The following is a 72,089-nucleotide window of genomic DNA, read 5'->3' as shown; positions in this document are numbered from 1 at the left end:
CCCCGTGAAAGAGCGCGTCCCTCGCGCCCTTTCACTCGCACATACAGCGTTCGGCGGCGCGCGGCCACGATTTCATCTCCATTGACGTCATACGGAACCTCACGGCGACGGCGACGGCGACGGCGACGCCGACGGCAGAAATCTGCTTTTGAGTGTCCATATAATTGCTATCGCAATAAAATGGAGCTGGGCAGGCCATGTAATGCGTAGGATGGATAACCGGTGGACCATTAGGGTTACAGAATGGATGCCAAGAGAAGGAAAGCGCAGTCGAGGACGGCAGAAAACTAGGTGGCGTGATAAAGTTAGGAAACTTGCAGGCGCTAGTTGGGATCAGCTAGCGCAAGACAGGGGCAATTGGTGATCGCAGGGAGAGGCCTTCGTCCTGCAGTGGACATAAATATAGGCTCATGATGATGATGATGACACCAACTTTGGGATTGTTGTTACCAGAGAGCTGTGTCTATTAAGGTGGTTCGAGCTATAGTAATTAGGCAAGCAATCATGGATATTGTATGACTTAACGGCTTAACCGACACATCTCAGGACTGCCCTACAACCCCCGTGGGACTTCGTCCTGGAGACATGCGTGGCCGGCTGGATCTAGGTCTTCTTGGTCGGGGTGACACCTTTCGTCGCCGTCAGGGGCGTTGGCGTTCTTAGAAGGTTCTCGTCATTGGCGACAGCGCTAAGGTTCACTCCCGCCCATCTTCTCTCTACCTTACCCATCTTATCTTATTCCAGAATAGACGACATAGCAACCCCTTTTCAATAGCATTCATTCATTCATTCATTCATTCAAGCCTTCGTCTCGCTAGCTTCCCGCTCCCTCAACGGTGAGGCCTAAACAGACCCGTCACTCGTGGACATCTGCTGAGGGCGTGATAGTTGCTCTGTCAGGTAGTCAGGTTTAATTTTATCCATAAAGATTGCTCCAACTTCATTAGAATGTAGACATCAGAAGTTTCAGCTTCTTCAATGTCTGGAACCGATTAGGAAACCCCTGATGACAAGCTTCATGTCTTGGTCTATAACCAATTTCCTGACCATTTCTGTTAAAACGGGATTAGGTCCAATTTTAATGTGTTTTTTCTCTAATGTCTCCTTACATTTAGAATGTATGCATCTGTTGTAAATAGAATCCATAAAATATTTCTTAAGTATCACATTTGTCCTTTTTTAAAAAAGCATTTCGAACCCAAAAGAATTTGGAAAACACCCGGTGGGCATTGTAGAACATGTTTGCACGGATGTGGGCACCTGCTGTCTTCTTCCTTTATTGTGCGTGTGTGTGTACAAATGCGTCTCTTCACCAGGTTCTCTCAGCTATCATCCCTAAAATATTTTCCGCGTGTTCCGCGGGGTATTCTGACAAACACTATTTACCTTTGCCAAATTTTGAACTTTGAAGGTGAAAGTAACTTTCAGATAAGTTTTTATTAGAGAGTTTTGTCATGTCCTGTATTCCGCTGAACGAAGGCAGATATGGTGAAATACCGCGTGAGCGGGGGCGTCAACCTCATTGTGCTGCACCATGCAGTTCACTCAAGTTTGCGCCTCCGCCCATCAAGCAAAATGCCCAGTCCTCCGGCAATTAGTGCAATACCAGAAAAGCTAAAACTCTCCATTATTTTGAAACACATTAGCGTCTTTATAAATGGTGTTTTCATCGTACTCTGTGTTCTCAAAAAAGGAACCACCGCATAATTACGAGTCCATTCACAGCTCACTGTTTTGCTTCATTGCTCATTGAGCAAAAAAATGTAGAGCAAATCTGTTTATAATTTCCCAGTAAAACGCCTCGCGACAATGCCTTTTTCTGAGGCGTTACTTTGTGTGCGTGTGTGTGTGTGTGTACACTTTTTGCGAAAGCCGCGTTTAGAAATTTACGGTCTAGAAGCACACCGCACGAAATAGATCATTTTGTAAGCTTTTGCTGCATACATACTGTGCGTCTTCTGCGGCCAGCAGAAGTTCAAAAGAAGGTGGCACAGTTTAATTGAGGTTTATACACAAGTGCACCGACTGTCTCAACTCTGATTTATGTGGGTTTGGACGACAAGAGACAATGAGGCTTTTACCTTTATTCGGGGGAACAGATAGACTGTGTGGAATTAGCTGGCCGAAAGTGGGGGCCAGAAGATAGACCACTGCAGTAGAGAGATGCATATTTTCCTTTTTTTGTCACCTGCACCAAGGAACGCACCATGAGTGTCATGGGTTCAATGCCTCTTATAAATATAAAAGCCACAAATATATATAAAGAGTGCGAAACCTTTGCATTCAATTAAAATTCACAAAAAGCTTGTCATATGAATTTCGTTGATAAAAACCACGCTTTTTTATCGGCCGCGAGACCGTTTTTTAGGGTATAACTTCAGTTTCAGTACCTGCACCATGATTTTTTAATACTTATGGAAGCTTAATGTCGTAAAAAGGACGGCCTTCAGTTACAGAAAACACAGAAACACGCACAGTTTTAATGGCGAACATGCTAGGCTGAGCGTTAGGTTCAATTCAAAGGAAGACAGCAAGTATAACAAGCCTCGGCGTAGACACGCCTTCAGTAAATCACTGTACACGAAATCCCTGGAGTATAATACGGAACGGTGGGCGTGGAAGACACGGACATAGAAAAATTAAAAAAAACACAAATTTTATGTTACGCTATCTGTACCGTAAATGTTTGTGAACTTGCTCAGATTTCTATCGTTCTATACGGAAATCATTTGTGGAGCAGTGTACAAAATTCAACTTGACGCGGCAAACATTCTATTGGCCGCTGCGTAAATGTTTGTTCGCAAGAGATTACTTAAAACGCTCACACCACTCCAATCTATTGTCACCGCGGAGACGGCGCCATCAAATAATTGTTAACAAGTAGAACTGTACTAACAAACACTACGACCCAAAAAGCTCACATGTTTTCTGAGCCCAACTACATTGCTAAATTTGAAAGTTGACGTACCTGCCTGCAGACCGTCGATCACAACAACAAAATAAGCAACCCTGTATTTGAATAAGACGTACTCACTGAAAGGTAATTTTGATCGAGATATGGTGCTTAGTGAATTGAGTTTTTCTGGCACCAATAAAAGTTGAATCTGTCTCTCTCACGGCTATGTGTTGCGTGTTCGGTGCTTTGTGTGTGGTTTTCTTAACACGTGTACATATTCAACTTGGTTGCATATAGAGTACTTAAAGCGCGTTCGAGCCTTCGGCGCTGCCGTTGGCGTCACCGCCTTCGTGGTGTCACGATACTGAAGCGCATATGCGGTGGGCCATGGCAGGCTCGGAAGTCTCCAGACACGCGTAGTGCACTCGGCTGAGACACCGACGACACCAAGCAGACGCACTTTCATGCCCTGCTCAATCTGCTATACTAAAGTCCCTAGATATTGTTACGGGAGGATAGGAGGAAAGAAAAGAAGAAGATCGAGGGACACTGGCTGCTGCGTGTTGTTGCTAGTCAGCTATCTTGATCACACTAACCCTACTTGTGTATATATTGTAAATACATCCAGTCTATACTCCCAACATCCCCGTAACATATTGGTGGAGCTGCGGGGTACCAAGGCTGGAATCTGAGCTCCGCAGTGGACGTCGCATCACCGTCCCCACCATGACTGACGGTGAGCACGCGGGATCAACGTCGTTGCCGCCTGCAACGTCACCGTTGCCAGCTACGTCGTCGTTCCCATCGGTTGTGGTTGTACAAGCCAAGGATCCCGGAACTTTCTGTGGGACCGATGGCGCCGACGTTGACGAGTGGCTGGCCATGTACGAACGCGTGAGTGGAATCAACAGATGGGACCCTACGCTTATGCTAGCTAACGTGTTATTGTACCTAAGAGGCGCGGCAAAGGTGTGGTATGAAAACCACGAAGAGGAGCTGACCAGCTGGCAGCAATGCAAAGAGAAGCTAAAAGTGTTGTTTGGCCAACCAGCCGGCCGTAATATTGCCGCAAAGCAGGAACTCGCCTTCCGTGCCCAATCCCCCACACAGTCCTATGTTTCGTATATCCAGGACGTGCTGGCGCTTTGTCGTAAAGCCGATCACGACATGACTGAAGCTCAGAAGGTCGGGTACGTGCTGATGGGAATCGCTGACTACGCCTTTAATCTGCTCATGTCCAAAGGCTGTTCTTCAGTTGATGCTATCATCAAAGAGTGCCGACAATTCGAGCAGGCCAAAAGGCGCCGCGTCCTGCACCCATTCGCCAGACTTCCCAATACTGCCGCAACGTCGACGTCTGAAGATCAGTCCACACAGCCGTATGCGTCGCCATCAGAGGACGTGGTGCGAATCGTTCGACGTGAACTGGAAGCGACGGCGCCCGCAGCTTTCTGTTCGCGTCGCCCTGACGCTACCCCTCTTTCAGTTCCTCTCGTTCAAGCCATCGTTCAGCAGGAACTTGAAAGCATTGGTTTCCACTCTGTCTGTGCTGTCGCCAACCCCAGAGCCAACGAACGCCCTTCTACTCTGTTTGATCCACCGCTACGGTTCTCTCCGCGTATTCGAACCCGACTCAGTGGAAAACTGCGGACGACCAGCCGAAATGTTTCACCTGCCGCCGTATTGGTCATGTCGCGCGATACTGTCGCAACTCGTGGCCCTCAACATCTCAAACGCCGACCAAACTAAACCGTTTTGATGGAAAATCCCGCCGTGTTTCGCCCTCCGCCGAGTCTAACAGTGCCGACAACATTGTCAGGAACATGTGGTACAGTCGCTCACCATCGCCTCGTGGACACCAGTCTCGTTCACCACAAACACATCGCCCATCTTCCCGTTCGCCGCAGCCACGTCGCCTTTCGTCCCCTGTGGCTTTCGACCGCGTTCTTTCGGAAAACTAAGCACTGCAGCCCTCGGAGGTGGTGCTGCATTGACAAATACTGCAGAAAATCCTCTGTCTGTGCCCACAAAGAGAAGTATGATTGCCGTCAATGTAGACGGCGTAGCTGTCCAAGCAATCGTCGACACTGGAGCCCACATATCTGTGATGAGCGCTAGCCTACACAGACGTTTAAAGAAGGTCCTCACCCCAGCAGCTGCACAATCGCTTCGTGTGGCCGACGGTGGCGTGCTGGTTGTTCTCGGAATGTGTACTGTGCGTTTAAGTATAGCCGGCCGCCCTACTTCTGTTCTCTTAGCTGTGATCGACAACGGCCCGCACGACGTTATCCTTGGGTTGGATTTTTTATCCAACCATTATGCTCTCATCGACTGCGCAACCGGCGTCCGTCAGTTGGAACTGCCTCAACTCGCCGATGCTCCAAGCACCGCGCCGCCACCGCGCCGCCACCGCGCCTGTGCTCGCCTTTGACCGCACAGCCGCAGGTTCCTGACGGTGAATATGTGCTTCGCCCCATCGTCGACGTGCTTTTAAACCAAAACGTTGCTGTTCCGCATGCGCTGATCACGGCTACGAATAATGACGTCGTTCTCCCGCTTCTGAACTTCAGCCTGTGCCTTCAAGTGCTTCTGACCTTCATGTTCTTGGCCAGCGTTTCTAGTACGTCCGAATTTGACATTGAGAGTATGGATGCCAAGAGTGGATTATTAGCACCAATTTCAGCTCACAGCTCTGGTTCTTTCATGGATGACTTCGCCAAAATGATTGCACCTGATCTCTCCTCTGCTCAGGCCAAGGACCTCCATCTCCTGCTCGAATCGTACAGTGACACCTTTGGTTTCGGCGACCGCCCTTTCGGCCGAACATCTGTTGTTCGCCACCGTATAAACACTGGAGACATGAATCCTATTCGTCGGCGTCCCTATCGTGTATCACATGCTGAACGTAAAGTAATCCAATCAGAAGTGGACAAAATGTTCTGCAAAGGGGTCATCGAACCATCAGCCAGTCCTTGGGCTACGCCAGTCGTCCTTGTGAAGAAAAAGGATGGTACCTGGCTTTTTTGCGTCGACTATCGCCATTTAAACAAGATCATGCGAAAGGATTTCTACCCATTACCACGCATCGACGACGCCTTGGACTACTTGCACGAAGCTACATACTTCTCGTCCATTGATCTTCGATCCGGCTACTGGCAGATTTCTGTTGATGAAATGAACCGCGAGAAGACTGCCTTCATAACACCTGATGGTTTATAACAGTTCAAAGTAATGCCCTTTGGCCTATGCAATGCTCCTGCGACATTTGAACCAATGATCGACTCTCTTCTGGGAAGCTACAAATGTACCACCTGTCTTTGTTATCTTGACGACGTTATTGTTTTTTCTCCCATGTTCAGCAACCACCTTACGTGACTCGCTGCAATTCTTGCGGTCTTCCGAAAAGCCGGCCTTCAGCTGAACTCAACGAAATATCAATTCGGGGGCCGTCAGATTACCGTGTTGGGACATATCGTTAACGCAACCGTTGTACAACCAGATCCGGATAAAGTTCGCGCCGTTCACAGTTTCCCTGTGCCTCGCTCTGCTTCTGACGTGCGCTGCTTCGTCGGCCTGTGTTCTTACTTTCGACGTTTCGTCAAAAACTTCGCTGACGTTGCTCGTCCTTTGACAGATCTTCTAAAGAAGAACACGCCTTTCTCATGGGGCCCGGAGCAGGCTCACGCGTTCGCCGCTCTCATCGGCTTTCTGACCACCCCTCCCATACTTGCCCACTCTGATTTATATGCACCGACCGAAGTCCACACTTACGCCAGCGCCACTGCATCGGTGCTGTTCTCAACCAGCAGCAGAATGGTACCGAGTGCGTGATAGCTTACGCCAGCCACCTGCTGTCACCTTCTGAGAGGAATTACTCCATCACCGAGCGTGACTGCTTGGCTTTAGTGTGGGCTGTCGCCAAGTTGCGGCCATATTTGTACGGCCGCACGTTTTCGGTCACTACAGACCACCATACCCTCTGCTGGCTGTCTTCCCTCCGGGACCCGACAGGACGGCTTGGTCGCTGGGCTTTGCGGCTCCAGGAATTTTCTTTTATTGTCATCTACAAGTCTGGACGTCTGCACAAGGACGCTGACTGCCTCGCTCGTCATCCCGTGGATCCTCCTGATCCTGTTGCACATGATCCGGAGACCTGCGTGTTGGCTTTCATTGACATGTGCGACATGCGCGCTGAACAACATCGTGACGAGTCCTTGCAGGCCATCATCGCCGGAGTGCAATGTGGCAGCACCGACGACCCGTGCCGCATGTTCGTTCTGCACGACGGCATCCTCTACCGCTGCAATATCAACCCTGAGGGCTCTGAGTTTGTCCTTGTTCTTCCTCGTAATTCTACGATCCGTCGTTCTCGAACAACTTCACGACGCACCAACGGCAGGAAACCTTGGAGTTTTGCGCACATACAACCGCGTACGACGCCGGTTCTTCTGGCCGGGACTCTACCGCTCTGTGCGTCGTTATGTCGCATGTCGCAACTTGCGAATTGTGCCAGCGCCGGAAAAAAACCTCCCCTGCCACCTGTCGGGCGTCTCCATCCAATTGAAGTTCCCTCTGAACCTTTATATCGCGTAGGCCTTGACCTGCTTGGCCCTTTTCCGACGACGACTAGAGGGAATAAGTGGTTCGCCGTCGCTACCGATTACGCAACACGCTACGCGATAACCAAGGCGTTGCCGACTAGTTGCGCAACTGACGTCGAAGATTTTCTCCTCCATGACGTCATCCTCTACCACGCTGCACCTCGACAGTTACTTACCGACCGCGGCCGCTCGCTCTTGTCTCGAGTTGTTGACGACCTCCTCCGCTCTTGTGCCACAGAGCATAAGCTGTCCACCGCCTACCACCTACACACGAACGGTTTTACGGACCGTCTCAACCGAACACTCACAGAGATGATGTCGATGTACAGTCAACCACAAAAGTTTGCGGACCACGCGAGCGCGTGCCAGACTGCCTATCCGCGCCACCTAGCGGTACGCCACCTAGCGGCGACAGGGGCGCTCTCCCGGATATGAGCCCTCTTGGTACTCGCCTGCCTGTTAATTTTTTATTCCCGTGCATGACATTGTTAGTTCGTTGTGTTGACGCAGAGCGCTGTCTGCGATAAGACCGCCACATATCTGGCTTGATAGCAGCATCGGAGCAATCACTGCAACCTTTGTCGACTGGTGTGCCAGTGGGTAGATAAGTTTCACGAAGCGCTGCGACGATTTTTTTACGCGACGTTTACTGGCGCACTTTGGTTGGCAGCATCTTGGTCCAATGAGTGTTGCTGCTTCTGCGTCTTGAGAGAAAGGGTAGGGAGGTGTTTCACTGTCATCAAAAATAAAGAAAAAGCGGATGCATAGAAAATTTTCTTTCACACATAGGCGCATCTTCGCATCAGTCGCTGAAAACGTAGTAGACTTGCTTCAGGCCACGTGGTGATTGCCTATTTGGAAAGATGCCGCTGCGTGTTCCACTTGACGAAAGAAGGCACATTGTGCGTTTATTTATAGAGGGAATACCTCAGCGCGAAATCTGCCGCCGAACCAACAGGAGCCGGACTGCCGTGAATAGGATTATTCAAGCTTTCCGCGACGATGACAGATTCACAGATATAGAGCGCAGTGGGCGTCCAAGGGCCACGACTGAGGAAGAGGACCGCCTGATTACGGCCGCCATCGTGGCTGATCCTTTTCAAAGTGCAGAGGATATCCGAGAAGCGCTCTCGCTCACGGTATCGTCTGAGACTGTAAGAAGAAGGCTGAGTGAGCTTGGCCTGCAGTCTTTCGTAGCAGCACAGAAGCCCTGCCTCTCAGACAGCCAGCTACAAGAACGACTCATGTTCGCTACAGCAATGAAAGATTGGACAACAGAGAAATGGGGCGATGTCATCTTTAGCGACGAGTCAACTTTTTCCACGCGCTGGGACCAACGGAAGCGGGTTTGGCGTCCACTAAACTGCAGGTGTGTTTACAGTGTATTGGCAGTTAATTCACGAAGCTAATTCTGCATCACAACATGTTTCACGTAAAATGAGCTTTTGGACATTACGAGATTTTTCTGTAGTGGTATTATGTTGAAAACATTAACGATTGTTTCATAGTACTACTTACTCTGAAGCTAATTAAAAGCTGCCAGTGGGTCTTTCAGTACTATCTAATGATGTTTGCACGTTTTCTATTGCAACTCTATAACAGCATTATAAAGTTCATACGCAAGAGGAATCACAACATTTTAGACGCGCCGCTGGAACCCAATTGTATGCTATTTCTTGCAGATATCTGCCTAATTACACACAGAGTGTTCTATCCAGTGGACGGTGTTCCGTGAGCGTGTGGGGAGCAATCAGCAAAGATGGCCTTGGTCCCCTTGTGCGTCTGGAAGGGCCCTTCACTGCGTCACGGTACTGCGACGTCATCACTAGACACCTCGTTCCGTATGCGCTGGACGGTCCCTTCAGCGACGGCTGCTATTTTTTTCAACACGACCGCAGCCCGATCCATAAAGCACGTATCGTCCAGCCATTGCTAGAAGAACATGCTGTTTGCCAGCTTGAGTGGCCTCCATGTGGCGCCGACTTGAATCCCATAGAAAATGTCTGGGGCATGTTGAAGAAACGGCTGTCCACACGAGCCAACCGCGGCCGCACGGCCGATACGCTGTGGCAAGCGATCGCACAAGAATGGGAAAGCCTGCGCGGTCGACCGGAGATTACTGAATCTTTGTACGAGTCGATGCCCACACGCATCAATAAGGTGCTAGAAAACGGCGGACATTTCACTTCCTACTAGATCATTGAGAGACCTATGTTTCATGACACTTCTGTAAATGTCTTGTGAATAAATTCATCCCCTTCAGACACGAATTATGCGTCAAATGCGCATGGCATCATTTCAAGACGCTCACTATTACATTCCAAGAAAGAAGACGAAGCAATGTGCTGTTTTGTGCGAGTTTCAGTAAAAAAATTAATTAGCGTATAACTCATTATCTAATTATTCTGAAATCCGTCAGCTTCAATGCTTGCATAAAAAGAATCAACTATTAGGCCCGAAACGCATGCACACTTGCTTTTTCGGTTGTATTCGTGTCGACCGGAGAAAAAAAAATAATCTTGACGTTGGTCTTGGAACGCGGCACGTCGAACGATTGTCTAACATGGTAGTGTCTCCAGCAAAGTGATCATCTGCAGCAATACGCAGGACAATGAAGTTAACTGACCGCTAGTTGTCCCATCAGGAAGCGGACACGAATGTGCACACTGAGTTTTAGGTCATTTGAAGAAACACGTGGCGTGGGACGCGCCTCCGAAGTTCGAGTCCCCAAACGAGGACGCCGTGTCGCAAAGGGTTATAAAAAGAGTCATCGCACCCGATTATTTCTTATTTTTCTAAATGTAACCACTATAGCAGCGCGGTGGTTCGGGCTTTGCGCAGCAAAACCTGGGCGCAGGCGATCAAATCCCGGCCGCTACTGTCACTTAGCGATGGGGGAGGAACGGAAAAATTCTGCCTACTGACTAAGCATCTGTGTCCCATGGCTGCCTCACCGCTCACTCACGCACTCCCGAAAAAAAAACAAAAAAACAGCGTGGCTACGCGAAAATAGAACTGATAACAGCCGAAGAATACGCTGTCTGATTACTTGTACTGATATTCTGCTCTCAAAATATAAGCAAGTAGCCCTGGCTAACAAAGAGCGCGTCACGTTGAAAGAGATAGGTAGAAAATATTCGCGCACAGTGCGAAAATAGACAGGCCATAGATTTAAGGAGGGATGCGTCTTCAACGTAGCGCTGCTGTCGATCGCTGGTGACGTAGCGGAAGTGTCGCGAAGAGGCTCTTGGCCACGCGCTCGCGTGGTCCGCAAACTTTTGTGGTTGACTGTACATCTCCAATGATCACCGTGACTGGGACGCCACGCTGGCCTACGTGACATTCGCGTATAACTCGTCCAGACATGACACCGCAGGATATTCACCCTTTTATCTTTTGTATGGTCGCGACCCTACATTTCCATTTGACACCATCCTGCCTTCTGTGCCACGTGGCTCTGGTTCTTTGAGTACGCTCAAACTGAGTACGCTGAAACTGAGTACACTCGCGAAGTCATCGATCGCGCTCACATGGCGCGTCAAGTCGCCAGATCTCATCTATTGGCATCGCAGGATATACAAAAGAGCGGTATGATCGGCGCCATCGAGATGTTAAGTTCGCCCCAGGTGCTTGGGTGCTCCTCTGGTCACCATGTCGTCGTGTCGGTCTCTTCCAAAAGCTTCTATCTCGCTACACAGGGCCTTATGAAGTCCTACGTCAAGTTAACGACATCAATTACGAGATCTCGCCGTTACAGTTTGATCCGTCCTCAAGACCGACGCCAGCTGACATCGTGCACGTTTCGCGGTTGTAACCATACTTCGCTCGCAGTTCTTCGCCTAACGTGCGCCGAGACGGCGCTTCAGCACCCGGGGGTTCTGTTACGGAAGGATAGGATGAAAGAAAAGAAGACCGTGGGACATTGGCTGCTGCGTGTTGTTGCTGGTCAGCTATCTTGACCACACTAACCCTACTTGTATATATATTGTAAATGCATCCAGTCTGTATTCCCAACATCCCCGTATTTTTTTGCTGTCTTTAAAAAAGAGCAGAAAATCTAGGAACTTTATGCTATACCAGAGCCAGGGCACTGTACTTGCTTCCGCTACTAGCATGTGCACTGTGTGCACAGGCATCAGCATTGCTGCTGAGCAGCTCTATGCATACCAGACGGTGGTGCATTCATTAGTCTGCGATGAAAGGACAGTACACGTGAAGCTGAATCGTTCTCGTACTATCACTGGGCCCCGAAAAACGCCGACGGCTTTCCATTGGTCTCGGCTCGTGCACCGTCGAGGTATGACGCCTGTAGCGCAGCTGCCGGCGTTCCTGATTGCGCAGCTGTTTTGAGACGCCTGGTATCTGCCGGGTCGCTGTTCTGCTGCCACACAGCAGTTGGCTCACGTGCTGCATCGCTCAATATCGCCTCCCTCTTTCGTCAGAACACCGGGTAAAGAACTCGAGTGCCACGCCTCACTTTATTATTAAGGCGAAAGCCTTATATGTCTCGCTTTGAGGTGACCTTCAAAAAGTGGAGCCAAAAATGGGACAAAAAGTCGATAACTCAATAAGATCACTAAAAATCCTATAACATTATATATTAATCGATAGATAATTACATGAGGAATATAAATATCGATAAATGATTATGATAGATGGTAAATTAATTATGATAATTTGCATGACAAAGCGGAAAACGGGTCGAAAAGATTGCAGGACGCTTAAGCTTTGCCTTTAATTAAGAGTGGAATGCGATAGCCTTTAAGGATCACTGGCTGCTTATAAGGCTTCCCGGCAACGGCAGCTTTCTTTTTCTTCAACTTCGCCTCCGCATGCGGCTGCCGTAGGGAGTCTACATGCAACGCTGTTGTAGGCTGCCGTAGAGTTACTGTATATGCTACTAAAGGTAGCAGAGTTGCGCGTCTGATTTATAAAACGGTCATCATGCCTCCGTTGGCCAAACGCCACCACGTGGGTTCCAAGCAACCGTGCACTGAGGAGAAGCTGGTGCTCCGGCCAGTTTTTTGTATTTGCCGACGCCGCCGCTGCAGCGAGCTGGATTGACGCAAGTTAACGCTAGCCAAGTTCAAAGCAAATCGGGTTGGCATTCGCTGTTCACGTGCGTGCCAGCTGCGGAAACAACACAACGTGCGCAGCAGATCTCACAGATGTTCCATCGCAGTTCCATCGGAAAGATACTATGACCGGGTGCTCTGCTCTCAACTGCATCAATCGCTCGGAAAGCGGAAAGGATAGTGAGCTGTTTCCATCCGCTTTGTTCGCGATTAGACGGAAAAGCGGTCCACATGCGATGAAAAAACGCCCACGGTCGACCGACGACATGCTAGGCATGTCGCCTGCAAAAACGGAGAGTTCGGCTTCGCCACATAGTATTGGTTGCTTGCCAGGCAAGATGGCGGACCTACGCACAACTCTACTCCCGTAGGGAGCATATACAGTAACTTTAGGCTGCCGAGGAGGCGAGCGCCATCTGGATGGTATTTTTGCAAGGAGGACACCACGACGCGCCGCTGTATGAGTGGTATATGTTGGTTTTTTTAGAAAAGTTTCTGCGTAAGAGAATTATGTTTTCTCGTATATTCAAAATTACAATCCGACGCTATCACGTCGGTAGTTTGTGGTTATGTTGTACTTTACGATTTTTCTGGCGTATTTTACTTCAAGAAATTTGATTAGTTCACCAGCGCCTCTGCGGCACATGGAGGGCCTGCGTGGTCCGTATGATTTTCTTGGCCGGACAACGCCGCCGGCGCCGGCGCCGACGCGGACACCGGATTTCCTGAGACACGGGGCCCTTAACGCTGTCGCGTTAAAGTCCGAAAGGTGGCTAAGAAACGACTATTCGTGGTAGTAATGGGTAATGATAATGACAAAAAATGGGTATAGAGAGAGGTGAATGAGGTGAATTAAGGGTGAATTGAAGGTGAATTAAAAGGGTTTAGTAGAGTGATTGGAGTCAGACCCGAAAGGCAATGATGAGATAGAGTGAGCTAAGATAGTGAAGAGCACGTGAGTGTAAATTAAGAGCGAATGAAGGTGAGTCAAGTGGTGATGGGGTGAATCAAGAGCGATGAAAATTGGATATTTGGGGTAATAGAGCGAGCCAAGTGTGATGGAAGTAAAGCCGAGATGGTAGAGTTTATCAAGGTGAACCAAGCAGTGATAGGGTGAATAAAGAGAGAATCAAGTGTGAAATAAGAGTAAATCAAGGGGTTGAGGAAGTGACTTTCAAAAAATACATGTGAGATTTGAGGGCCGAAGTGAGAGTGGCGCAGCAAAAAAAAGTGGGTGAGTCACGGTTCGAGTTTGCTGAATCATAGGAAGGGTGACTTGCTAAAAAACATGACTCGCAAAAATGATTGTAAGTTGTGGTTTCAGTGTGATGATGACTTACCAAAAAAGTGCTGAGTCACGGTCCGAGTTTGGTGAAATAAGGATGACTTTCAAAATTGGCTTTGCAAGATATGGGTTCGGAGTGAAGATGGCTCAGCAAAAAAAGTCGTCCTCGTGCATTGAGGTAACGGCGCTCGGACTTTCGCCTTCAAGTCGTCTTAGTTGTAGCATAAGAGGCCCCTCGAATAATTATTGCTATAAATTATTCGCCTTTGAGAGAAAGCGCCACTTTTTTATGCAAGGTGAAGGTAGGCTGAACTCGCAAACAACCTATTAACTGTGAAGTTGTTACGCTTATTCAACCTACGTCGATGTAACTATATACAGGAAGCACACTTACTTTAATACGGCATCGCTGAAGTAAACGTTAAAGGACAGTTGTGAAGCCTCTTGGTCTTGACTGAAATCCTTGGAGTCGATTGGGCCAGCTTTCTAGCTTTCTTCAAAACAAGATGAGTGGAAATTAGAGAAAAGATTCGTCATGTTAATGAAAAGCGTGCAACAATCTTGGGAACAGTGATATTTCTTTCCGTCCTTTCGTATAGCATTATTATTGCGGCTTCCCTCAACAAATATCAAGTCATATCTCAGCTCCGCGTCAGCAGCTCAAGTACGTGTTGTTCTTGTTGAACTTTGGGAGCTAAGCTGACCTCTTATCTTTTAGTTCACATTAAACATTGCTACACACATGGTAGTACGTATATCGCTACGGTGGTATGTGACTCCGTGCTGATTCATATATCATACATGTCTTTAGCTGAAGTTTCTTTTTTTTCATTGGCTTCTGCCTACTTTAATTTCGAAAACATCTTAGTAAGGCGCAATGACGCATGTTTGTTATTTCTATCATGTGCATATACAAAACAACTTGTGCTGGCCACCTCGATAACATTAACGATTGAGCGTGTTCTCTGAGTGCAAACAAACTGGTATAAAAAGTCTGTTGAGAATGTGTGGCATCAAAATGATGTATTATCGAGGGGTGACATTACGACACAGAAGCAAGGAACGGCTTTCTGACGCCAAGAAAAATGTGCTTTTTAAATAATTCGCTGCTCTTCTTTGCGCCGTTGGCGTTGTCGCCAGTGGCAGGCCGATCCCAGATATCGTGCAGTCTACAGTTCCCATGGGTCATTAAAGGGAGAACTGAAATTCACCCGTCTGTAGTGCAAGGCTTTAAATCAAATCCATACAGGTGTCTCAGAAAGAAGGATTCGCAATCGACGAAAAATTCATCCGGGTCCGAGAATCAAACACGTGATCAACGCCTTTCTGGGGCGGCCACTCTGCCAGCTGAGCTAAACATTAGGCTAGTAGATCGAAGCGTGGGAGCGAATCTATCGACACCTCAAAGCACAGGAACACTGACTATGGCAAAGCAGTTCTGTGGATGCCCACAAAATGGAGGAAGGTTCATGACAGGAAAAATTGTCGTCCATCCACCCGACTGTATCACATACTGAGAAACCTGAGTGGCGTTCTTTTGTTGCTTCGAATTGCAGTCGGACAGGTGATGATGTTTACTGGATAAGCGTGCCGTGCACAACTCGCTTCTGGCCTTCGCTGACGAGTCTGGTTTGCTGTTCAGACTGTCAGGCCCAAGCAGACAGCCGATTGACTACAATCTGCTTACTCCTCCCTTTCCACCTATTCCCACACCTGAATTCCCAAAGCGCCCCAACGTAGGCGAAAGCGCCAGCCTTTCCAATTAAAGATGACATTCATTCAATCCTTTCATGAACATTTTTATCCCTTCTTCTGGCGGGCTTCCACAGAACTGGTCTTACATAATCAGTTTCCATTGGTTCTTACCGCTCGGTATGTGCAGCTGGGCATGTGCCACGGGGTGTGACGTCATGCCACTGGCTATGCATCATTGTCATCACGCCCTCGTCGTCATACTACCCACGTCACATCATCTCCCGCCAGCGTTGTCACCCGATTCTCGACATACAGTTATAGCCGCCGACATGCCGTCGTCGTCATACAGTCGTTGTCATCACATTGTCCTTATGCTGTTGTCGTCAAAGCACTTTCGGCTGCGCCAGTGTATGCTTAGAAAGCCAGGGAGCGCTCAAGAATCGGAGAGCAGCGTAGTAATGTAAACGAGAATGCCATAAAACATTCTTTACTATGAAATTTAATGGGAAACCTTGTACCTCGAAACACCCAAATGATTCTGTGAGCTCGTGAGTGGGAGCGAGGACCGATTCTAAACCGAGGTACACCGTTCATTGCACGCTATTCAAATCTGCTCACTCTGCTAGTCTGCCCACGCGGCTCACCATGCACATTACAGCTCTGTAACGGGGAAGAACTGCGGAGAAGCCGAATCACCTTCCTCTCCGTGAGAACAAAATGTCGCATGCGTATGTTTCCGTGGCCATATTGCGCTTGAATACATCTATTAACACATTACGTTCCGTACCAAATGTAGGATGATCTAATGATCAATGTCGCAAAGAGCGTGACGGTGCACAAACGACGGCGGCGTGCTATGTCCCGTCTGACATAGCGATACTGGAGCTGGCGATGACCCCGTGCGCATGCAGTTGAAGAAAGCAGTTTCACTTCTTTGCATTTCCTTAGTCACATAAGATTGGTGGCGTGTAGACCATACCGAATGGAAATAACCTAACACTGACTTATTTGCCACTATTGCAGGGTCCTGCGGAGCCTTTTTCATTGTGATTTACTATGACACTGTGCTAACAAGATAGTGGACAACCTTGCTGTCTTCTACGCCGATCGATGCGCGACGAGAGCATCCACTGAACAAAGATTGTAAAGCCCATGATGCGTAATCCTTCGACAGTACGTAGCATATGCTGAATGGACCTGTCTAGAGAAAGATCCATGCTGTGCTAATTGCACTACTGATTGGCTGTCTGAGAAGAGAAGAACACGCTTTAGCTGGTAGAACTGGTAAGCGACACATTAAGACGCCGTAGAAAACACGACGTAATCATGTCTGGCACCCTGTGACACCTTGAGAGCCAGAATTTCACAGGCCGCTGTACTATCTCCGCTCTCTATGTCAACAGAACCACGAACAACTACATCCCGTAAAGCCGCAAAGTTTCTGGTCTCATTCATCCGAAGCCTCTGGCACCCTATATTACGAATCCTTCTTTTTTCCCCCGCAGGGGCGTCTGCGTCAGCAGGCGTTTGGTGTGTGGCGACACCACGGACCCGAGCACATGAGGGTTGGATCCTCCCGCGTGTAACCGTGCGCGGCTTAGCCGTGTCTGGGGAAAGGGGGATCCGGGGGGTTGAGCCGATGCCGGGTGTTCGGACCTTTACGACCCCCTGGTGGAGGTGACACACCTCTTTGGCCTCTGCTTCACATAAACGGCACCCCCGGGCTGACCCACCCAGGGGAAATCGGCAGTCACCTTTTCCTGTTCTCTTCCTTCTCGCGCCTTTTTCTTTACTCTCTTCTTTTATACCTGTCCTGTCTTCTTTTATCTTCTAATCACTTCTGATTTTCGTAGGTGGCAAGGGTTAACCTTGTGTGGCTAACCTGTCTTGGTTATGTCTGATTAGGTTATAGTCGCGGTGTACAGCTGGCGAGGGTAGGACTTGCTCGCAAGTTCCTGTCCCGTCCCCTTGTTGGGCTCCATTCCATGGTGGGTGGTTGGCACCGTGGCCGAACAACACAACTTTATATGGCTCCTCCTTTCCTCCAAAATGATTGCCCCTCTAACAAAAGAGGGCGGAACGAAGCAGCTGAATTTTATTGCGAAAGCAATTATATGGACACTTGAACCGGATTTCTGCCGTCGGCGTCGTCGTCGCCGTCGCCGTCGCCGTGAGGTTCCCTATAGATAAAATCTTCGCCGCGCGCCGTATGCCCGAGAGGAAGCGTGCGGAGACGCGCGCTATCACGGAGAGCGAACGCACTCAATCTCCCACGCGCAAGCAAGGAAGCAGGAAGCCAGCGCCGGAGGGAGCAAGGGGGGGGGGGGGGGGGGGGCGCACTTCTCTGCCAACAACCGCGCTCGTCGCTCGCTCGCACCGTCTCTTATCTCCACACGGCTCTGACCTTTAAGTGCATTCGCCGCTCAGTTTCCGTTGAAGCGATAGACCGCACGTACCTTCGCCCGCTGCGGCGTATGCTTGCTGCCAGCGTTTTGACAGTCGTTGTCTGCTGTCATTCAGTGTGTTCCAGAAAAGGAAAGTGAACTTCCCAAAATATCATGTAGTGCATAGTAACGCAGAAGAAAAGGCAGCAAGAATCTTGTCACCATTCACAGTATCCAAGTCCTTGACAGAAGCCCTAGGCCCTGGCTACAAGCTTTCCAAAATGTCCAGTGGCGATTGGCTGCTCGAACTCCGAGACAATGTCCAATACTCAAAGCTGTCAAACATTGTGTCCATTGGGCACATTCCTGTCTCCGTCACATCCCACCGATCCCTCAACACTGTCTGCGGTGTAATATCAGAAATCGACTTCGTACACCTAACAGAAAAAGAAATGCTCGAACGGCTCGCCGACCAAGATGTCATAGACGTTCACCGAATCAAAATCCGGAAGGAAAACAAGGAAATAGACACGAAAAACCTTATCCTCACGTTCAACAGCAACACACTCCCTGAATAAATAGAAGTCGGCTACTTGAAAATAGATGTAAGACCCTACATTCCCAACCCCCGCAGATGCTTCAATTGTCAGAGGTTCGCCCATGGCTCACAGAGTAGCCCGGGCCGCTAAAACTTGCGCGAAATGCGCTTCGAAGGAACACGTTTCCGAAAACTGTGACGCTGCGCCACGTTGTGCAAACTGTGGAGGAGAACATGCCGCATACTCCAGGGCGTGTCCGTCCTGGAAAAAAAGAGAAAGAGATTATTACATTGAAAACCAAAGAGAACATTTCATTCAAAGAGGCAAGAAGGCGTATTGCGTTATGAAACACATTCTCCTTCGCTGATGCGGTGCGATGGGGCGTAGCACCGCACCAGCTTTCGGCGCCTGCCCAGGCCACGGTCACCGGGCCTCCGGCAGAGCCACCCACGCCCCAGGCAGAGACAGCGCAAGCTGCCCTGCCAACTCCCAAACTGGGCCCTCCGGCCCCTCAGTCAGCAACCCACAAGGTTTCTCCCAGACGGGAGAGGCCTGTAACACGTACACCCGCGGTTTCGCGGAGCTCCAGCGCCTCAGGTGAGGCGATGGAGACCACTACCATCTCGCCCCCGCTACCGCGGAGGCAGAACACTCTCGAAAAAAAGAAAAAGGAAAAAACCCTGATAACGGGTCCTCAAAAACTAGGAACATAATTGTTTCTAGCCACATTTCCACAAAATAATTAAACGTGGCATTCCTGATACATTGGAACTGCCGTGGACTCATGAAAAGTTACAGTGACATAAAAGATATCCTAAACTCATTTTCTCCTGTGGCTTTATGCTTACAAGAGACTAACTTAGGACCACAACACAAGAACCTTTTAAAAAAATACAAAGTATTTCGTTGTGACAGAGAGCAAGCGAGTAGGCTCTCTGGAGGTGTCGCAATTATTGTACAAAATGGTGTTGCTACTCATGAAATCAGGCTTCAAACCAAATATGAAGCTGTAGCAGTGACTGTTCTTGATTTTAAAAGAATTACAATATGCACTCTATATCTCGAACCACATCTAAATGTTACACTTCATGATTTAGAAGCAGTTTTTAAACTGTTACTAGAGCCATATTTGGTTGTAGGGGATTTTAATGCGCACTCCTCTTTTTGGGGTGGTGACCAAACAGACACTAGAGGCCGTATCATAGAAGATTTTATCCTATCTAGTAATGTCTGCTTAATACAGGAAAACGTACATATTTCTCTCCGAGCTCAGAAAAATGAGCTGCTTAGATTTATCTTTTACCTCTCCATCAGTTTTTAACGATTTTAATTGGTATGTACTTGACAACACCTACGGTAGCGATCACCTTCCTGTAAAAATTAGCTTATCATCCTCACCACAGATCGTCCCAAGCAAACCACGCCGTTGGAAGCTGCACTTAGCCAACTGGACACTGTTTCGAGAACAGGCCAGCCTGGATAAAGTTTGTCATGTCATCTCAATGTCGACGACCTAAACGAATTGTTTACTACCTGTATCATCACTGCTGCGCAGCTGGCTATTGCTCAGTCTTCAGGAGTGGTACAACATAATCATAAAGCCTGGTATACAAAAGAATGCAGGGAAGCAAAAAAGAAACAAAACAAAGCTTGAGGGATCTTCCGCAGATACCCAACACAGAAAAATCTGGTAAACTAAAAAGGCGAAAGCCAACGCGCGCCGCATTCGTCGCGATGCTGAGAAAACTTCTTTCAAAAACTACGTATCATCCATCAACAGTTCAATCACATCCAAAAAAATGTGGGAACAAGTTCATAAACTAAATCGCAGCTTTTCCCCCTTCACAATCCCATTTCTAACAGCTCCCGGCACAAAAACAAGCATAGGCGAACAGGCAGACACACTAATCACGCTTCAGGAAATCCAAAAAGTACAGTCCGCCGGTAAACAGACAGCACCCCGCCCTGATGAAATACATTATGAAATGCTGGCTCACCTCTCAGAAGCTGCCGTAGAAGCACTTGTGCAATTCTTTAACAAAATATGGGTATCAGACAAAATACCGGAAGCTTGAAAAAAAGCCGTGATTGTACCGTTTCTGAAACCGGCAAAACCACCAACCAATCCTGGCAGTTATAGGCCCATAGCTCTCACAAGTTGTCTCGCAAAATCATTTGAAAGTATTCTGAATATTAGGCTGATGTTTATTCTCCAATCACGTGAACTCCTTGATATCCACCAATGTGGATTTAAAAAAGCATGTTCAACAAGTGACCATCTCGTCCGCCTAGAAAATACAGTTAGAGAAGCATTCGTACACAAACAACACTCTCTGGCAGTCTTCTTTGATATGGAGAAGGCTTACGATACCACCTGGAGGTTTGGGATTCTCCGCGACCTAGCAGACCTTGGTATCCGCGGTAGGATGCTGAACTGCCTGAAAGATTTCCTGTCCGACCGTTCATTTCATGTACGCCTGGGAAGAACTCTCTCAAAGAAGTTCATACAGGAGAATGGAGTGCCGCAGGGTTGCATTTTAAGTACGACCCTCTTCAGAGTAAAAATGAACTCCATAACAAAAATTATTCCAAGGTCCATTATGTATTCCGTATATGTCGATGACTTTCAAATAGCATGCACATCCTCCAGCTTGCGAACATGTGAGAGACAGATACAACTCACATTGAACAAACTCGCGATCTGGGCAGACAGAAACGGATTTAAGTTTTCTCCACAAAAAACAGTCGCCGTTCTTTTCTTACTCAAAAGAGGCCTACAGGTTGACCCCACCTTACACCTAAATGAAACCATACTCCCAGTAAAGAAAGAACAAAAATTTTTAGGCGTAACTTTTGACAAAAAAAGTTGTCGCAGTTTCACCTGAAAGGTGAAGCATCAATTGCGATAGCAAATTTGTAGAGAGATATACGGAGTAATGATATTAGCTTTATCAGCTGTATAAACTTGGACATGCAGCAGCACCGGCAACGCGCCGAACTGTTGTCGACGCCGTCGGCATTTTGCCCGCGTTCGCTCAAAATGCGTGCGGCGTTGGTGACTGTTGCCGGAGCCTCTGATATAAATAGGCACTTGGTGCCGCAGCTAAACGTCGCCTCCCTTCCCTCCCCCTTCCCCCCCTACCCCACGGCCTCTCGCGCATCGGAAGAAGGCGCGTTTGCAAAGGTCACATTCTTACCACACATAAACAACCTCAAAAAGAAAGCTTCGCAATCGCTGAATATACTCAAAGTACTGTCACGAAAACACTGGGGGTCTGATAGAACATGCCTTCTGCACATTTACCGCTCTTTAGTACGTTCCTCCTTAGACTATGGCTGTATAGTCTACGGTTCAACAAGACCGTCATACTTAAAGAAATTAGATCCAGTGCACAACTCAGGCTTGCGTCTCTCATGCGGTGCATACAGAACATCTCCTATACCCAGCCTTTATGTTGAAACAAATGAACCATCTCTAGAAAGCAGAAGAGCCACTCTGACCTGTGCATATATTCTGAGGGTTCGATCTCTACCAAAACACATTTGCTATCCACTTGTAACAAAATGCCCTTCCAGACCAATATTCAACAACAAACCACAAACTACTAAACCACTGATCTTGCGATTTGAAGAGATCTGTCAGAATCTTGGCATAGCCGACACATTACCTGACATTGCCCACGGACATGATTCACTACCCCCGTGGTTCAACTTCCCCACAGCTTGTGATCTCACCCTAACACAATTCCGTAAAGCACAGACTCCACCCTAACACATTATTCAGGAATTCCTTGCAATAGAGGAAAAGTACAGCAGTTTCACAAGCTTTTATACTGATGGTTCGAAAACGATTGGCCATGTTGGAAGTGCTGTAGTCCAAGGGAACTGGGAAGAAACCGTTAGACTTCCGCAATATACATCTATCTTCACTGCTGAATGTTACGCCATTTCCATAGCCGTAGAAAAAATAGTAAAGGAGAACCTCACAAATAGTATTATATATACAGACTCCCTAAGTGTACTGAAAGCTCTTCACTCCAGAAATGCAGTCACACCGCTATTGGGGGACATTATACACAATGTAATAAAAGCCACCACACAAGGACGGAACCTTAAGTTATGCTGGGTTCCGAGCCACGTCGGAATTAGCGGCAATGAGAGAGCAGATGTATGCGCAGCACAAGCTCAATACAAACGAATCAAGAAAATAAATATACCTCCTAAAGACTGCATGAACTTCATACATTGTAAACTAAGGAAAAAATGGCAGTCTGCTTGGAACAATGAACTAAATAACAAACTACACTTGGTAACCCGTGTTAGGCGAATGGCGATCTTGCGCACACAAGGAATTGTTCAAAGAAGTGATTCTATGCCGCCTTCGCATAGGACATACACACCTCACACACAACTTCATACTAACAAAGCAAGACAAGCCCCAAGGTGAAACATGTCGTGACGAACTAACAGTGAATCACGTCTTATTTTCATGCAGAAAACTTGAAACACTCAGAAAAAAATACTTTACTCCATTTTACAAGGAACACATTCCTTTTCACCCCGCTTTGTTGTTAGGCGAACATGCGTTTCTTGATATATCATATGTTTTTAACTTTTTAAAGGAAGCAGGTATTCTCGAAAAACTCTGAATTCTCACCGCCTGCTTCGCTACACATTATGCTACACCTCACCGACCTTCTCATCCCCGAGAAGAAGGTTGAGGTCTTTCTTTAAATTGTTGGAACCGTAGCGGTCCTTGCCCAGACAAGGACTCGCTGAGGTGACGCAACTTTTCGGAACTATTATATCTTGTGTTTGGCGCATGATAGCCTTAGCTGCTTATGTGCCATTAAAGCCAACAACAACAACAACAACCTTTTTTCTCGCACCAAATAAAAGTACATCAAACTGATATCAGCAGTATGTCTAGAACACATCGTGCAGTATACAAACATTGAATAATAAAATTACAATAACTTTATTACAGTAAAGTGACCATAGCACGCAAGTGTCGTTTCTTTTTTTTTTTTTTCTTGAACCACATCTTTACCGTTTCGTCTCACCGAAATGCCCAAGTAAACGACTTAATGTTCCTGAGATATACGTTTATCCGGAAAAGCAAAGAACAAATAGCGTTGAGGGTGCGGAAATCTTTTATGTAAGATAATGTGAAAGCATCCGAGGGCTTCACAGAAATTGATGTCATTCAGTCTACCCGATTCGTTTTACTCTCTGCGGCTTGAAACAAGCCTTCTTTACAGTTTGAATGTGTGGTCCAATTGGTGTTTCATAGCAAATTAGCAAAAGCGTGCTACGGAATCGGCATTGACAAAGAAAAAAGTACGCCATACTTCTTTGTCGTGCGTATTTCTTAGCTTACGTCGCTTTTGCAAGCCTACTATACAAACGTTTTTAAGCGGGAATTGCAACAAGCATTCTGACTCTTTTAAGACGAGTCTTTTTTGATGTCTGACTTTTCTCGAGTTGAGACCTGCATTTGTTTAATATTTTATTACCTTCTGCCGCAGTTAATCAGGACGTGAAACTCTAGCTATCTCTATGCTAATGACATTGCATTTTTCTCCTCATCACGGGATATACATACGTTTTACCAAATTTTACAATCATATTTGTCTGAACTCGAGTCCTGGCTGGACGGGCCATCTTTTTCCCTTAACGTCAAGAAATGCTCGGTACTTGCGTTTCCATTCTGTGATCCCGTTTTTATTTTTCTTCATTATCGAAATGAGCCAATACCGCAAGTTGCAGCTTTGAAGTACTTAGGGATTACATATGATGGTAAGTTAAACTGGCAGCAGCAAATCGAAGCAAATGCTAGCGAAGGAGTACGTGCAATGGGATTGTTGTGTTGGTTCAGTAATAAAACCACAGGTACGCGTAGGGCTACGTTGCTGATGATTTAAAAACTTTACGTCCACCTCATTCTCAAATTTGGCTGTGTTCTTTTTCAGGATGTGCTGCATACAAGCTCAGACGTTTAATAAATACTGCTGGAAAGGCAATATATCTTGGGATGCCTAGTTATGTAGCTAACAATGCGCTTTACCTGCAGGCGGGAATTATTCCGCTTGAATCTAGATTTAAGTAACTTACGGTTCTGACTTTCCTGAAGCTTTACAATTCATCCCTCCCCACTTTGCAATCCCTTTTCCTCAATTCTCCCAATTCATTTTTCATTACATGTTGGCGGCGGTATCAACAGCAATAAGTTGTTTTTATGGACGTCGAACTTCTTCTCGATGTACGTTCGCCAAATGACGAAAGGCATCGCGTCTGAGACTTCTCCGAGCAAAAGCAGAAAAATTAGCTGGAAGATGTGTCACCATCCAGCTAGGTAGTGCATGTCTGATCTATAAATGACAAATATTTGTTGCAATAGGCAGAATATGCGGCCTTGGACACATCTTAAAAAAAAAACTGAATTATGTCTTACAGGTCGTGTATGCACTCCTCAAAAAAGTACATATACGACATTAAATGTCTCTGCTTTCATAAGTATTTAAAATGGGAGCATAAAATGTAAAGTTGACTCACGTCACTCTTGCCGTTGACGTCGAAGTTCTTCTCCATGAACATTTGCCCTATGACGAAATGCATCGTGTCGGAGACTTCTCCGAGAAAAAGTAGCAAAAGCAGCAAAAGCAGCTGGAACATGTGTCGCCATGCAGCTAGGTTATACATGTACGATCTATAAATGTCAAATTCGGGCCTTGGACACAGTTTTCAAAAATACTTAGCTATGTCTTATAGGTCGCATATGCACTCGAAGAACTCGTTCGTCTTATTGAAGCAAGACATCTCGAACATAGCGACTTCCTCTGTCTCGTTTAATGTGATGTTCACCAGCGAAAACAGTTTGTTGAGGCTTTGTAGGAGTAGAATCTATAAAAAGTAAACAATATTGTCGTATTGTTTTGAGTAACCGAAAACAACGTGCAAGTCAAAAAGTTTTTAGTGCGCTCTAAAAGAATGTCAGGCGAGTGGCTATCTCTTTCGTTAAACGAATGCATTTCTTAGTGCTAATACGTTGCGACAACTTCGTGCATTTTAGTTTTCCATAGATATTGAGACCTAAAGCGCTGTCATTAGAAGTGCCCTACTGCAAGTTGTTAGTACATAGATATGCGCCCGGCGCACTGTCAGATACTGGCCTGTTATAGTTCAGTTTTACCGGAGAGCATAGGGGCATTTTAGGGAATGCTTTAAAGACTTCTCGCCGCATAATTCTCCAAGCTGTTTTGATACCTGTGCCCAAAAAGCATCATCCCTTAGCCAAGCTTTCATGCAACTTGTTCCCCGCACTGCTGCGCTTTATAAAATTATTCATTGCTGTGCCAATTGATGCACAAGATCGTGGAAGGGTAGTACTAAACCACACACGACAGGAGAGGCAGGGTGACAGAAATGCTTACTTAAAACTAATGATTTAAAGTGGCGCTAAAACTCCGTAGCAGCAAAGCGCGTATGCGCAGTCTAATAGTTGATACGGTGAAAGCCCTAATGGGGAGTACTTTTCAATGATAGGCATAACCGGAATATTGATGCGAAATAAGTTGGCACGTGGTGACACTGGCCCCTTGAGGCGAGAACGACGAAGTTCGTAGTTGCGCGCGCGCTCTCCGAGGGCCAGCCATTATTAAAGGCTGACGTGTTTTGCCTATCTGTTGCTGGTCATCTATTCTAGCTGTGCTAGCTGGGTGACATTTCTGGTGGAAGTGCTGGGTACGGTCGATGTTAAGGTCTCCGGAGCGTACCCCAGACCTAAGGACGGCGAGTAGATTCGGCCGAGCTTACCCATGTGCACGTACGTACCAGCCGACGTCTCCAGGGACTCCAGCCACAGCACGGTCTGCTACCCGAACGAAGAAGAATGACGAACCAACCACCTCCTGCCGCTACTGCAGCATTGCACGTGGTCGTCAATCAGATCAGGAAGCCGAATCCGTTCCATGGGAGTGCTTCAGAGGACGCCGACGACTGGCTTGACCATTTTGACCGGGTCGCCAACCTCAACGACTGGACCCACAAGCGTAAGCTACGCTACGTGTATTCGCTCTTGAAGATTCCGCGAAAACATGGTTTGAGAACCACGAGGCGACACTGACGTCATGGGAAAAAATTCGTCGGCAGTCCCCCAATGCCTTCGCCAGGGCGGACAGAAAGGAGAGGGCGGAGTTAGCAATGGTAGGCGAGAATTCAAGGCCCGAATGAGCAAGTGACGGCGTACGTAGAAGACATGAATCGACTCTTCAGGCGTGCGAACCCCTCTATGTCTGAAGCAAAAAAGGTGCGCCACCTAATGCGGGGCGTCAAAGAGGAAATCTCTGCTGGCCTCATTCGAAATCCGCCGATGACACTTGCAGAGTTCCACGACGAAGCCACTACCATGAAAAATGCCCTTCAACAGCGGGCCAGGCAATACAACCACGACGCCGTGATTTCAAGGGAGCTCTCTGCCGTTACCCTCGGCAACGACATCAGTGCCTTGCGAGAACTCAGCAGGGCTGTCATCAAGGAGGAAGTGCAGAAGATGCAGACGAGCGTTGCCTCTGTGGGACAACTTTCCATTGCGGAAATTGTGCGCGCCGAGGTCCGACAGGCCGTCCATGTTCCTGGACAGTGCGAGGCACCACAGCAGGGACCGCGTGCTGAAATGAGTTACGCTGAAGCGGTACGCCGTCCACCACCCTCAAGTGCGTATAGCATGGTACACCCCGCTCAGCAAATGGACGTAAGCTTCAGGCCTCGCAGCTCACCGCACATCGCCGAAGCAAAAAATAGGAAGAGCGACATCTGGCGCACCGCAGGCTACAAGCCCCTTTGCTATCATTGTGGCGAAGCTGGGCACATCTACAGAATGTGTATTTATCGTCATGTGGGACTCCGTGGATTCTAGCCGAATGCACCTCGTCCACGACCTGGTGAGCGGCCGCCGGAAATAGAGAGTTTCGTCGCGAATCGTCGCAATGGTGATCAACGATGGCACGAGCCCCGTTCGTCGTCTCCTGCTCGTTACCGGTCACCATCACCAAGCCAAGCCTTCTCTCGCGGCGCTCTCAGACGCCGCTCGCCTAGCCCGGCGGGTCGGGAAAACTGAGTTCAGCGACCTCCGGAGGTGAGGCCGCTGACGTCGACTGTGCGCAAGATCCTCCACTACGACGACAACGACGAAAACAGAACGACGCAGACGTACAGACGCAGTAAAACACCGTACGAGAGGTAGTAACGTCGAACATTCCCGTCACCGTAAACGACGAAGAAATAACGGCGTTAATCGACACTGGAGCCGACACCTCAGTTATGAGCATGGACCTTGCCTGCAATCTGAAGAAAGTTTCTACCCAGTGGACTGGGTCGCAGATTCGCACTGCAGGAGGCCATCTGCTAACCCCGATAGGAAGATGCACAGCGCGAGTGAGCATTCGTGGGTTTACGTACCTCGCAGATTTCGTTATCCTCCCAAGCTGTTCGAGGGACCTAATTCTGGGAATGGACTTTCTGCAGGCTAATGGAGCCGCGAATAACTTACAAAGTCGCTGGTAACGTTTTCGATGACGCAGGCCTCAGCAGGGTCAGCACTGACGACACATATGTCAACGCCTTGAGGATTGTCGACGAGAACATCACGGTGCTACCAAGCAGCAGCGTATTGACTCGTAACCTGCGACACATTCGACGACTATGAGGGTATTGCCGAGACAAATATCCCGCTGCTGCTCGAAAGACACATCTGCATCGCCCGGGGCCTTGTTCGAATACAGTATAAGTGCTCGCAAGTTTGGTTGACATACTTCAGCCATGAGGTAATAGCACGTCCCTCAAGGTACAGCTCTAGCGTTCATGAACAACATTGCTGACTTCTCCGATGTAGTCACGTTACAAGTGACTTAACCTGGATGCAACAACTCATGCCAGCCTGAGTACCCGCGTGCACATTAATGCTGACTTAGCAGATGTACAGAAGGATCAGCAGCTGGGCCTAGTGACAGAATTCTCTGGCTGTTTTTCCACGGAATCTAAAGCCCAGCGCACCTCTGTTGCGCAACACCGGATCGTTACAGAGAAGTCGGCGCGGCCTGTTCGTCATCATCCGTACCGCGTGTCACCTATGGAGCGGGAGGCGATCCCGCAGGGGCGTCTGCGTAAGCAGGCGTTTGGTGTGTGGCGACACCACGGACCCGAGCACATGAGGGTTGGCCCCTCCCGCGTTTAACCGTGCGTGGCTTAGCCGTGTCCCGGGAAAAGGGGATCCTGGGGGTTGAGCCGAAGCCGGGTGTTTAGGACCTTCATGGCCCCTCGGCGGAGGCAACACACCTCTTTGGCCTCCGCTTCACGTAGACGGCACCCCCGGACTGACCCACCCGGGGGGAAGTCGGTAGTTGCCTTTTCCTGTCTCTCTCTCCAACCTTCGCCTTTCCCTCTCACTTTCAATCTTTCCTGTCTTCTTCTCTCTTCCATTTACTTCCAACATTCCTGGCAGCAAGGGTTAACCTTGTGTGCCATGATCTACCTTGATTATAACATATGTGGTTATAGTAACAATGTACAGTTGGCATGGCAGGGCTTGCTTCACAACAATCTCTGCCGTGTCGCCTCGTTGGGCTCGGTGGTGGGCGACTGGAATTGATACCGAACAAACAACTCATTCTATGGGACCCTCAAAACCCTTCTCACCTGATCGTCCCCCGAAAAGGGGGCGCACCGATGCAACCTTTGATTTCTTTCTGAAGAAACGAGACACACTCCCTAAGTATCATGTGATTCACTGTGAAAACATTGATAAAAAAGCGACAAACATTTAACCCTTCTTGGTGTCAAAATGTCTCACGGAGGTAATTGGAAGTGGCTACAAAGCCACCAAGATGGCAAGTGGGGACCTTCTGATTGAAGTAAAAGACAAGATGCAGTGCGAGAAACTAACAAACCTGGTGGCATTTGGCGATAAAACCATATCTGTTAGTGCACACCGAACAATGAACACCGTCAAGGGTGTGGTTTCAGACGACGACCTCATGGATTTGACTGATGAAGAACTCCTGAATGGATGGAAAGAAGAAAATGTTATAAATGTACAACGCATAAAAATCAGGCGCGATAACAAAGAACTACCAACCAAACACATAGTACTTACTTTTGGCTCTAGCACACTCCCGGATGTAATAGAAACAGGCTACCTTAAACTGCGTGTAAGCTTACCTTACATTCCAAATCCACGACGCTGCTACAAGTGTCAGAGGTTTGGCCATGCCTCTCAAAGCTGCCGAGGACGACTAACTTGTGCGAAATGTGCTACAAAAGATCACTCTGCTGATGAATGTACTGCTGAGGCCCATTGCGCGAACTGCGATGGTAGCCACCCTGCATATTACAGATCTTGCGTAGCCTGGAAGAAAGAAAAGGAGATAATTACTATCAAAGTCAAAGAGAATATCAGTTTCCGGGAAGCACGACAGCATCTTTCAACTGCATTTTCGATGAAAACTTCTTTTGCCGAAGTGGTGCAACAGGGGGAAGCACCACGACGGACCCCGGCGGTCGCCCTAGGCACGCGCAGCGTATTGAGGCGACTGCCACCCTCCCCCATGGTGGGAGCAGCTGAGGCTGCCCTGCCCCCCTCGAAATCGGCCACACCAGAGGCCTCTACTAGAGCTGGCAGCAGCCATCGCAGCTCAGAGGCTAAGGAGGATCCATCGGCCTCCGGGCTGGTGAGGCCACAGCCTTCGTCCCTCGAGGCGAAGGTTACACGACGTACACATCGCTCGTTAGAGCGAGTTTCCAGCGCTTCACAAGAGGCTATGGACACTACCCCAAGCAAGGTGGTGCAACCAGCACCTAAAGAGCGGCCAAATTCTTCAGACCGCTCTAGAAAAGACAAAAGCAAAATTACAGGGCCGCAAACGGCTCTGTAGGCTAAAGCACGTTCTTCTTCATACACACAGCACCAATTTAACTTCATTATGGACACACAAATTATGCAATGGAACGTCAGAGGCCTTCTTAGAAACCTCGACGATATCCAAGAACTTCTTTACCAATAGAACCTAAAAGTGCTGTGTGTACAGGAAACCCATCTTAAATCCATACACACTTTCTTCGTCATTATGTTATTTTCCGTAAAGATCGTGATGATGCCATCGCATCATCTGGTGGTATAGCCATTATACTCCACAAAGGTATAGCGTGTCAACATCTACAACTTCAAACGCCCCTAGAGGCAGTGGCCGTTCGAGCTGTGCTTCTAAACAAGCTTATTACCATCTGCTCTTTGTACATGCCCCCGCACTATCGGCGTCATAAACAAGAATCCCAAACAATAATAGATCAGCTACCTAAACCGTATCTTGTGATTGGAGATTTAAATGCACACAGTAACCTATGGGGCGACTCACGCTGCGATGCGAGAAGTCGCTTGATTGAACAGTTCCTTTTTTTCAGGTGCATGTCTTTTGAATGGGAAAGAGCCCACGTATTATAATCTGGCAAACAAAACATACTCCTTAATAGACCTTAGTATTGCATCTCCTACTCTTCTACCTTACTTTAAATGGAAAGTTATTCAAAACCCTTACGGGAGTGACCATTTCCCGGTAGTTCTATGCGCACCAATGTCTAATGAATGTCCTCCAGAATTCACTCGCTGGAAAACTGACTCAGCTGACTGGGAAAAGTTCAAAAATCTTGCTTCTTTATCCTGGGACAACATGTGTGCTTTAAGGATAGACGCTGCGGTTAAATATTTTACGGTTTTTCCTCTTGACACCTCCTCCAAATGTATCCCTGTAACAAGTGGATTGTCCACAAAACGCCGTGTTCCGTGGTGGAACATTGAGTGTCGAATAGCGCGTAAAAAGCAGAACAAGGCATGGGGTTTACTTCGGGATTCTCAAACGGCAGAAAATCTAGTTAATTTCAAGCAGGTCAAATCCCAGGGTGGGAGAACGCGGCGACAAGCTAGAAGAGAGAGTTGGAGAAAGTATGTATCGGGCATTAACTCGTACACTGATGAAGCAAAGGTCCGGAATAGAGTGAAGAGAATAAAGGGTCGACAGCCTTACTCGCTGCCTTTGGTGATTACTCAAGGCGACAGCATAAAAGATCGGGCGAACTTTCTTGGCGCACATTTCGAACAGATATCCAGCTCGTCGCACTACTCTGAAACATTCCAAAGGTACAAAAGGCAAATAGAAGGACAGCCATTAGAACGGAAAGGCACAAGATGCGAGACATACAATAGACCTTTTTGCATGACAGAGCTTCAGGCAGCACTAAACAGCTGCAACAGATCTGCCCCAGGTTCTGACTGCATCCTGTATGAAATGCTTAAAGACTTGCCGTGTGAAACACAAAAAATCTTCTTTGTCTCTACAATTCTATATGGTTGTGGGAACAGAAGACTCGGAACAAGTAACCATTTATTCGTCGGGGGCAACTACGCTGATGTTGCGGCCATGATGTCGAGCTTCTTCTTCTTCTTCTCGTTCTGCGGACGCCAAGCGCACTGTCCACTACATGGCTCCCCCCCCTAGCGATGAAGGCATTGCCGTCGAGCGGTTTATCTGCTTCAGATGGTGTTGCCAGCCTCCATGTGGGCTGGCTTCAAACGGTCTATAGATATCGTCTCTTCGCGTCCGTTAACAAGGAGAGCGAAGTACTTAGGATCGCGCTTCAGGATTGCAAGACCGTGTATATAAGCCCTGCATTACTTCATACTAGCCATGTCTTCATCCGCCACGATGCCACTCGCACTCCACTACAAGCACCTTACGACGGTCCTTTTAAAGTCCTGAAGCGCGATCCTAAGTACTTCGCTCTCCTTGTTAACGGACGCGAAGAGACGATATCTATAGACCGTTTGAAGCCAGCCCACATGGAGGCTGGCAACACCATCTGAAGCAGATAAACCGCTCGACGGCAATGCCTTCATCGCTAGGGGGGGAGCCATGTAGTGGACAGTGCGCTTGGCGTCTGCAGAACGAGAAGAAGAAGAAGAAGCTCGACATCGGGGGCAACTACGCTGATGTTGTGGCCATGATGTCGAGCTTCTTCTTCTTCTTCTCGTTCTGCGGACGCCAAGCGCACTGTCCACTACATGGTCTTCCGGCCACATTCCTTCTGCTTGGAAAGAGGCTATCGTAATTCCCATTTTGAAACAGGGTAAGGACCCTTCTTTGGCTAATGGTTATAGGCCTATAGCATTGACGAGCTGGTTATGCAAACTTTTTGAGAAGATGGTAAACAGGCGTCTGGTCCACTATCTAGAATTAAAAAAGAAATTAGACCCATATCAATGTGGGGTCAGAGAGGGCAGATCGACGACAGATCAGCTTGTGCGCATGGAGACGTACATCAGGGATGCCTTTGTCCACAACCAGCTTGTATTATCAGTCTTTCTTGACATGGAGAAGGCGTATGATACTACGTGGCGCTTCGGGATCCTTCGGGATCTTTCTGCAATGGGCATTCGCGGTAACTTGCTGAGAATAATTGAAAGTTATCTCTCTGACAGGGCTTTCGTGTTAGAGTTGGCAACGTGCAGTCTCGACCATTCATACAGGAGACAGGTGTACCGCAGGGTGGAGTACTGAGCTGTACGCTATTTATTGTTAAAATGAACCCCCTACACACCATATTACCTCGCACACTCTTTTACTCCGTCTATGTGGACGGTGTACAGATAGGGTTCAGGTCGTGCAATCTTAGTATTTGCGAGGCAGCTACAGCTTGGCTTGAATATATTCTCAAAGTGGGCGGACGAGAACGGTTTAGACTGAACCCTCAAAAAAGCACATGTGTCCTGTTCTCAAATAAGAGAGGTGTCATACTAGAACCACATATTAACCTTAATGGAGAAAGACTTACTCTCAGCCTTGAACACAAATTTTTAGGTGTTATCCTGGACACAAAACTTAACTTTATTCCCCACTTAAAATATGTTAAGGAAAAGTGCCTGAAGACCATGAACCTCCTGAAGCTGCTCTCTCGAACAACCTTGGGCAGTGACAGGAAGCGTTTGCTTAGCCTGTACAAGAGTCTCGTATAATCACGCCTCGACTACGGAGCCGTGGTGTACCATTCCGCAACTCAGAGTGCGCTAAAGGTGCTCGACCCAGTCCACAACCTCGGTATAAGACTCGCAACAGGTGCCTTTAGAGCGAGCCCTGTTGAAAGTCTGTACGTCGAGTCCAACGAATGGTCCTTACATCTACGCAGAACATTCTTAAGTTTTTCATACTACACTAAGGTAAACTCAGACACCGAGCATCCATGTCATTCCATCATTAGCGACCTGTCCGCTGCCAGACTTTATCATAACCGCTCACTTATTAGAACTCCTTTGAGCCTGCGTTTGGAAGCAATGGCAGAAGAAACAGATATTCACCTCCCAGAAAATAGTCTAACGCCTCCCACTCGCCTACCACCGCCTTGGGAATGGCAGACCATGGAGTGCGATATCTCTTTTGTCAAAACAACGAAGCATGCACCTGAGACACACATACAATCGCATTTCCTCGAACTCCAAGCGAACTATTGCTGTGCCGAGTTTTATACCTTCCAAATCATCTGCTGGTGTCGCGTATGCAGCTTTTGGGCCATTCTTTTCCACCTCCGGTGCTCTAAATCCCAACACAAGTATTTTCACGGCTGAAGCGTACGCGATACTCTCAGCTGTAAAGCACACCAGACAAAGAAATCTAAATAAAGCCATCATCTTCACAGATTCATTAAGCGTAGTAAGGGCCTTAATGAGTTTTCGAAAACATAAGAACCCCGTTTTTAATGAACTATACACAGAACTATGCTTAGCCTTAATGTACAAGCAAAATATCGTCATATGTTGGGTACCTGGTCATAGGGGCATAAAAGGTAATGTAGCTGCTGACGAAAATGCAACGTCAGTCGCTTTTAATGAAACGGATATGAATAAACCCATTCCAGCAACAGAACGTAAGCCCTTCTTACGCCATAAACTGAGGAAGTACTGGCAGGACCAATGGGATAATGCAGTAGTGAATAAGCTACACGTTATCAAACCAAAATTAGGGAACTGGTTATCTGAAAGAACAGCAAGACATAAGGAAATGCTTCTTTGTAGATTAAGAATAGGACATACTTACGCCACTCACTCCTACCTCTTGACAGGAAGCGAACCTCCGACATGTACCAAATGTGGCAACAGGCTTACAGTTATTCATGTTCTTATCCAATGCACTGAAATAGAGACAGAAAGGACAAGAGTACTTCCCCTCCACTTATCTCCAACGCATACCGTTACACCCAGCATTCTTTCTGAGCAACGAACCCCTTTTTACTTTTCAAACCGTACTAGACTTTTTAACTGAAACTGACACCTCAACTGTAATTTGGCCAGGCTACTTGTAGCACGGCCTCCACCTGGAGGTCGTAGCTGCAATGAAACCATTTTCTAGAGCACGTGCCTCCCAGCCCTTGCCTTCAAGGCCTTTGCTGAGGCACTAGTGCTACATATTTTACTGATCATTCCTATGTCGCGAAACATCTATTGTCATCGCAGACACGATCAATCACTGTCATTTGAATATGTATATACTTGTATTTTACGCACTTTGGAGCGAGTAAGTTTGAGGCCCCTTTACAGCCACATTGCACCACATCTATATCTTAAACTTTTCAGCGAATGTTTTTAGGCCTCTATACAGCCGTGTTTTTATATACTCCTCGCATTTAACTCGTCTATCATTGAGAAGCACGGATCATCGACTTGGCGCTCTTTGGCCACATCTGGCCCTTGCGCCACTAAACCCTACACATCAATCAATCAATCAATCAATCAATCAATCAAGCGATTAAGCGTCAAGTTAAAGAAATTATAAATGATGACGTCATCCAGCCGTCGACAAGTCCGTGGGCGTCGCCTGTCGTCCTAGTAAAAAAGAAAGACAACACACTCAGCTTCTGCGTTTACTACAGACGGCTTAACCGAGTCACCAAACGCGACGTTTACCCCCTGCCACGGATCAATGACGCTTTGGACCGTCTTCGTCATGCTGAGTTCTTTACTTCGTTAGACCTAAAGTCAGGGTACTGGCAAATCGAAGTGGACGAGCGTGACTGTGAAAAAACCGTCTTCGTGACTCCCGATGGGCTATACGAATTTAAAGTCCTGCCTTTCGGTCTCTGTTCCGCTCCTGCTATGTTTCAACGAATTATGGACACTGTACTCGTCGTAATAAAGTGGCAGACGTGTCTCGTGTACCTAGACGACGTTGTTGTGTTTTCCAGCACGTTCGATGAACATCTCACCCGGCTACGAAGTGTCCTTACCGCAATACAAAAGGCAAACCTCACGATCAAGCCTGAAAAATGTTACTTTGGCTTCCAGGAACTTAAGTTTTTAGGCCACTTGGTCCGCTCCCAAGGAGTACGACCAGACCCAGAAAAGCTCGCTGCCGTTGCCCAGTGTTCTCACCCTTAGGACAAGAAGGCTGTTCAGCGGTTCCTAGGCCTCTGCGCTTACTACCGTCGTTTCGTTGAAGGCTTCTCAAGGATTGCTGAACCTCTCACCAGACTGACGCGACAAGATGTGCCCTTTGCGTGGACGGAAGACCAAGAGCAGGCCTTCACCGAATTGCGCAAACGCCTTCAATACGCTCCAGTGCTGGCGCATTTTGATGACACCGCGGCAACTGAAATTCACACAGACGCAAGCAACGTAGGACTCGGGGCCATTCTGGTTCAGTGGCAAGACGGCGCAGAACGTGTAATTGCGTACGCGAGCCGTAGTCTTACAAAAGCAGAAGCTAATTTCGAACCGACGCCGTCCCCGTGCTGAAGTCGTTCACATAGTACGGATGAAGGCGTACTACGGTACGCACGCGAGGGGTAACTCACAAACCGCTTTAGCATTGTGTACATTCCTGCATGTTTTGTTTTCTTTTAATGTTGGCACTCTTGCCCATAGTGCTCGACCGCTGCCCTTGAAGTGACCGGGTCGGTCGTTTTGAGAGGGGAGCAATGACGCGAAATAAGTTGGCACGTGGTGGCACTGGCCCCTTCAGGCGAGAACGACGAAGTTCGTGGTTGCGCGCGCGCTCTCCGAGGTCCAGCCATTACTAAAGGCTGACGTGTTTTTGCCTATCTGTTGCTGGTCATCTATTCTAACTGTACTAGCTGGGTGACAATATGACAAGTACCCGTCGGACACAGAGCAAAGGACAGCATCGAGTAAACTAAGAAAATAACGAAAAAAGTCGCAGTTTCGCCCGAAAGGCGAAGCATAAATTGCGATAGCAAATTAGGAGAGAGCTTCGTATACGGAGTAAGCATAGTAGTTTTATCGGCTGTATACAGTTGGATACATTCGCTTACTAACTGAATTAACAAGCATGGGGTCAGTGCGCACAAGCAAACACTAGACGATCCCACTCGACACCCACAGACAACCGCTGTCAAAACGCTGCCGTGAGGAAGCGCAGCAGCACCAGCAGCGAGCGAATGTTCGTGGGGCCTATCGCTTCAACGGAAACTGAGCGGCGAAAGCACAGCGCATGCAAAGCTACGAGCCGTCTGCAGATCGGTTTCAAGATGCGGTGCGGGCGACCAGCAGCAGCCGCTCAAAGTACAATTGCGCAGTTGCGGGCAGAGTAGAAGGCGCAACCCCTCCCTCCCGCGTTGCCTTCCCGACGTAGAAAATCGAACCTTAAGTGTTTTCTTAGTAGGAAGAAGGGGAAGACAAAGTATAACAAGGAGTGAACGCTGATCGGGAGCGAGTAACTACGGCTCCTTCGAATAGAATGGCCTTCGCATTTACAGCTGTATATTTTTATACAAATGAATGAAACCACACAACATGGACGTAGCCAGAAATGTTATTTTAGGAAGGGGAGCGGGGTTGCACACACTTTACAGGGGACGAGAAGGGGGAGCAATGGGTGAGGGAATGGGGAAGGCTGTATACTAATGCAGATTTTTCTTTAATTTTTTTTGCGCGGGGGGGGGGGGGGGGGGGGGCACGCACGTGCCCGTTGTGTGGCCGCTGGCTACGCCACTGCCACCACCGTGCTTCCGTACTGCCACAATGCCAAAGGGACGTCAATGCCTATGATAGTGACACGGGACCTCAACATTGAGATAAAGGCCCACATTCTGAAACGTTCCTTTTCTCAGACCTTTTCCTATCCTTATGCAAGGAGCCCTTCGTGCTTCCTTGCCTCAGAGGGTGATCGAAGGGTGGCAACGCATTCTGAAAACCCTCTTCACCAGTCCTAAGGATAGGACCGCCTCACTAAGGAAAGAAACGAATGTCGCCCGTCTGCAGCCCTTACAAAAATGGGTTTGACCATTCAGTCACCCGCGAGTCACCAGCCAACTCATCGAACAATTCTTGCCTTAGCAAATACATAAAAGTTGCGGAACCTTCCTCATCTAGGAGATATCACCATCTTAATATTGTACCATATTGGTCACGAACAGATGCGTTTACATATGGTTTTTTCCCTTTAACCATTGATTATTGGAACTCTCTGCCTGGTGCCATTCGTTCCCTTCCTTTGGACGATTTCTTGCTTAAGCTTGACTGTTATTGGTTATATTTTGTGTTGTTTGTTTTTTGCTCTTGTGCTGCTCTTATTTTCAATTTGTGTAAGCTCTACAGCTGTATAATTCCCCATTCCTGCCATAGCCCTAACAGGGCTGCAGTATGTAAAAATAAATATAAATTAATAAATGAGTCACCCCTGTCACCTCCCTGTGGACTTGTCCTTCCTGTATACCTAATCTGCAGATTTTATGAAGACTCCGTGCAGACAGCCTGCGGACTTGTCTGTATAATTTGCGCGCACGCACAGTGCGCGTGCGTGTATGTATACGTATACGAATATATATATTCTGAACCATGATAGGTTTTATCATTAAAAAAACGGTTAGTTCTGCCATTTTTACATTACGAAAACTTTGCCACTGATTGCTATAAGCACAGTCTGACAATTGCAGTAACCTAAGGCAATTATTTATATTAATTGAAATGAGGTAATGGCTACATGACCTGCATTAAATACAGCAGTGGTACTATGGGTCGATTCACAGCCTGGATATAAGCATACATATATACAGGGCGCCACACAACGTCATGTGATCACCGTAAACATGGTCGCTTCTGGTGCCGGCCAACAGATGGCACCACCGGGAGTGCCGGCAAAATTATAGGTGATACTATTTTCCCGTCTTCAGTAGGGTTGCCAGATATAAAGAAAGCCATAAAATTACCATAATAAAAGGAATGTATTAGACGCCTGCACCCAAAAGTTGATATTGTTTTTTGGCAACTATCCACGGTATCGCATATCAAGGCTTGCTGTCAACCATGCCTCGACCTTAGTTCAAGCTATTGTGCAATTCTGTAACGCGGTAACGACTTATAATTTATCGAAGGCAGCTCTCAACGTTTGAAATATCTGTGGAAGTTCCAATGGGACACCCTTGTTCAAGGAAGACCAGAAAGAAACACAAAGTTTGTTTCGGAAAGTGTTTTTTCATAAATGAACTTTAATTTGCATAGGGGAGAACGGCCAATTTCTAGTGAAGAAAATTAACGCCAATCTTTTCTTTTCTAGATTTTTCGCTCCCGAGCATCAGCGTCCAAGCATCATGGTGACGTCACGGGTTTCTTAAACAACTCACTCTGCTCCTTTTGCACGAAAGATACGCTGACCACGTACATACTTATACTGACGGATCGGCAACTCTCCAGTGTTCCTCTGCAGTCATGGTATTCCCAGCGAAAGGCACCACCATCAGTTTCAAGACGTATCACCCAACGACATATACGGCTGCGGAACTTGCAGCTCTTCGCGCTGCACTTCGTCTCGTCAGCTAAGAACAACCTCGAAGATGGTAAATATTTAGTGACTCGAAGGCAGCACTGCAGTCTTTGCAGTCTTTGCCCTGCGACGTGGACCACACGAACAACTGGTATTCCAGATTAGAGAACTAATCGATACCTTGAATGAGAAAGGACACCACGTGACATTTCAGTGGCTTCGAAGTCACTGCGGTGTCATAGGAAACGAACACGCCGATAACGCTGCTCGGTCGGCTCTTCAAGGTGACGAAGAGGAACCAATACCGTTATCAAGGACAGATGCAGCTCAAAAACTTTGAATGCTCACCCGGGATATCACGTTCTCCTTGTGGAACGCAGGAAGTTTTCAAAGCAACCGGCTGCACCACCTAGACTCTTCTCTACGCCTTTGCATCCCAGCTGGACTCTGCCGTCGCGAAGCTACCCTGCTTTGTTGAATATGTCTAGGAGTGGCCTTTACTAAGTCTTTTTCATTCTGAATCGGATGGGCCGACGACGCCTCGTGTGATGACTGTGGTAGCGAGGAGACTCTTCAGCACCTTCTCTGTGACTGTCCTCGCTACAATTTACAGAGACGATTGCTCGTACACGAGATAGCGCGTTTTGACCAAAGACCTGTAACAGAGGAACTTATTTTAGAATGCCGACATCACAAGCCATCGCAGCGGAGGGCTACGAGGGCACTGCTGCAGTTTTTAAGGGCAACAGACTTGGACAAGCGGCTGTAGCCCGGACAGATGTTTGTTTATTTATTTATTTATTTATTTATTTATTTATTTATTTATTTATTTATTTATTTATTTATTTATTTATTTATTTATTTATTTATTTATTTATTTATTTATTTATTTATTTATTTATTTATTTATTTATTTATTTATTTATTATTACCCTCAGGGCCAGAGGCATTAAAGAGGGGAGTGGGTTACAGCAAATGAACATAAAAACAATAATGAAAAAGCAGTTAGAACGTTCAAGTACAAAGGCTTCTGATTATACAGTTTTAGCTAGGGTTAAATCGTCGTAAGAAATTGGTAGCAAAGTACGATAGTAAAATGGTAAATACGAAATGCACTTAGGTTACAAACATATAGTAGGAAAAATGCTTCGATTATACAATGTTAGCTAAAGCCGCTCGAAACCTTTGGTTATCGTGAATGGATACGATTTCAGCGGGAAGGTGGTTCCATTCCGTGGATGACCGAAGGAAAAATGATTGCAAAAAAGTTTTAGTGTGACATGGTTCGAGACCAACCTTAAAACGATGGTCGATTCGAGGCGATATGTATTGTGGCTGAAAAATGAAATCATTGCGCAGTGTTGAATGATGGTATAGCTTGTGAAAAAGAACTAGGCGTGCGATTTTGCGACGAGAAGAAAGTAGACTAAGCGAAAGGTTAGTTTTCATGGCAGATACACTTGCAGTTCTATTATAATCACGTAAGATGAAACGAACTGAATTATTTTGAACGAGTTCTAATGACTTAATTAGTTTATCAGTGGCAGGATCCCAAACAGCACATGCATATTCTAGTTTCGGACGTATAAGGGTAGTAAAAAGAAGCATTTTTAGGGATGAAGGGGCAGAAGAAAAGTTACGGCGCAGGTAGCCAAGCATGCGGTTAGCATTGCTAATTACGTAGTCGGTATGAACATTCCAAGATAAGTTAGCAGAGATATGCACACCTAAGTATTTGTAAGAGTTAACCATTTCCAAGGAAACGTTATTTAGATAATATGTATGCATGCTGTTATAGTGCTGCAAGTGCTACTGTCCTTAACAAGTTAAGGACCGCGCAAAGAGCGATTGAACGAAAAATGTTAGGAGTAACGTTAAGAGACAGGAAGAGAGCGGTGTGGATCAGAGAACAAACGGGGATAGCCGATATTCTAGTTGACATTAAGCGGTAGAAATGGAGCTGGCCAGGCCATGTAATGTGTAGGATGGATAACCGGTGGACCATTAGGGTTACAGAATGGATACCAAGAGAAGGGAAGCGCAGTAGAGGATGGCAGAAAACCAGGTGGGATGATGAAGTTAGGAAATTTGCAGGCGCAAGTTGGAATACGCTAGCGCAAGACAGGGGTAATTGGAGATCGCAGGGAGAGGCCTTGGTCCTGCAGTGGACTTAAATATAGGCTGATGATGATGATGATGATGATGATGATGATGATGAAGTGCTACTGTGCTGTGCCACCTGTGACCAATTGTGATTGTGTATCTGTGCTTCTTTCTTTCTCTATCTCTACTTTCCTGTCACTTTACCTACCCCTCTCCTCTCTCCCCAGCGTAGGGTAGCACACCGGATCTTTCCATCTGGTTAACCTCCCTGCCTTTCCGCTTTCTTCCTTCTCTCTCTCTCTCTCTCTCTCAGAGTAGAGTCGTCGCCCGTATTTTTCTACATCTTTCTTTTTTTAACAAGCCTCATCCCGCGGTACGAGTGACCTGTTTGGTGCTGCAGGAACGCAATGCGATAATACAGCTTAAATCAATGTTTCTCTATAGTGTGCCTTCAAAGGACGCCACTTGCAAACATAGGTGTCCCTAAAGAGGTACTCCCAGCTGAGTGACAAAATAGTCTCAGAACTATTTGTTTCCAGGTTTTACGCACATAACTCGCATTCGTGTCGGGACGTCACGGTGTCATTTATGATCCTCGAGATAATAGCTCCTGTATTACCCGATCAATGTTGTTACACTTGTTGCTTGCCGCTGATGTTTCACGAACGTCAGTTAAGAAATTCATAGGGTACTTAAATGTAATCTGTAAACTAAATCTGCGCTTACGAAAAGCAAAGCCAGAGTTTGTGTCTGTGCAACAGTTGTACTCTAACGAATTCTGCAGGTACAGACACGCCGTAAGATTTATGGTTCGCTGCTACGCCTAGTAAGATATCCTTATTAGATATTTAATAATAGGTGATATATCCTGATTGGCGGCTGAAGGAGAACTGGTGGGGTACATAGGCTACAAAACCTATAAGCTGTGGGGCCGCGGTTAACGTTATTCAACTCTATAGCTTTTCACTAAAATGCGCTCCCTTCAGTCCTTGTTTGTATGTGTTCTGAATGCTCGTGTCTTATATTCAGGAAAACCGCTAAAATAAACCAAACTTTAATTTTACGTGAAAAAGTTCTACATGATAAATGATGTCATGCCATAGAAGTGCTGCTAGTCGCTCATACTGTATAACTACTTATATTAGAACCAAAGTATATTGATGACCTTTGCTGAAGAAAAGGATTTTATGTTACAAAATATGCATTTCAACGTATACTGAAGTTGAATTAATCCCGATAAAGGTCACCGTCAAGGCGCATTTAGCAGAACACGCATATATTGTTATTATGTAAGGCTTACCAAAGGAATCATATATTTGAGTCGTGAAAATAATTGTAAGGTAGTTATCAATGTGCTAATCTCTGCCTACCTTTACATAAACAATATACAGCATTGTGCGTCAATATATATACATATATATATATATATATACATATGAGCCAACTAACTTTCGCTGCTTTCATTTTTCGTCGTACGTTTAAAGTTAACTCCCGGTTCGCTAGCTAAACTGATAATTATTCTGCGGTTGCCATTTGGATTACAATATTGTACATTACAAATAATTGTAGTTTCACGATTCCTGCTTTTGTACTGGACACTACTCTTCTTGTAAACCAGAATGCTACTTGTAACAAATAAAATCTCTAATTAGTTTAAACATTACTACCGCTGTAACGAAGGCAGCTTCAGTCCTTAACGCTGAAAAATATACAATAACAGGATTCGAAATCACGTGCATTTGTCTGAAACTTTACATTGCCTTTTACCTTACGGAGTAGAAACCTCCACGCATAATAATAGTAGATTGTCTGTGAGGCGGCCTCAGAGCCAGGTGAACGAGACAACAGTGCTTTTGACAGGCGTGCCAGCAAGGTTTTCGTTGGTGCGAACAATAGCTATTATTTCATATAAAATGCGCCATTGGAAATTGAATCTTGTTTCAGAGAAGAAATTTTTCGGCACTGTCTTGGCTCTTTTCCATTGGAATATCGTAGCTTGGCTGCCAGAGCTACATTGTTTATCATAGAAGGATAAAAGTTAAAGGTAAGACGGACGGAGAGATTTCTGCTCCAGTGAATCACAATTTGTGACTTTTATTAAATCGACAATCTATTGATGTCATTTACCTTTTCTATATGACTCTATTGAGCTCGAGATAACGAAAGACTTTTTCTGATCTAGGAGTGGCACACCGTGCGGCGATATTTTTTAGCAGTCCATGTGGTGGAAAAATATATTGACAATACTGTTACTTGGCTCATATGCCACAACGATTTCAGGCAAGTATGTGTGATGCTGCAAGCGTACAAATTCAACTTTAAAATTTTATTATTGAGCTGAAGCTGACTCCAGCTGCAGCTGGTGTAGATCAGCCGCTGCACCAAGATTTTCGCAGGTTTTGCTTTTAATGTGGGAGACATTATTGTCAGGAACGAATTATTTAACCTCTAAGCAGATGAAAAGACAGTTTAAAACTAACTTATGGTTGTGCGTGGCAGTTCTGAAAAAAAATCTTTAGCTACAACCTTATCTTAAACTAACTCCACTGTAAAGATGTCCTTCGTTTTTAATTGTCATACAACGTTTTTTGGTTTCGTGAAAGCATTTTATGTGCGGGACGCAGGTCCCACAGCGCTAAACCACACCCTATGAAGCTGATAAACTAGTGGATATCTGATAAGGCCGTGTAAGAAGAAGACACGAAAAGCAGAAACTGCTAGCGAACGATGGACATATTATATGCAAAACGGACTATATTTCGTTTTGATATTACCTTTTGCATCTAGCCTCCAGTAGCAAATTGAAGACCTTTCCTTCGATACTTTGGAACATCTGTGAATGTTAGTGGGTTCAGTGACCTAGCGATTAAAATGCCTGTTTCGCGAATAGAGAAGGAACAGTTAGATCTTTGCGCCCATGGTTCTTGATAAAATGAAGCTATAGCAACGGAGCGTTAGAAGGTTTTAGTGATAAATTTCATATAGGCAAAAAAAAAAAACCTTTTTGGAGTATAAATGCCAAGATACCACTGTAAAAACTAAATAACAAGAAAACGCTGTCTTTCGTTGGAATCAGGTTTCCTCCACAAGAGGTCAGAATATCGTTGACTTTTTTGGAAGCTTCAGTAAAGACAGATATAAAATGCGGCGTCTATGTTACCCTAATATGAATAGAATTTAAAGATTGACTATGAAAAGTTCAAGGTGACCTTATGCTTGTTCTTTCAAAAAAAAAAAGATAGGAAATATCTAAGGATGACAGGCGCCTTAGTGTATTTGTCGTTCTTTTGGTTCTTTTTGACCTCAGCAACTTAGCGCGCTATGAAGAAGAACTTAAACTTTATTTCCAAATCAATCAGATTTGAGTCTGGCGTCTCTTTTGTGGGTCTGGGCACCAGGCGCGGACGTGGTTCCGAGACGTTGTCTCGAAGCGGCTTCGGCGGCTGGCTGGACGGCCCAGAGTTCTGCTGTCAGATTCGAGCTGAGCAGTGTGGTCTTCCAGCGGGAGCGGAGACTGGCGATGGAAAATACGAAGGGATCGGCACTGTCCGAATTGTATCTTAAGTCCTGACACCCCTATAACATGTGACTAAGCGTGGCAACCTCGTCACACGATGTGCATCTGTTTGTTGTGTAAGTACATGTCTGGATACATGGCATGCATGAGTTTGGGGTTCTATATGAAATACTGGCGACTTCTTCTGAGGGATAACTGCCTAATCAAGCGTCATCAAGTTTTGTTCATAGCCCCACTACTGTGCTTTCAGATGTCTCAGTCAAGCATGGTGATCTAGTAAGGTGAAAAAAGTGCGATCACTTGGAACAAACGTTTTATAAGAGACGTGGTCGTGAAATGTGCGAGGGAATAGGGGGTCAACGAAAGCCTTTCTCTGCTCTACGAATATATCGAGATAGTAAAAAAAAAAAGAACGTTGCAGAACTTCTACATAGTCATATCGCTGAGCCGCCACACATTTCATCAACTACTTGTTGCTCTTTCACACTTCAACTTTGCCACATCCCTTGGATTGCCTCGGTATGTGGAGTGGTATAACAAGGCGTGGCCGAACTTGTTTACAACGTATTCGGGTAAACCTCGCGTACATGAACTGCTTGCAGAAATTACAGTTTACGTGATCGCCGCTGTTTAGCTTGCGCAGTGCATGCTATTACTTATACGCTGTATTTTTGCTCTGTTGAACGAGCTTTACGGCCACATGTGATATTCTGAAATGCGTATTAAGTTTAAGGGGATATTAGGTCATTGAGCAGCGCTGTTAGTGCTTCACGCCTAATGAAGGTGCTTGCCTTCCTCCTGGACATGAGCCTGAACAAGTACACTATAGTTGCCGTTCACCGTGTGTGTGTGTGTGTGTTGTGCGCGTTTGTAGTATGCATGAATGAACAAACATTTCATGACAATCTTTGTCATGTGCATTAACATGCAAGGCGTACGTATAGCCATTCAAATCTCTAAAGCATCTGCGTGATTTTCTCTCTTTCTCTCATTGTATATTGCCACGAAAAACGCTGTTATCTTTCCGTAATGACTATGAAAGGAGATGTAACAGGCTGAAATGCCCTCGAGAGGCTACAGAAGTTTGTAGAGGTGAATTTATTTTTGTCATACTATGCTTGGTAATTTTATATGCTTAGTCGAGTATCGTCCCGTGGGGCTGGCAGTCACCATTTGCAGATTGCATCATTGATCAGCGGCACCATGTGACGTCACTCACTAACCACATAAAACGCCTAGGACAAGACCCCCCTTGACCAAGATAGGCACTGCTACCTAAATCTGGGTCGGCCTATTCGTGGAATTTAAACAAGGTTCATTTATTTTTAGTTATTGTATTTCCAGCGCTTGACCTTTTTGGATTGGCAAGTGAGCCGCAACGCAGCGCCGTCATGTCGCTGAATTCGAATTCAGTTTTAATGCGGTTGCAATTCTTCGCCTACTTCAGCCACTATCTATCTATCTATCTATCTATCTATCTATCTATCTATCTATCTATCTATCTATCTATCTATCTATCTATCTATCTATCTATCTATCTATCTATCTATCTATCTATCTATCTATCTATCTATCTATCTATCTATCTATCTATCTATCTATCTATCTATCTATCTCTCTATCTCTCTATCTATCTATCTATCTATCTATCTATCTATCTATCTATCTATCTATCTATCTATCTATCTATCTATCCTTTTTAAGCCGCTCTTCATATAAAAAAATACAGTGGTAGTCATCTCATGGTGACTATCGATGATAATGCGAATAGCATTCGAACAATATAGTGACACACGGTATTTCTGAAATGTTTGTTTAACATCTCTAGCAGTCATTCTCAGACTTTGCGTTGCTTCGGCTTTACTCCGGTATAATCCCACTTTGCTATGGCCCTCGCTTACCAAGATAGCCCATGAGCACGGTGACATAACGACGACTGTATGACGCCGAGGCTTTGACGACGGTGTAGTGACGTGGAAGGAGGCGGTGTGATGACAACGGCATGACGACGAAGTGACGATTCCTAAATGATGGCGACGGTATAACGACGACAGCGTCACGACTACGATGTGAGCCCAATGCGATGAATGCGACTGCGTGGTGACGACGGTATGACGACAACCGAACGACGAAGCTGAATTGACGACAATTGCACGACAACGACATAATGACGGTGATGGTGTGACAACAGATGCGCATGATAGCAACTGTCTCACGACGATGCAATGATGCCGATGACATGACAATGGCGGCATAATCGCGATTAAATGACGAGATCAAATCTACGATAGAATGACAAAGAATGGTGCCGATGGATTGACGAAGGCATTATGACGGCGATGGCATGGCGACAATGGGATGACGCTACTGAAGTACTGACGATGGTAAAGCGACAGCGGTGACGATGACGGCATGAATACATTGGTGTGATGACCACTGTGTGAAGACGATGGCGTGCTGACGTCACGACGAGTCAGCTGCCAATGTTAGAATGACGGCGATGAAACGATCATGACGGCATCACGTTGGTATGACAACGAGCACACGACGACAGTATGACGACGACGCAATGACGACGATGACATGAAAACTGTATGGGGACAATGGGGTGGCGACAACTGTATGATTACAAAATCGTGGCGATGACGGCAAGACGAGTGTCGCATGACAAAGCTGGAGGGGTGATGGTGGCATGACCATTACGACGACGGTATGACAACGAATACATGTTAGCAACTGTCTGACAACGATGCAATGACGACGATGGCATGACTGGCGGCATAATCACGATTGAATGACGACAGCATAATTGCGATAGAACGGCGAAGAAGCATTCACATCTGTGGAATGGCGAAAGCGGTGTGACGACAACGGCATGACAACACTGAAGTGATGACGAAGGTAAAACGACAGCTTGACGACGGCGGTATGACAATGAACGTATTACAATGATGGCGACGACGACAGCATGACGAGAGTCCGATGACGAGTTAGAATGACGATGGTGGAACGACCGCGATGGCATCATGACAATTAAAATGAATCAATGACAACGACTGTATGGCGACGACAGATTGACGATGATGACATGACAAAGGTATGACCACAATGGGATGCGGATGGGTGCATGGTGACAATGGAGTGACGACGACTGTATCACGTAGCCTGTATGGTGACGATGGCGTGACGAAGTGGGAACGACCAAGACGGCATCACGACGGCGGTGCGTCAACGAATGCATGACGACTATGACGACGACCACGTCACGACGACAGCATGGCGACAGTCGATTGACAAAGCTGATATGACTACAATGCAAAAACCGCGTCAGTTTCATGACCGCGAACACATACCTAGTTGCTTAAGCTTTTAGACAACTTGGGTCGCTAGGTGGGCGTAGAAGACTTGATGACGAAATGACGAGTAAGATGACGAAGTGGGAATGATGACAATGCAACAACCATGACGGCATCACAGCCACCAGCACGTACCTAGTGATCCAAGCTGGTAGACAACTTGGGCCACTGGGTTTGCGTAAGAGGCTAGATAGATAGATTGATAGATAGATAGGTAGATAGATAGATGGGTTCAAAATAGCTGCGTAGGCAAAGAATACCTACTCGCATAAAAACACCTTTAACAGTTGTTAGGAGCTGGGCGGAATCGAACCCGCGTCACACGTGTTCCTCAAGCACAGCAGCGCTACGCAGCCCCAAGCAGGCCCCGTCGGTAGCGAGAAATTAACTCTCCGTGTTACCACGCAGCGGCGTGCAACAGCCGCACTCTCGGAGGCCACGCAAAGGAAGAGAGACTTTGTGGGCGCGCCGCTAGATGGCGTAGCATATATAAGGGAATCGCGAGAGAGGAGCCCGGCTGCTGTACACGGCTCACACATGGCGCGCTTTAGCACGCACCGACACGCCACCGCTGCGATCTCGGACGCCACGGTAAAGAAGGCTGATTGCGCGGGCGTGCCACTAGATGAAGCAGCGCGTCCAGGCGGAAGCACGAGACAGGAGCCTGGGGGCAATACACGCCACATACACGTTGTGATTCAGCGGGGGCGCTACATTGCTTCAACGTAATCGCACTAATGTCGAAAGTGATGCTGAGATGGTTTCTGTATAAATTTTATGAAGAATGAGCGGGTTAACTGTTGGATGAGCGGATGCCTTTGGGGATCACATCATAGCGTCTTCCTCTTACCCCGTCTTGATTTATCTGCCGAAGAGCAGTGTACGCAGTAAGAGATGGTGATGGCCGAACTTTTTCGGCTGTAGTCGGCAAGGTTTCAAGGAAACACAGGCAGAAGGTACAGACAGCATTGACTAGAATATAAATTTCTGGAAATTTGCTACCTATGGAGGTACGTTTCGAATTTCGAATTTCTTTGGGCTGCTATAGGTTGAGCTTTATAGTACGGCGAACGGAGAAAACTTCCTGGTTCCCTGCTCCACCAAGCTGCGAGTACGGACGGCACGTTTTCACCGTTTAGGCAAGCTGCAATTTATTCGGCTTGAAGTGTTCATTGAATCCTTTTATAGGGAGCTAATTGAATCACCTTATAGAGAATATATTTTAAATGGGTAGCTGAAATTACGAATATATATGTTCTGCAATAAACGCCATCCGCCATAAATTAATGGGAACATTTTGATGTCCCCTCTAGCAGAGGCTCCACATGTGCGCTTTCAAGGGAAGTAATCTGCTTTGAACCCGAGCGCACCTGGAAGGTGGACGCTACCTACAGGTGTCGCTGGGTGAATACATTCGCATTCCATTAAGATGTGCTCCGCACTTTTGCTACAGCAGGCACATGCTTCACCCTGTTACGAGTATTTTAGCTGGTATGTTTTTGTCCTGAGAAAACCAGCTTGACCCTCAATCAGGAATACACTGACCGTTACGGTAATATTCACATTTTCCCTCGTGATTACTTTCTTGCCGTTTTTGTAAATATCCGTCTCAATAATTTGCATGCCAATTTACTGTCTCTTTCTCTCACTTTATTTTTGATCACTCCTAGCTGTCTATTTACACTTTCAATTACGCTGTACTTGGCTGCCAACGTTCTTGACTTCTTCCTCCATTTTGTGTCCACGCTTCTTAGGTACAGATACTTCTTTACTTTAGCTGCCTATTTATTTGCTTTCGTGCTCCCAGAGTCTTTCTTAAAAATAATTTTGCTTTGCGCTTCTCTAACTTAAAGAGAGGCCCAACGTATGGGACCCTGCATGGCATAATTTGCGGATTTACCGCGGGCCCCTGAAGCCAACCGGCCTACTTGTCTTTGGTTAACTTCCAACCGCGACACGATGACTAACTTTAAACACAGAGTGGCATTTGCGAACGTTATCGCTGACACTATATTACTTCTTTTCAAATTTCTTGCACCACCTCATATTTATTGTAGCCCTGAAGTGCTCTATGGTTCATTATTGCTGCATTCGGCTTCCCCTTCATATTTATATTATCGTCGTGGATGATTTATTAAGTGTTTTCTTTTGTTAATGTATACTCCCAGGTAATTATAATGCTTGACTATGGGTACGATTTGCTGTTAAATTGCTACCACGTCATTACTCCTTCCTTCATTAAATATCATCATTCCCGATTTCTTGTGCTAAGGCTTAGATTTGTCGCTGCATTGTCACAAGTATTCGCACGTTTCTGTAAATCCCTGACATTTTGCGCTAGTAGAACTACGTAGTCCACGTCGATGAGCTAAAGGACCTTCTGGATCACTCTTTGGCCACGACGAATATAGGACAAATCAAAACTGAATTCGCTGTTTTCCAGTCGTCTTTCTATTCCCTTAACATAAAATGTGAACAATGGAGACAGACCGTATCCTTGCTTCAGTCTTCGGAGAATTTCCACTAGTTATTCGAATTTCGATCTTCGCGTACAACTTGTACTTGATACCGCGGACAGGGCACCGCGTCTGTTGCCTCGTACCTAACCCGTCAAGCCAAAACAATCCATTAGCCACCATCTCCTCGTTTCTACGCCGACTCGCCAGGCGTACGGACTCCAGAGCAACGTTTACGTGTTCCGCGTGCTATAGGCACTCATATTAACTAGGTTTTCAGTAATATTCTGGGGAAGAAAAGGTTCATTTCACCTTTATTGATGATCACCGATAGCGAGACCTAAGCCATGAGTGCAATTCGCATAGAGGCGGGAGCCATGGGTGCTGCCATGTTTGACAAGGTTATATTTAGCCTACGTAAATATTACGCAGCTTATTTTCTCCAAATAGTTCGCGTTCGAATAGAACTTGCCTAAGCCGCAGAAACGCAATAACATGCAGTAGCCAGCTCAATGCTATTTATTTTCTTACGTAATGCGTTACGTTTTCTTGCAAGCGTTGCTCTAAAGCTCTCTAGTCCCGCTGCGTTAGACTTTAAACTCAATCAAAATGAATGAATGTATGAATGAATGAATCAATCAATCAATCATAATAATAATAAATAAATAAATAAATAAATAAATAAATAAATCTATGGGCCTCGTGATATACAATATTTAGCAAATATTACTTAGCGAATCCTCCTAGACTTAGGCAACCACGCCCACTAGGTGGTGCTGCTGTTTAGCTATCAAAGGGGATGCCATCATCAAATCATCATAATCATCATCATCATCATCATCATCATTATCAGCGCAATGGGAGAGAAAAGTATGTACAGCATACCTGATTAAATCAAGCAGGCTAGGTGACTATTTGTCAACGCCCCGTTTCAAAGAGGATGCCATTACATCATCATCATCATCATCGCCATCATATAGGGAGCCTACATGCAAGCGCTGTTTTAGGGTGGTGACAACATCAAAGGAAGAAATAATCTGAGGCAGTGGAGGATTTGGCTCAAAAATGCAGCTTTCACCTTGCTTCTTCCCTCACTACAGGACGGACACTCAGGGGCAGCAGTGGTGCACGCACACATAGACCAGGTAAGCTATGGGTAAGGATAGTTTGGGACGACATAGGGGTATCGACATTATACTCAGCAAGGACACGTTGATAATTCTGCGCCTGTGTCAGTCAAACAAATCAAATCAAATCAAATTTGATTGAGCATCACATATGTCTAGGGGCGCAGACAAAAAAAAGCCTAAGCAAAGGCTTGACTAGAAGCATGCGGTAAGACATTTAGATCTTCATGTCTTACAGCATCAGCACCTGATGCATTTAGGCCAAAATTAACCGTAAACCGCGTGAAGAACACTGCATGGTAGGCAGGATCAAGTCACGGCGTTTCGGTTTTTCTTAGATATTTTAATATTTTGCGTTTGCTGTATCTATTTTCGCCGTTTTGCAATGTGTCATCACTTTTATTGTCTCAGAAATTTTGTTTCATTCACAAAGGGGAAGCTGTGCGTCCGAGTGGCATTATTGCCTCGAAAAGTGCATGCACGGTAGGCGATCGCAAAGCTGCTCTGGAATCCTAAACTTCTGAAAGCATGAACCAACGTCACGAGACTATACTGATTGATTGTCATAGAATAATTGATTAGTAATACACTTCCCTTTCTGATTAGGCACCGTTTATTGCGAGCCAATGGACTGCCCTATTGGAAAAAAATACAACTGCCTCATAAAGGCTGGTCACAGCTACAAGCAATGTGGTAAGTATTCTGAGACCGCTCACACAGGTGCCTTTTTTTTTCAGCTGCACCAAATGTTCAAAACCGCCTCTGGCAGGCAGCAGAATTCTCACCCTTGAACTAAATTACTCAAGGAGGTGGGCATTATTTCGACTAGAAATGAAAATATTTATCTGTATATTGAACGTGATTGCAGTAATGAACTTTTGCGCTATTAAATATGAAGCCTTTCTTGGCGAACATTGGCTACATTGACAGTATCTATCTATCTATCTATCTATCTATCTATCTATCTATCTATCTATCTATCTATCTATCTATCTATCTATCTATCTATCTATCTATCTAGCCGCCTACGTCTTTGTGCTCTCATGGTCGTTTCGTTATTGGTGTGTACCGAAATTGGCATACTGACAAGAATATATGACGAACATAAATAATATGTCACGACATGAATGTCATGACATACGACATTCATGAATGACATGACATGCGTGTCATGTAGGTCATGGAACAGCCGCCTACGTCTTGGTGCTCTCATGGTCATTTCGTTAGCTTGGTAGGTACCAAAATTGGCGTAGTATGACCGGAGTGTATGACAAACATAAGTGATAGGTCATGAAAAAATGACATGACATGCGTGTCATGTAGGTCACGACAATAACTCAGCGAAAAAGATTAACACTCAAAAGCCACTGAAATGTGTTCTGACGTGGGTGCTAAGCGAAGGAATCACTAAAGGATGGCAGTAGATGTCATAGTCATGAAAATGACTGAGCAAAAATGCCAATGACTCAGCGAAAAAAGATTATCACAGAAAAACCACTGGAATGGGTTCGGACGTGGGCACTAAGTGAAGGAACACTAAAAGATTAAGGTACAAGGCATAGTCATGACCATGGCTGAGCAAAAATGACTATGATTCAGCAAAAAAAGATTAACACTCAAAAACCACTGAAATGGGTTCTGACGTGGGTGCTAAGTGAATTAAGGAAACACTAAAGGATGATGGTAGAAGTCATAGTCATGAGCATGACTCAGCAAAAATGACAATGACTCAGCGAAAAAAGATTAACACTCAAAAGCCACTGAAATAGGCTCTGACGTGGATACTAAGTGAAGGGAACACTAAAGAATGATGATATAAGTCATAGTCATGAGCATGACTCAGCAAAAATGACAATGACTCTGCGAAAAAAGATTAACACTCAAAAACCACTGAAATGGGTTCGGACGTTGGTACTAAGTGCAGGAAACACTAAAGGATGCTGGTAGAAGTAATTGTCATGAGCATGACTCAGCAAAAATGATAATGACACAGCCAAAAAAAATTTATACTCAAGAACCAATGAAATGGGTTTGGATGTGGTACTAAGTAAAGGAAAAGGCTAAAGGTTGATGGTCAAAGTCATAGTTATGAGCATGGCTAAGGCTTTCGCCTTGAGGTCTGTTAGGTGTAGCTAAAGGGACTCCTGAGGACTCGTGATATGAATGTCATAACATGCATGTCATCTAGGTCATGAAAGAGCCGCCTATGTCTTGGTGCTCTCATGGTCGTTTCGTTAACTTGGTAGGCTCCCCGCACAAGGTTTCGCATAACATCGATTCACACAAGGCGTGGGGATCTGCCGGCTTTCTGTACTTTAGTGCACATATCGCAATTTACTAATTGGAGGCGTATCCACATAGAACGAATTCTCAGGATGAAACCAGTTTAGAGAGAATAATGTTCAAATTGTGTGACAAAATACATTGGCGTTCCAGTCACTTTCGTGCTTAAATGCAAAGAACAGCGTTTTCCTAAAGCACTAAGTGGAAGAACAGTGCATTTCTTCCGCATGTATCACGGTGCGTATCTGGAAACCAGTCCAATCTCATAATTTATTCCAAGCGGCCTTGCAAACTAACTACAATTCGTTAATTGCCATATGTGCTGTGAATTAATCAGTAAAACCAGTAATTAGTGAAACGCATTTGATTGTTCGTGGATATAATGTCTGCCTCACTGAGTAATTTTGTTCTAGGTTTGGAATTGTGCTATCCGCTGCAGGTAAAATTCGCGGACACCTAAGCTCTTATAAACTGTGAATGCGAAAGCATTAATGTCCTTCAAGTTTGGCGCTACGAGTAATGTGCCATAGCGGTACGTGCTGCCCGAGCCAGCAAGCACCAGCAGGCTGCGGTGACAACGCCGCATGCCACCGACATCCTGCGCGACGAGAGACCGACGAATTGCAGCGGCCACCAAGGCCGGCAGGCGCGCTCAGCAGCTAAGCCCAGTGGAGTTGAGAGATGTATACATGGACCGCCCGCCGGCTTCCGATGAGCGCTGAGAGCGAGGGTGACGTGGCGCCGAGGCGATGCCCTCGCCCCTCACACAACACCTGGCACTAGCGCAGCAGCAGGTGGTCCCTTTCAGCCGCTCTGGTCCGTCGAGGCGCGCTCATGACGTGGCGTCGCAGCCAATGGGAATTTAGGTGCCGTCACACTCCTACAGACTACAGACGCCGGCTTTTTTGCTGAATGAGCCATTTGATGCTATCGTATCAAAAATTGGTGAAGCTAAAGAACACGATGTATACCGAGTGCATGCAACATGATCCAAACGCTCGGAGACAGCTCTGAAGAGCCTCTCTTTGACGGCTGCCAAAGGAGACGCAAAAGCTCCTTTATTGTTGTCATAGTTTGCGCTTCATGCAACATTTGCAGGAATTTTGGGCATTGCCCATTGGAGTAACTGTCGAACTTCACCGCAGTGCACTAGCGTAACTCAATGGGCAACATTAAAAAAAAAAGTCACCGACGATTACGATAGTGCCTAATGCGAAATATTAGTGCAGCTGTAAACGTGTGTTCATTTCGCGATATGTTGGCTTGACGCGGGCAACCTGTCTGGTGCGGCATGTTGCAAGCGGAGCGAAGTCTCTTTCTTTTCGACATTTCTTTTCACCTTTAATTAAGCATCGTCAAGTGTACGCAATCTTAACTTTTATTTACGTATTGCCAAGTGTATGTAATGTGGTGGCGTGTACTATCTGAATTGTTTTCACTTGCCATTGAGCAATTTTATTGTTCCCCTATTGAAAACTCTCTTGAATTGAAGAATTCTTGTACTTTAACATTTACATGTAATGTTTCTGCATACGGTTGATTGCTCGACTCACTGCCACCATGTAACACGGCGGCTAAGGGCACCTCAAGCTGCCTCACTGCAGCTTTTATCTTAGCCCCACCATTGTATGTTTAGCAATGGAAACAAATAAAGAAGAAATAAAGAAAGAAATTGCGGCGCGATTGCCTCGGCTAATCGGGAGATCGCGAGATTGCGAGAGGCAGCGCGTGGGTGACGCGTGGGCGCCATTCCCAGCAGCCGCTGCCAACGGACCTCCGCTAATGCGGCGCTTTGTTTCCATACAGACGATGCGCGCTACTCTGGCGCCAAATCGTAGCCATCGTCGCCGCATGGCCCGTCTTGCGCGGCACTACCCTCCATACCCTCCTCCCCTGCTTCCCGCCTCATCGTTCCGCTGTACCCTCTTCCTCCGTTTTCCTCGTCGCGCTCTCATCGCTATCGCCGTCTTTCATCCGCGTTCCGCGTTCGCTCTTCCATTCTTCGCTGTGCTCGTTCGCTCGGTTACGAGGGACGCCGACGCCCGCCGCAGGAATGGGCTCCTAAGAGCTGCGCTCTAAAAATTACGCGAGAACTCATCTCACGATGACCGTCAATCGTAATCCGAAGAGCACTCGAGCAATGTAGCGACAGACCAGTATTCCTGAAGTCACGTTTATTTAACACGTGTAGTGGCAATTATGAGATTTTGGTTGCTTAGGCTACATGCCACAAACTGCGATATCCTCCCACTTTGATATGGCACAAGCTGGCCAGTGTAATCCATCACATGTAGGCATGACAACCGACAGTATGACATCGATGTATACATAGCGATGATGGAATGATGAATGAATGATATCGATCGAACGACGAAGGCGTATAACGACGACGGCATGACGACAATTTGATGCCATTATTTAAATTATCTCGTCCGGATTTCATCAAGTTTCATTTAGCAGCAATGACAGGGTACGCCCTTTTATTAACGGGCGTATTCGTAGCGCTTATTCGCACCGTCTGTGCTGCGTTATAGCAGAATTTCGGTCAAGAATAAGACAATGATGTAACGCAGCAGGAAAGTTACGAATAAGTGCCGTAAATAAGCATGTAATTAGAAGGGCGTCACCTCTCTACGCTGCTAACTGAAAATTGTTGAAATTCGGTTGACCTTCATACCAGTTCGGTAGATGGCCGCCGGAGGAATGTCTAATATTTCTAGATATAGTCATTTACGAAGGCACGCGTTTGGTAACGCGTTCAAAGGCACGTGTTTGCTAAATATTCTGTTGGGCCATGGTGCATTCCAGAGTTAACAAAATGTTGTTTTATTGCGATAGCAATTATATGGACACTCCGAAGCAGATTTCTGCCGTCGGCGTCGCCGTCGCCGTTGCCGTCGCCGTCGCCGTGAGGTTCCGTATGACGTCAATGGAGATGAAATCGTCGCCGCGCGCCGCCGAACGCTGTATGTGCGAGTGAAAGGGCGCGAGGGACGCGCGCTTTCACGGGGAGTGAACGCACGGCGGAGAACAAACGCGCGTTCTGTGCCGTGTTCCCTTAAGGGCTGCAGAAGTAGGCGTCTCTTTCCTCCTTTACAATCACCATATATGTAGAGCAAACGCGCCTTCTTGGGAGGCGACGTTTAGCTGCGGCACCAAGTGCCTATTTATATCAGAGGCTCCGGCAACAGTCAACCAACGCCGCACGCATTTTGTGCGAACGCGGGCAAAACGCCGACGGCGTCGACAACAGTGCTGTGTGTTGCCGGTTCTGCATGTCCAAGTTTGTACAGCGCATAAAGCTACTTGGACACTAAAAGCGGATTTCTGCCGTCGTCGTCGTCGTCGTCGCCGTCGCCGTGAGGTTCCGTATGACGTCAACGGCGATGAAATCGTCGCCGCGCGCCGTATGGTGTATGTGCGAGTGAAAGCACGCGAGGGACGCGCGCTTTCACGGGGAGCGAACGCATGGCGGAAAGAAAACGCGCGTTCTGCGCCGTGCTTCCTGAAGGGCTGCAGGATTAAGCGTCTCTTTCCTCCTTTACAATCACCATATATATATATATATATATATATATATATATATATATATATATATATATATATATAGCAAACGCGACTTCTTTCGTCTCGCGAAAGGCCGTGGGGGGACGGGATGGAGGGAGGGGAGGCGACGTTTCGCTGCGGCATCAAATGCGTATTTATATAAAAACGTTGCGAGGCGAGAACGTTGTAAAGACTTCCGGCGCTGTTCGACTAGTGTCCCGTTCTGATCTCGAAAACCTCCGAGCCGCCGCCAGAGGCACCGGCAACAGTCACCAACGCCGCGCGCGTTCGGAGCGAACGCGGGCAAAACGCCGACAGCGTCGAGAACAGTCATGCGCGTTGCTGGTGCTGCTGCATGTCCAAGTTTATACAGCTGATAAAACCACTATCCTTACTCCGTATCGCTCTCTACTAATTTGCTATCGCAATTGATGCTTCACCTTTCGGGTGAAACTGCGACATTTTTTTAGTCTAATACGTGTTCTATTCTTCATTCCTACCGTCATGAGGTACACGACATCATACCACGACCGTAAATGCCACAAATTTCACAAATGCCACAAAAAAATTAGGGGCAGCTTCACACTATAGTAATGCGAAGACTGGGAAAACAGCAAAGCTGGGGGCCCTTCCCTAGCGTTAACTTTGGTTTCCTTTGCTTAACTTGGTTTAGTTTGGCTGGTTCTTAGCTTTAACTTTGCTTAACTTTGGCTTGTCTGGTTCTTAGTTTTGTCCTTGCTTTTGTTTGCTTAACTTGGTTTGGCTTGGCTGGTTCTTAGCCAAACTTAGCTGACCCCGAGTATCGGGACGATACTTGGGGTCGGCGCGCAGTCTTCTACAGGCCACTTTATAGTCCGACGTAGCATTGACGCGCTAGCGCGCTCGGTACGGGGACGCCACACCAGCGAAAGCGCAGCATTCAACCAGTCCATCTTGCTCGACGAGACGCGGATCGGGTCCAATCTAGGTGACGAGGCCGGCGCGAAATGCAGCATGTTAGGGAGCCTACATGCAACACCGTTTTCGTTTGAATGTAGGCTCCCTACAGCATGTCGCATCTCGACGCCGGCTGCAGCTGGGGCACGCCGACGAACGCCGCATACGTCGGCCGCGTCTCGCACTGCGGCGAGGGTAACCTGGGAGAGGGTGTTAACCTAGCGGAACAATGACGTCACCGCGCGTTGCCTAGCAACGCCTCGCGCCAGCTGCGCGAGTCATTGCTAGGCAACGCGCAGTGACGTCATTCGCCAGGCGCAGTTTTTTGTTCGCACTACGCGGCCTAAACAAGAGCTTAAACAGCTCCGCTGTTAATATTCTACTCACAAGATGCTCAAGGGCATAAATGCCTGCATGTTTCTAGTTGAAACGGCTTAGAAATTGGTCAGAGGGACGGAGGTGAGGCGAACGGTCACCTGCTAAACTCGCATGTAGCGAAATCATGCTATATCATTATTGCTTATATCTTTGGAACCGTTTGATTCACACTCCTTCCTTTGGAATCATTGTCGAGAGTAGAGGAACCGTTACTCGATCATGCATGTTTCGCGTGCACAGATGGCGCCGTTGGCGCGCCTCGCATGACGCAATCGGAGCTAAATTTAGTGTCTGGCAGCGGCGTTCAGAGAGACAGAGCTCGGCAGTACGTTGGTCGATCCGAGCGCGAGTGGTCGCGTTTGAGAGGCGTCGTAAGGCCCCCCACTAGCTGCGACATAGGTTAGGTATGTAAGCTTTCTAATGCGTGAATAAACGGTACTTCATTAATAAACGTAACTTCATTGCTGTGCCCCAGTGCCCATAGACCGTCTGCTACACGCACAAGACGTTTCACGTAGGCCACTGCGGCTGTGTCCCTGTTACAGGCTACCCGAACGTTTGCCTTCATTGACTTGTCTAGCATTCGTTGCCTCCTCGCCATGTGGCGCCATTTGACAGGATCAGTGCATTCAGATGTCCACTTGTAGAGCTGTGTGCGCAGAAACGTGAGCGGCCCCTAGGTGCACCGGTATCTGGTATGTGCGCTATCTTCAGTGCAAAATGAGCGAAGAAATAAGCTACACGACGAGTGAGCGAAACTGACTTGATTTACAGTAAGGTCATGAGCAGTCGCTATCTATCTCACTGGGAACGTACTGTACTATATCAGTGCCGCCTTTTTATGCACAGATTCCGCACAATAGTACGGAGAATCCTTGAACGTTTAAAAAAATAACTGTCGCTATTAAAAATATATCCGAGAGACGCCAGAATGGCAAGTCGCGGCATGTTTATGGTTGCAACAAGAAGGCCTTCGTTATGTCCCCTTAGTCTTTTTTTCGTGCTCGACTATACGAAAGCTGCAACACCTTTCTCGACAATGACGTCTTCTGACTATCCTAAAATAGCGACTGCTTTAAATTTTCCCTTCCGTCTCTAACCGCTATGAGTGGAAATGTGCTCCTTACAATGAATTACTTTTGACCGCTCTTATGAAGCAATGGTTTATGTTTTGCATTCCTATTATTCTTGCCATCTAGACTGAATGTACTTTCTTTTCATGCTGAAGCACGCACTAAATGTTGTGAGCATTCTCAGTGATATGTTTATTCCTTCCAGTAAATAGAGATTCACCATGTACCAGCTAGCTTTACTCGATTAATGTTCTAGGAATCAAAGAATTTAATTTTGAAAGCTGTGGCATGAGCAACCAAATTCGCAAAAATTGTATGATGTGGAAATGCGAATTGATAAAGTTAGCCAGCTTCACCCCTAAAGATATAAGAAAATATCAATTAATTAAACGTATTTCGGAATCAGCACTTCCTTTATTGCCTTTCACAATCAGAATCAGAATCAGAATTTCATTTTGGTTTTGCAGTGCCTCAATTACAGACTTGCCATGTGGCGTGGCAAAGCGTGTGCAATGTCGTTTACTATGCCCTTCGCTGTTGTAGTACAGGCAACAGATGCATTTGTCATTGCGGTAAGTGTTAAGTTTTTTTAATTAAAGGCACCTATTTTGTTTTAGCCTTAGGCGTGAAACCACCGCTCTCTTTCGGCGCTTTGTGTCCTTTCTTGCTGAATAGTGGAACACTTTGCCGGTCACGAAGTATCAGAGAGGTTCCAATGCAACATAAATCACCGCTCAGGCATCGTTGAACAAGACAACAGTGGCTTTTCCACGTCCTGTGGATTTCTCTACATTTGCCGTGCAGCTAATTAAACTTTTGTCAGCTTTTGCCCCACCGTGGGTATCACAGACTCCTTTCTTTCGGGTCATTGACGAAATTCTAGCCGTATAAAAAAACGTATCCTGTTATGTATGCTTTTTTTTTCTCATGCATTGCTCACCTAGATTTTTTCTTATGACTCAGCAGATTCTCATTGGACGTGAAGCGTCTTTATAATTTTGCCAGAGGAGGGGTTGGTTGCTAAAACCGCATGCAACCGTAACATGTTATAGCATTATCACTTATATCTATGCAACCGTGTTACCAACGTGCCTTACTTAAGTATTGTTGCGTAGAAGAAAGAAGCCATTGCTCGATCACGCATGTGTTGCGTGCGCAGATGTCGCCGATGTCGCGGCGCGTGCGACACAATCGGAGCAAAATGTAGCCTCTCACTCGGCGTTCAGAGAGGCATAGCTCGGCAATACATTTGTGGATCCGAGTGGGAGTGGTCGCGTTTGAGAGAGCTCACTCTGTCATAGTAGGTATCATTCGTCGAACTCGATCATACTGGTGCTCATCAGGAGTTGTAAGACGTACACTAGTAGGTCTTACAACTCAAGCAAGTTGCACACTTGTGCAACTTGCTGCAGAAATTTCACGTTTGCTCGGCTATTGCCACTTTGCGTTCACCACGTATGCGGTCCTGAAAAGGCGTGGCGAGATTCGGGCCGCAAGACAGAATGATATCGAAGCCCTTTGTCCGTGGCGGAACGCGTCCGTCTCCATAGGGAGCGCAGAGGCCCGTACCATCAACGAGTGTGGTGATCTCGAGCGGCGCAGGGCAGTGTAGGACGCCACCAGTAGGAGCACGCGGGGGGGGGGGTCTTTTCCTTACTCTATAGTGACCAAACCCCATCCACAAAACAAACGGACCCACTACGGTTAGGGAGTGAGCACGATGGCCAAATTAGGTCGTAAGACCCCCACTATCTGTAACATAAGTTGGGCATTTGTAAGCTTTATAATGCGTGAATAAAAGTAGCCTGAGTATTTTTCAACGTCATGTATGCGCCCTAGCGTCCATACACCGTCTTCAGTACGCCCAAGGCGTATCACGTACGCCAATGCATCTGCGTTTCTGATACAGCCTGCCCAATTTTTAATGTAGTAAGGCTCTCTGCTGGTTCGCTAAAAACGGCCTTGCTGTCAGATTGATTACTGAGCCGCAGAAGGTATCACAGCAACGTTTTAGAGGCCGGCAAGGGAAGAGACCGCATGTTACTGATATCAAGGTCACTACCATGCCCTTTTCCTTATCCTGCTAGCAAATCTCGCTGTTTTCCGACCTTCCATTACAAGGACTATATACCGGCTGCATATTGATGCTTATTGCATTAATTTCGAACGCTGGAAAAAGAGCAACGTTTTTTTCTTGCTTAGAGTTGTCTGATAAGGCACTGCTCCTATGTTTGCTTTGCAGATCCTAATACTCAGGATGAAACATAGTGGCTGATCCATATTACTGATTACACATATGCTCACTATGACAGCGCTGTGTTGAGAATGCGAAGATGACTTACGCAATGGCTGAGAAAAAAAATACAAAGGTGTGCGAGCAAGATGCGTACTTACATATCTCTTTTTTGTTTTTAGCGTTGAGAATAAACTATCATATCTTCATTAAACGAAATAGAGTGGTCATTTTTGTGATTCTGGACTGGTGAATAAGGAACATGGTTGTTCCTGTTTGACCCAAGGCCCAGTATAACAGGGGCTTGGATCGCACATCCTTAAGCAGAAACCAGTGGAAAACAACACAAAACTAACGCGTACGCATCGACTAGAAACGTACTGCTTTCGTTTCGTTGGTGATTACATCAATGTTCATTATATCACCTTGACCGGATGAACTTAAGACCGCCTCAAAAGATAGGTGCTGGAATCGGCCGCGATTGAATCGTGCAGCTACATATACGTAGTGCAAGGAAGATAACGAACGTCGGTGCAGAGTCAGCAGCATCGGCAGCATCAAGCGCTCAGCAGAGGCCCGAGCTATGGGACTGTTCGCGGTGCATCCTACAACCGGCTGTCGCTACAAAACTCAATAAATCTCCTTTATAATAGATATATTTCTGCACTACAGAGAATACAAAATAAACGCGCAGAAAGTACGGCACAGGAAAAGGCACGTAAAATTACCAAGAGGTAGTGAACCAACAATGGAGTCATTAATACAGCTCGTTACGAAGTCTCGTGTTCAGAATTTACATAATTTTCTGACAACTACACACTAGGTAGAATATACGTTTTTGGTTGCTATGTGACAGTATAAATGAGGTACGTATGCGTGTAGGATGACATGCTGACATCCATGGCTGACATCCATGCCACGATATTTTGCTCGGTGGTTTCTATTACTGATCTTGAGCGGGTAATATACTTTATAAAATGCATCAACACGGGTTTCATGGCACGATGGCCTGCTTTTAACAGGAGAGTGTTTCGTGCACCGTGGCCCGTAATAGCTTGGAACAGTGACGTAATAGCTTGGAAACACCTGTTAACAAGCGTAGACTCTAGCTTCTGCGTACTATTGTCTGTGCCAGATGGCCGGTTACGCGGACCACTCTTGAATATCTTGTAAATATTTCCAATAGAACGCGTAAAAATGCAAAGAACAAAACAAAACAAACACAAAAAAGAAAACGTATGTAATTAAGCCACCATGCGCGCGCACAATATCTTACATCCACTGGTCGGATAGCGTGCGTTTACGCAGCGGTCACTATGTGAACCAGTGCAATCCAGCAGTAGAGGCGTAAAGGAGTCGTCTATATATTCTCTAAGTAAGGGAGGACTGAAATGTGTGCACTTGTCTTGTTGAGCTCGTCAAACAAATGTTTTCTGCTTCTTCATCGTTCATGCAGGACGACCTCTATCAATTACTGCCTTGCTGCTGCACGTGAATTGCAGGCTGAAGAAATCGGTTTCAAGCACATGTGACCTCAAGGGTGCGCTTGGCGGGCGTAATCGTTAAGACGCGCAGCTTTATAAAGCAGCCAACGAGCTAGAGTGCCTGGACCTATGGTTGTGGCGAGTGTGAGGGGAGGGCTCTGAAATTCCCGCGCCGCCGTGCTAAGCACCAGAACGCCTTGGCCGGTGTGGCCATGGGGTGCAAGTTTAAATATATTTGTAGGTAAGGGAGCGACGCATTTAATCTGGCTACACAGTAATATATATTTTAACATTCACACTGGTGAAAACACGACGATAGGGGAACAAACGCCACACCACGCGCTCCCGACTTCATCGTCCTCTTTCTTTCGCGGCTTCCTCACTACAGGGCCCTCCTCTAGTGAGGAAGCCGCGGGGCTGCTGAGTGGTGTGAGAGGAAGAAATGAAGGTCGTATCTGTAGCAAAACGCACTGGAGGACGGCGATATGTAGGTTCGAAGGCGTTGGTAGCGGTGTGTGTGTGCTTATCGATTCATCGTCTAAATGCGCCGGTTTAAGACGGTTAGTGCAGATACGGTGTCTCACGCCCGTTGATCATCACTGTAAACTTTGTGGGCGTATGGTTGAGTAACCTTAATGGGCCGTCGTAGGGTGGTTGTAGCGGAGCACGGACTGCGTCTCGGCGTATGAAGACATGTGTGCAGTCGCTGAGGTGCGGGCTGACAAACGTGTTCTGACGAGTGGGGCGAACAGGTGGCCTCCGGAGCAATGGTGTCCATCATTGCTCGAAGCCGGCTTGCGTATTTGGTGATTTCAAAGGATAGAGGTTATGACTGTGTAAAAAAAAAACAAAAAAAAACTCTCCGGGCTTGCGGAGTGTTGTGCCAAAAACAAGTTCTGCCGTATCGAGCACTGCATGTCGCTCTTCAGTGCAGTCCACAGGCCGACGATGACAAGAGGAGGTCGTTCCGTCCATGGCACGCTGTTGTAAGAACACATTAGGGCAGCCTTTAACTGTCGATGAAAACGATCCACCATTCCATTAGACGCAGGATGGTAGGCAGTTGTCCTAATGTGTGTGATACTAAGTGTTTTCAACATGTTACTGAAAAGTGTTGACTCAGACTGACGACCGTGGTCGGTTGTTATAGGAAACCGTACGCCATATCGACTGACCCAGACTTCGACAACAGCCTGTGCGACTGTTTCTCCGTTAATGTTCGCAAGCGGAACAGTTTCAGGCTAACGAGCAAAACGGTCGATGCACGTTAATATGTATCTATGCTCTTGCACAGGAGGCAAAGGGCCAACGATATCTATATGGATATGACTGAAGCAGTCATTAGGAGGTGGAACACTTTCTATTGGGCCGACTGTGTGTCTAGAAACTTTAGCCTGTTGGCATTTCATGCAAGCACGCGTCCAGTTCAGAACATCAGAATTTATGCGGGGACACACATATTTAGAAGTTACTAGGCGTTGCGTCGCTCTTGTTCCCGGTTGTGACAGGTAATGTAGGGCCTCAAAAAATGGCTCAGCGAAAGGCTGGTGGCACATATGGACGACAGCGGTTACTTGAAGTATCACAGATGATAGGAACGTTACTGCCAGGCATGAAAACTTCTTCAAGCACGACTGAAGTACCAGTGGTGCGGAGCCTGCGGAGATCGTCGTCATCGCGCTGGGCAGCGGCCAAGAGTGTGAAATCCACTTGAGGTCTAGTGACGGACGTCGAGTCGACATGCAGCCGAGATAGTGCATCGGCCACAGTGTTGTCCTTGCCGTTGACATGGCGAATGTTGCTGGTAAACTCAGATATGTACGCCAGGTGTCGAAGCTCACGGGGAGTATACCAGGTACTATTTGAATCCAGGGCATACGTTAGGGGCTTGTGATCTGTCAGTATGAAGAACTGACGACCTTCGAGGTAGGGGCGGACGTGTTTGATGGCAAGGTATATAGCCAACAACTCGCGGCCAAAAGTGCTGTAGCGCTGCTCTTGGGGTGTCATGTTCTCAATGAAAAAAATCACAGCATATCCACGGGGTGAATGATGAGTGGGGCGAAGCTCCGGGGGATCATTCGGGTAAACCACAGCTACGGACGAGAGATAAAGAGAGCGCGCGTCGGGAACGAACGCCCTTGTGCACCGCAGCGCCCCTAGCTACGGACAACAAAGATAGAGAGCGCGCGTCGGGAACGAGAGAAAGAGAACGCGCGTCTGGAACGAACGCCCTTGTCCACCGCAGCGCACCTAGCTACGGACGAGAGAGAAAAACACCGGAAGCGTTCTCCGGAAGCCGGAAGCTGGCTTCCGAAACCGGAAGGGGAACCGGAAGTGGAACCGGAAGCGGAACTGGAAGTGGAAACGGAAGTGGAAGTCGGTTTCCAGTTATACTATATATATATATATATATATATATATATATATATGTATATATGCGTATACATACATACGTAGCGGTCTCCATGCCAACCAGAGCTACGGACTTCTAGTGAACACTTCATAAAACTACATGCGGTGTCTCTTTCACGTACGGCACACAACGCCATCTATTGAGCAATTCATAAACCAGAGGTGGCTACATACTACTACTACTTCTACTACTACTACTACTACTACAGAGGAGGGAACGACCCACACCCTAAGGAGCTTCGTCCCTAAAAACAGAGGGGCTGCCATGTGCCAGCGACAAATTTGGAGGACAGCACCAACAGCCACATGCGAAGCGTCGACCATAACGGAGGTGAGGCTGTTGGGTATAGGATGAGCAAGGAGTGTCGCCTTGGCGAGTTCCACTTTTATGTCTTCGAGGAAAGCTTTGGTTCTGTCCAAGGTAAAGGAACACTTGGTTTCATGTGGCAACCCAACAAGTCATGAAGTGGCTGCAAGATGGTGGCGCAGCGTGGCAAGAACCTTGGGTAATAAGTTATGAGTCTGTGAAGCAGATAAAGCAGATACAGGGCACCGTACACTCGATTTTCATCTTTTGGTGCTGACATGGGGTTGCCAATGGTCTTTTAAACGCCAATGGTTTGTGAGTTCCGTTGCGCGGGTTTTTCGCCACCTCCTTCGAGAGACGGCGCCTTGGTGCGTGACCAGGCCGGCATAAAGTAGGCCGGCAGCGTTCGGCGCGCCGCGGATGGTTGTACAGTGTGGTGCGCCATTGTGAACTTGCACTATACCCATTTTAAGATTATGGCTAGAAGAAGACGAAGAAGTGCGGAACGAACGTCATTGTTCTGTGGTTCTTCAAAGTTTTGCGACTTCTGGATATAAGGAGCTTCCCCGAAGACGTCGTCCACCGGAATGGGGGACGGAGGACCTCCGCGCCCTCCTGACAAGGCGAGTCCCGCGGCGGTAGCCCTGTCCGTGGGAAACCGCGACATCACCGACTATAGGCTTCCCGATTCATCTGATAGCTCCACAGCGGCAGAAATGGAATCGGACAGTGATTACACGCTAGTCCAATCGCGCCACTTGAAGCGCAAGCTTCGCCGGACGTCAGCAGGCAGTGATTCTACTCATAAAAGCAGATGCGATGAACGGGTCTTCTCCGTGGGCTACACCCCAACTACGGCAGGAACGAATTTGAATTCGTTGAACAGACAATCGCTGACTAAATTTTTCGATCGAATAGCCTCAGGACATGTGAGAGAGATCCGCATTAATGCTCGGAAGAACATTCTAACGGTGGACGTGAGTTCTCAGGCAGTATTGGAGGCTTTGAAGTCCATTGAAGTGGTTGGCAATATCCCAGTTCGCTCATTCCTAGCGTACGGCAACGATACGTGCACTGGTGTTGTATCAGATGTGGACATTGACACCAAGGATGAAGACCTACGATCTCTTCTATCGTCGACAGTACGAATACTCGACATCCACCGATTCGGCCGTTCCCGGTGCATCAAGTTGGTCTTCGAGTCAGACTCTTTGCCAGCATCGATCAAAGTAGGTTATGTGAGGCACTCAGTGCGTCCATATGTGCCACGACCGTTACTGTGTCACAAGTGTTTCAAACTGGGCCACGTGAGTGCTGTGTGTAAGAGCCCTACGTCGTGCCGTAGATGTGGTGGTGCTCATCAGGTAGACTCCTGTGAGACTGACGCCATGAAATGTGCAAATTGCTCCGGAGCCCATGAAGCGACATTCAAGGACTGCCCCAAAATGGCAGAGGAGAGACAAATACTGCGAAAAATGGTGAGAGAGAACTCCACGCACAAGGACGCTGCCAATTCCGTCCGCAAGAAAAGGCGCCGGTTGCGGCAACGGCGTCGCCGCTCACAGAGCAAGTCCCGAGAGAAAGAGTCACTTCCTTTGAGTACTTGGATGCAAAACGTACCACAGAGAGAGCAAGGCCGGCAAACACAAGCTGCGCCTCCTCCAGTACCTCCGCGCCCGTCAAGGAATGAAGCGTCATCCAACGTGCGTCCAACCTCTTCGGCTGTAGCGTGGCCTTCGCTACCACAAAGGGCTTCAGGTGGAGATACTCCTTCGGTGCTCCCCAAGAGCCGGGAGGGTAATGAAAGGCTTGAAAATGAAAAGATGATAGACATGCTTAAACAACTAGTAAACACTATGCGTATATTGATCTCCGGATTGGCAACGCCAACTGCATTATCTGTCGTGAAGGCGTTAGATGCTATGGAGCCGCTATTAGCGGCTCTAAAATAAGGGTGGCAATCATGGCTCTCACGATAAAACACTGGACATTGGAACAGAAGATGCACCATTCTGTTATAATGCAATGGAATGCTCGAGGTCTATGCGGCCGCATGTCTGACTTTAGGCAACGGGTTTTCAAATACCGCTTCCCAGTGATCGTGATATGCGAGCCAAATCTCACGTCGGACTTTCGCCTTTCTGGATACGTTAAGCTCTGGTCACGTGAAGATGGACACAAGAGCAAAGTGTTAATGTGTATACGCAGCGACATGACGTTTGTTCGGCACACGATCACTCCACATGACAGCAATGAATATGTGTGCGTGACACTAAAACATAAACTGCATGTGTTTTCGGTCATCGGCGCCTACATACCTCCTAGCCAAAGATTTGACCTCTCCTACCTGTCTACTGTGTTACAAAGTTCCCCAGGCCCTCAGGTTCTTATTGGAGACTTCAATGCTCACCATCCTTACTGGGGAAGTGCCGCAATGAACTGTCGGGGTAGGAACTTGATGGACTTCATAGAAACTGAGGGTCTGACTGTCATCAACGATGGGTCTCCCACTTACATCCGCGGCACTACCTACGGAAGTTGCTTAGACCTCACTATTGTGTCTCAAAGCCTCCTGCCCTCAGTCAGCTGGTGCATGGACATAGAAACGCATCGGAGCGATCATATACCAACATATGTGCAGATGAAGTGGTTTGTGCAAGCAACTGCATCTACTGTACGCTGCACTGATTGGTCCACATTCTCTACATGTGTCGAAGAGTATTGCGGAGACATCACTTCACCATCTGATATAGAAGACATTATTGTATCATCAGTGCAGAAGACAACAAAGTTTATCAGTGCACCTACATCCAGAACGGCGATTGATATTGAATATGAACGGCTCCGCGCAATTCGTCGTAGAGCGGAAAGGAAGGTTAGGCGAACTCAATCGACATTAGACCTTGTCTCATGTCGACATGCTCAACGAAAAATACGGCGTCACCTTCAAAAAATGGGAAAACAACGGTGGAGGACCTTCTGTTCGTCTCTGGATCCTCGAAAGCCACTTTCTAGGATCTGGCAGATAGTACGAAGCCTTCGTGCCCCTCCTCAGCAAAAACATCCTTTCCTTGCTCTAGCACTTCACCAATCTCTGACGGAAGTGCAGGTTGCCGAAAACTTCTGTAAGAGAGTCACCCGTACCAATATTTTAACATGTCCAACATTGCATCGACCCGTGCCACCTCCTAAAGATGCTCATCTTGACCTTCCTTTCACGATGCCGGAATTGGAAGCTGCTCTTGCTGCTTCGAGACGATCTTCTACACCTGGACCTGACGGTATTTCATATACTGCTCTGTGCCACCTTGGTGTGGAAGGTCGGAAAGTCCTGCTGTCGTACTACAACGCCACGTGGTCATCCAGTACAGTCCCGAAGCAGTGGAAAAACAGCCGTTTGGTGGCCCTCCTAAAACCAGGAAAATCGCCTTACGAAATTTCATCTTACCGGCCAGTAGCTTTAGCTAGCTGTGTCGGTAAGGTGATGGAACGAATGGTGCTCACTAGATTAGAATGGTTCATGGAAGGGAATGAGCTTTATCCTGAAATGATGACCGGATTTAGACGGGGACGTTCTGCAATAGATGGGGTCATTGATCTCGTGTCCACGATCGAACACGAAAAAAGGCGACACCGACTTGTAGGAGCAGTTTTCTTGGACATAAAAGGAGCCTATGACAATGTACTGCACGAAGCCATTCTTGATGCCCTCGGTAATTTGGGCATCGGCGGCCGTCTCTACATGTGGATTGAAAGTTACCTAGATGGTCGCACAGTCTTCATGTCCACAACTGATGGCGAAACGAGAAGACACGTTGTGGTCCGTGGAGTGCCTCAAGGAGGAGTCCTCAGCCCGACTCTTTTCAATATTGCCCTTATTTGCCTTGCGGAAATAATTCCTGACACAGTACGCATCAGTACCTACGCAGATGACATATGCATATGGGCGTCCGCAGTCACACGACCGCAAATTCGTGCAAGATTGCAGCGAGCCGTTACTTTAACGTCTCAGTACCTGCAGTGCCAAGGACTGCAACTGGCTCCAGAAAAGTGCGCTGCGATAGCGTTCACACGGAAGCTTATGTGTTGGTATCCAATTATGATCAATGGCAATACCATCCCATATGTGGCCCACCACAGATACCTCGGCGTTGTCATTGACCGCGGTGTTTCATGGTCAAAGCATGTGGCAATGTTAAAGAAAAAATTAACTGGGCTTGCTCAAATTTTTCGCTTTTTGGCCGGTATGAAGTGGGGTCCATCTGAGCATTCGCTACTCCGGCTGTACCAGGCTCTCTACGTCGGCTACATTCGGTATAGCCTGCCAGTTTTATCATGTATGAGCCGGTCATGTTTGCGTACGCTGGAAAGTGCCCAGGCACAGATGCTGAAAACATGTCTCGGTGTTCCACGTTGCACCTCAACCTACGGAACAATTGAGGAGGCTCGCGTCACCCCTTTACCTGTCTATCTACGATGCGAACCTCTTCGAGTATTCCTGCGACTACTGTGCCGTCATGGATGCCACCCCTTATCGACACTTCCCGACATACGGCCAGACTCCACATTTTCAAGAGCCATTAAATGCCAAGAATCTGCCATACCATCATACTTTGCCCCTGCTGACCTTCGACGTATGGCCCCATGGGTAATGTCCAAAATACGGGTGCGTCTATCTATTCCCGGAATTTCAAAAAAATCGCGAATACCTACCGTCGGCCTCAGACATTTAACACTTGAATATATGTCGAAAGAATATGACTCCTCGGTGAATGTGTATACAGACGGATCGGTCTCGTCGTATGCGTCTGGTGCGGCTTTCGTCGTGCCTGCGCATGAAGTCATTCGACGGTTTCGTCTGTGTAACAAGGCGACTACAACATCTACGGAACTAGTGGCAGAGAGGCCGTTCGATATATTTTGCAACAGCCTCCTCAAGTATGGACAGTCTTCAGTGACGCAAAGTCGGCTCTGCAACTACTTAGACTGGTGTTGAAAGAAAGCGCTTACAGAGTGTTGGCTCTTCAAACTGCCGAGCTATACACTTTAGCGCAAGAAAACGGCCACCACATCACATTTCAGTGGATTCCCAATCACTGTGGTATACACGGCAACGAATTGGCTGATGCCAAAGCGAAGAAAGCACTGGAAGAACCAGAGTCAATGCTTGCGATTCCTTTTTCAAGAGCGGACGCCAACTGCCTTCTCTCCAGTGTCATCCGAAAATCGACTGAAAAGCACTGGGACAATCCGGATAATCGACACAGACGACTGCAGAGATTGGACCCTACCATGAAATTTAGGCTACCACCGAAAATTCAACGCAGCTGTGCCAGTCTTCTGCACAGACTAAGGCTGAGGGTAGCGTTTACGTGCGGATACGTACACCTCATGCGAGGCACCGAATCTCCAGACTGTGAATTGTGCGATGTCAAAGAGACTATAGGTCATGTGCTTTGTGACTGCCCTAGGTACGTGCAAGAGCGTCAAAGGTTGAATAATGACCTTACGCGTCTCGACAGCCCACCGTTGTCGGAGGACGTTATTTTAGGCCCTTGGCCAGACACTCAATCAAGTTTCAAGG

At 46.9% G+C, this 72,089-nt stretch overlaps 1 protein-coding gene and 1 long non-coding RNA gene across 2 annotated transcripts in view; one reads left to right on the top strand and one right to left on the bottom strand.

The window, feature by feature from the left end:
• The window catches only part of LOC119458931 (neprilysin-1-like), a 58,067-nt gene extending 55,885 nt beyond the window's left edge, over nucleotides 1-2,182 (bottom strand). The window contains exon 1 of the mRNA XM_049671520.1: nucleotides 2,082-2,182. Coding sequence (XP_049527477.1) covers nucleotides 2,082-2,169 — 88 coding nt within the window. The 5' untranslated portion in view covers nucleotides 2,170-2,182. The remainder of the gene's footprint in view (nucleotides 1-2,081) is intronic.
• Nucleotides 2,183-43,323: 41,141 nt separating this feature from the next.
• LOC119459538 (uncharacterized) lies at nucleotides 43,324-60,890 on the top strand. The gene is made up of 5 exons (XR_005193668.2): nucleotides 43,324-43,438; nucleotides 43,577-43,678; nucleotides 51,824-51,868; nucleotides 52,457-52,543; nucleotides 60,534-60,890. It is a non-coding gene; the product is annotated as an uncharacterized LOC119459538 (long non-coding RNA).
• The last annotated feature ends 11,199 nt before the right edge of the window (nucleotides 60,891-72,089 follow it).

Source organism: Dermacentor silvarum, chromosome 7 (genome assembly GCF_013339745.2).
Source record: "Dermacentor silvarum isolate Dsil-2018 chromosome 7, BIME_Dsil_1.4, whole genome shotgun sequence".
Lineage (NCBI taxonomy): Eukaryota > Metazoa > Arthropoda > Arachnida > Ixodida > Ixodidae > Dermacentor > Dermacentor silvarum.
The sequence above is the reverse complement of the archived record's forward strand: the minus strand, read 5'-3'. Positions and strand labels throughout refer to the sequence as shown.